Source organism: Phocoena phocoena, chromosome 13 (assembly GCF_963924675.1).
Source record: "Phocoena phocoena chromosome 13, mPhoPho1.1, whole genome shotgun sequence".
Lineage (NCBI taxonomy): Eukaryota > Metazoa > Chordata > Mammalia > Artiodactyla > Phocoenidae > Phocoena > Phocoena phocoena.
The window spans coordinates 43943880-44010584 of NC_089231.1; the positions used below are offsets into that span (position 1 = coordinate 43943880).

General features: G+C 39.4%; 1 protein-coding gene and 1 non-coding gene across 2 annotated transcripts; both read right to left on the reverse strand.

Moving 5' to 3' along the window:
- Positions 1-4049: 4049 nt before the first annotated feature.
- Positions 4050-49145, reverse strand: DSG2 (desmoglein 2). Its single transcript, XM_065889455.1, has 16 exons — positions 49064-49145; positions 37711-37784; positions 32585-32620; positions 30078-30212; positions 25932-26093; positions 25642-25786; positions 24661-24827; positions 22450-22587; positions 22150-22335; positions 18437-18702; positions 15549-15691; positions 15029-15256; positions 9874-10101; positions 7873-7994; positions 7029-7364; positions 4050-5376 (listed from the first exon to the last, which is right to left on the reverse strand). Exons 1-16 carry the CDS (start codon positions 49143-49145, stop codon positions 4357-4359), a joined length of 3468 nt encoding a protein of 1155 aa, XP_065745527.1. The 3' UTR covers positions 4050-4356.
- Positions 49146-57093: 7948 nt separating this feature from the next.
- On the reverse strand, positions 57094-57199 carry LOC136133340 (U6 spliceosomal RNA). Its single transcript, XR_010656491.1, has one exon. It is a non-coding gene; the product is annotated as a U6 spliceosomal RNA (small nuclear RNA).
- Between the last annotated feature and the right edge of the window lie 9506 nt (positions 57200-66705).

A 66705-nucleotide genomic window follows, 5' to 3' on the forward strand; every position in this document is an offset into this window, starting at 1 on the left:
TCACCATGATACCGAAACCAGACAAAGATACTACAAAAAAAGAAAATTACAGACCAATATCAACGATGAATATAGATGGCAAAATCCTCAACAAAATACTAGCCAACAGAGTCCAACAACACATTAAAAGAATCATACACCATGACAAGTGGGATTTATCCCAGGGATGCAAGGATTCTTCAATATATGCAAATCAATCAATGTGATACACCATATTAAAAAACTGAAGAATAAGAACCATATGATCATCTCAATAGATGCAGAAAAAAACTTTTGACAAAATTCAACACCCATTTATGATAAAAACTCTCCAGAAAGTGGACATAGAGGGAACCTACCTCAACATAATAAAGGCCATATATGAAAAACCCACAGCAAACATCATTCTCAATGGTGTAAAACTGAAAGCATTTCCTCTAAGATCAGGAACAAGACAAGGATGTCCACTCTCACCACTATTAGTCAACATGGTTTTGGAAGGTCTAGCTATGGCAATCAGAGAAGAAAAAGAAAGAAAAGGAATACAAGTTGGAAAAGAAGAAGTAAAACTCACTGTTTGCAGATGACATGATACTCTACATAGAGAATCCTAAAGATGCCACCAGAAAACTACTAGAGCTAATCAATGAATTTGGTAAAGTTGCAGGGTACAAAATTAATGCACAGAAATCTCTTGTATTCCTATATAAAAATGATGAAAAATCTGAGAAGGAAATTAAGGAAACACTCCCATTTACCACTGTAACAAAAAGAATAAGATACGTAGGAATAAACTTACCTATGGAGACAAAAGAGCTGTATGCAGAAAACTATAAGACACTGATGAAAGAAATTAAAGATGATACCAACAGATGGAGAGATATACCATGTTCGTGGATTGGAAGAATCAATATTGTGAAAATGACTATACTACCCAAAGCAACCTACAGATTCAATGCAATCCCTACCAAATTACCAATGGCATTTTTTACAGAACTAGAACAAAAAATCTTAAAATTTGTATGGAGACACAAAAGACCCTGTATAGCCAAAGCAGTCTTGAGGGAAAAAAATGAACCTGGAGGAATCAGACTCCCTGACTTCAGACTATACTACAAAGCTACAGTAATCAAGACAATATGGTACTGGCACAAAAACAGAAATAGAGATCAATGGAACAAGATAGAAAGCCCAGAGATAAACCCACACACCTATGGTCAACTAATCTATGACAAAGGAGGCAAGGATATACAATAGAGAAAAGACAGTCTCTTCAATAAGTGGTGCTGGGAAAACTGGACAGCTATATGTAAAAGAATGAAATTAGAACACTCCCTAACACATACACAAAAATAAACTCAAAATGGATTAGAGACCTAAATGTAAGACTGGACACTATAAAACTCTTAGAGGAAAACATAGGCAGAAGACCCTTTGACATAAATCACAGCAAGATCTTTTCTGGTTCACCTCGTAAAGTAATGGAAATAAAAGCAAAAATAAACAAATGGGACCTAATGAAACTTAAAAGCTTTTGCACAGCAAAGGAAACCATAAACAAGATGAAAAGACAACCCTCAGAATGGGAGAAAATGTTTGCAAATGAATCAACAGACAAAGAATTAATCTCCAAAATATATAAACAACTCATGCAGCTCAATATTAAAAAAAGAAACAACCCAATCAAAAAATGGGCAGAAGACCTAGACATTTCTCCAACGAAGACATACAGATGGCCAAGAAGCATATGAAAAGCTGCTCAACATCACTAATTATTATAGAAATGCAAATCAAAACTACAATGAGTTATCACCTCACACCAGTTAGGATGGGCATCATCAGAAAATGTACGAACAACAAATGCCGGAGAGGGTGTGGAGAAAAGGGAACCCTCTTGCAGTGTTGGTGGGAATGTAAATTGATACAGCCACTATGGAGAACAGTATGGAGGTTCCTTTAAAAACTAAAAATAGAATTACCATATGACCCAGCAATCCCACTACTGGGCATATACCCAGAGAAAACCATAATTCAAAAAGACACATGCACCCCAATGTTCATTGCAGCACTATTTACAATAGCCAGGTCATGGAAGCAACCTAAATGCCCATCGACAGACGAATGGAGAAAGAAGATGTGGTATATATATACAATGGACTATTACTCAGCCATAAAAATGAATGAAATTGGGTCATTTGTAGAGACGTGGATGGATCTAGAGACTGTCATACAGAGTGAAGTAAGTCAGAAAGAGAAAAACAAATATCGTATATTAACGCAGATATATGGAACCTAGAAAAATCGTACAGATGAACCGGTTTGCAGGTCAGAAATTGAGACACAGATGCAGAGAACAAACGTATGGACACTAAGGAGGGAAAGCAGCGAGGGGTGGTGGTGGTGGTGGTGGTGGGATGAACTGGGAGTTTGGGATTGGCATGTATTATACACTGATGTGTATAAAATTGATAACTAATAAGAACCTGCTGTATAAAAAAATAAAATAAAATTCAAAAATTCAAAAAAAATAGACCTTATTTAACAAGGAAAAAAAAGAAGATATGGGCAGTAAGAAGATGGGGGCAATAAGAAGATAAGGGCAAAAAGCTGCAGAGAAGGTCACATTTTTTATTTAAATATTTTGATGATACACATACAATTACAACGTTTCTTCCGTAGGACAAATGTAAAAACGAATACAATCACCCTTTTAGGAACAAAGAAAATCATTTAGAAAACGTGGTGACTTTATATATAGGAGCCATGTTAGGTTTTTTAAGCCTGTCTGAAGAGGAAATTTAAGACCAAGTTTTGTCTGGAGTACACAGGTCACATTCACATTTTCACACAGTAGTGATATTCTTGTTGCAGACTTGGCAAAAAATAACTACTAAGTCTATAATGAAAAAAAAGCAAAAACAATTAGTACATAGAGAATAAAAAATTTATAGCATGGAACAGTGACCTTCATTTTGGCCACAGGCTTATGGTGTCTAAAAATATATGCCTTTTATTCATACACGTCAGTGGGCGTAAAAAAGTGTAAACCTGTTGCATAACATATTTTTAAAAGTGTGCCACAAAATGAATTTTTAGAGATTCATTTTCCTAGTAAATATATTAAAAATTCATGAAATCACAGCCTTTAAAATTTATGGAAATTATTTTGTTGTGGAGGATGTTTATATAATTGATTACTGATATGCACTTATACTTTGAAATCTGAAATGGATCATTTCTTCAGGGAGCAATAAAAATACTCTATTTATTTGGCCAAAACACCCAAAACACTTTTCAGAAAGAAAGGCAAGATGTACAAATTCAGGTCAGCTACACAATATTTAATATTCCATGTAGTAAGCCATGACCAGCTAGTCAATGACTTTGAGATATGGAATAAATCATAATTTCAAACTCATAATTATAGAAATTATAGGGTCTTTCAGTATTTTTTGCAAGTATAGGTAAAAGAGAGTAGCTTCTAAAATTCAGTTTAATACTACAAATATTGATTTGGCACCCATGGTAGGCACTGAGGATTTATAGCAGTGAAAAGGATTCTTACCACCATGTATATAGTTAATTTAGACGTACTAAATTAGAAGATAATGTATCCTGAGTTTTTAAATAGTATATTATTCCTATAAAAAATAAAGTGATTTTATATTTATGAATTTTGCCCTGAATTTGAAGTATTTAATATTTTCATGATTATTGAGTGACAAAGGGAAGGTATAATGCTATTTTTGAGGTCACACAACACACGCACACACACACTCAGAGTTATATGCACAGAAACACACAGTGTGTGTTCTTACCATGTCAGTGTTCCAAAATTCAATTAACCTTACGTGGATTGAAGGGCCTCTAGTTTTAAGGAAATCAAACAAGCAAAATGGGTCACTCAAACTGTGCATGTATCTTTGGATAAATAAGTTGTTGGTAATCTGCTAGGTGCAGGAACGTATGGAATATAGAACAGCAATGTTAAATGTTAACATGGTAGGCAAAGAGGCCCACTCAGTTTCATGGGGGGCTCTGTCGGATGGCTCATGAACTGGACACTTTGTTAATTTGATAAAATTCTTAGAAGCCAGATTTATTCTCTATTTCACTTGCTTTGTGAGTATTGTTTGGCCATAAGTCACTCAAAGGCACCTAAGTCACAGCATCATCATTACGCCCCCTCAGTAAGTCCTGGGGCATTTCTGAATTGCACTCCTAGAAGCTGAGACAGTGAGGTTCTCTGCATATTAGTGACTGAGAAAAATTTGAAGCCCAAGGTATATGTGCCTCTTACGTAAGGCTCATGAAAAGCCAGGTCCTTTGAAAACATGAAATGAGTCACTGCTAGCTAAACTCTGGGGCAGTGTCTGGTTAGGAGGACTGCTGGACTGTGCTAGGCTTGGAGACCCTGGTGGAAGATGTGGTTATTGTGTAATTAGAATGACTAGACTCCTTGAAGCCTGAGTCTGGCAGAGGGCCCGGGACTCCAGCTCCAGAAACCACAGTCTTTTTGGCCATTACAGAGGTTTCGGCAGGAATCTGGTAATTAGATTGCAGAGCGGAAGCTGGTGTTAGCACTCTTTCCATCACTGTCACGTTCTGTCCTACGGCTACACTGTGCGTGGCCAGAGGGGGCTGCACACGGGAGCTGGGGGTGAGGAAGCGCTCTCTTTCCCGCACCATAACATAGTGTGCATCGGGCAGATGCGGGGTGCCCTCCAGGGGGCCAGGTGAGCCCCCGTGAGGCTGGATGACTCTCTCGGTAACCATGATGCTACCCCCGCTAGCGTACTGCTGCTCTCCCAAGAGGGACGCCGGGGCATAGACCCGCTCTGTCACCATCAGGCCTTCGGACTGTCTGGGGTCCAGGACCACAGTGCTCAGTGGCACTGTGGAGCCCGTGGTATAGGAAGTTTCTGTCACTATCACGTTACCAGAAGCCAATGGATCTGAAAGTGGTGCCGCTACCTTTTGAGCCTGCCTAGAAGACACAGATTTTTCAGTGACTATTTCCTGAGTGACTTTCTCTGTGTTTGCTTCATGCAAAGGTTTTGGAACTTGAAAGCTGCTACCGGAGGGATAAGTATTCTTGGAATCAACCCTGGTTTGCTCATAGAATGAATGTGAAGCTGCCTTCACGTCTGTTTTTATCATAGGTTTTGGCCTCTGCTCGATTTCCGTATCCATCTCTATATTTTGACCCAAGCAAACTTCAGCGAGTGTCTTGAATTTCAATCCTAAGTCATCTAAGAAGCCGTCATCTAGCTCTCCTTCAATAAAACTGCAACAGCCAATGGAACCCTGGAGAGAGTCAGTTTCTTCCTGAGAGTAAACCAGAAGGCAATCTTTGGCTGTGTGAATGTCATCTTCCTCGGTGTAAGAGGCAGCTTTCTAAAACGGAAAGAAAAACAGGCATATAATGAGTGATGCACTTCCTTTAAGAACAAGCCTCTAGATTCCTGCTCAAAATGTTTAACCTCGGTCTTGTAGTTAGACAAGAAACACCAGAGAAGCACAAATTGAAGGACATCCTACAACAGGACTGGCCTGTATTCTTAAAAAATATTCATATCATGAAAGATGGGAAAGGCAAAGGGCATTGTTTCAGGTTAAAGGAGACACAAGTGTCATGATAACTAAATGGAAAGCAGGGCCCTAGACGGGTAAAATAGTGGCTATAAAAGACATTTTGGGGATAACTGGCTAAACTGAAATATGCCATGTGTCACTATTCAATCTCTGTACTGTGGTGATGTAAGAGGATGTGCGTGTGCGCGTGTGGGTGTGTCTGTGTGAGAGAGAGAGTGACAGAGAGACGGAGGGAGGGAGGGAGAAAAGGCAAAAAGCAAATGTGGCAAAATGTTAATATTTGGGTAATCTGGGTAAAGAGTAAAAAGGAGTTCAAACTTTCTATTATTCTTGCAAAATTTCTGATGAGTTTGAAATGATTTCCAAATTAAAAGCTGAGCACACCTACATAATCAAGACTGGTTCACGCAGGATTAGAGCAGAGAGGGAAAAAGATACTGAAATAAAACAGGACACCAGAGTGGAGCCCGGCAGTGAGATGGGAAATGGACGAGAAGTGCTCTTCCTTGACACTGACCAAATCACCATTTCCCTGTCTACTTGGGGGCGGGCAGATGGTATGAAAGAAGGGAGAATGGGAGGGAGCAGAAAGTGGGAAAACACTCAGGTAATTTGCAGCCATGCAGATGGGAGGGGACAGAAATAAACTGGCCTCTGTGGAAGCCCATCCCCTCACTCCTCTCAAGGGTCCTTCAGGTCCCTAGCAATCTGACTCTGCCCATTCCATTCCCAGGCATGACCCTGTTCTCAAGAGAAGCTTCTAATTTCTAATCCCAGGCACGAGCTTTCTGACTGCATCCCATCATCTTTCCTGAAACTTTCCTTCTAATTTTTTATGAACCACCCCAATAGTGAACCAAGTACTTGCCTTCAAAAGAAAACACTTAAAGGGACATAACGGATTGTGATTTTTAGGTCACATAGTCTCTCCCCTCCCACCCTACCCGGCGCATCCCTAGCAAGTCTGCCCCTGCAGGGGGACAGCACTTTCTGACCCACTGACATCAGCCTGGTCATGTGACTCGCTTTGGCCAATGAAACGTGAGTGGGAAAAGGCAGTGGCTTTGGGGGTCATTGCCAGGTTTGGCATTGCTCTGTTCCCTGCGCCCCAAGGACGCCAGCTTCCTGGGCACAAGCTGTGCTCTCAGCACACATCTTGGGATGCGGACCACATGGGGCAGAGCAGAGCTGCATCGAGGGGCAAAAGCACGAATGTGGGAAATACGCCCTGGCGAGAAGCAAGATCGTGGGGTCATTTGTCGTCACCACATAATTGAGCTGACTGACTGACCCAGTGGGTCACACCTCTCCTTTCTCATTGCCTGTAAGCATTCTCTTAATGAAAGGAGCGATGTCCCATTTAGATCCAAGAAAATGATTACCCTAATAACATCACGTTCACATAGAAATGTCCGCCCCCCTTTCCCCACCAATACATAAAAAACAACACTTACTTCAGAGAAATAACTTCTTAAGAATTCCTCATTCACTGCCACTGCAGCTGCTCGAGCTCCGGCCACTTCTCTAGAAGCCACCGTGGCTCTCGTGGTCCTAAGGGTTTCCGTGGTCATCAAGGCTCCTGCTGTCCCTGTAACCTGGGTGGCCCCCCCTGAGACGAGGCTCCTGTATTCCTCCCATCGGCCGTCCACCTCGGACATCTCATGCTGCCCTTTGATAAAGGAAGCGGAGCTGCTTCCTTTCACGGTAGCACCGTTGGTTGTCACAGCCCCTGCTCCGCCGCCTACAGCTGCACTGTCTCTGTGGTCTGCTTCTAGAAGAGGCAGCACTGCCTGTGAGAGCAAATACAGCCGAGTCACGGACGGTCAGTACGGTTGGTAGAAGGACCTGAGCTAAGTGAGCGTATGCAGGGAATAAGATACTTCTGCAGAGGCAAATTAGGAAAACTTTGCTTGAATGACTTCTGCCGGCCCTATGCATCGCGTGGAATGGAAATGTAGAAGCACCTGGCTGTGGAAGACAGCCATTTAATATTGGGACAAACATTTCTACCTAAATCCCTACACACGCTTCCTCTCTTTAACCTTTGTTCTACATTCTCGGTGTCACTGCCTGATGCTTCTTCTACATTCTCTGTAACTTAGGACCTGTCAGGGTAGAGCAAAACCACCTCAGCTCTGTCCTGGCAACAAATACAAAGCCCTATGTTTAACGAAGGCATGTGAATGAAATCTGTAGTGACCACTTCACTCTCTCATGACCTAAGGTGTTAGAAACACTTCCCAAGGCCCCTTTAAAGCAGAAAAGAAGACGTGTTCTGTTGACATCTGATTATCTGACCTTGTCTTCAGGTGGTGCCCCTTCGTTGTTCCAAGGATGCAGCATCTCTATGGTACCAGGGATGGGGGTAAAGCCTTTGGCGCCCTTCCCACAATGGCACTTCAGCAGTAGAAGTGGTACAACTGGACAGAAACAAAATTGAGTACAGATTTTCAAATTTATGTTGCATAATTTTGGAATTTGCGTTATCACTTCCTGAGTTCAGTCTTCACTTATTTACAGCCCTATTTTTCTGTTTTTCTTTTCTTCCCTTGATCTAATGTCACCAAGCCTGTTTCGGGTGAGTTATACCAAAGCCTAAAGGCAGGATGAGGGAGTCTTATGGATTCAGAGTTCTTGGCCATCACAAAGACTGTGGTCAACAAGTGGAACACCGAGACTGGATTTGATACTATCCAAATCATCAAAACCAACTTAAAGGCTGAAATTTTTGTTTTTTTTTTAAACCACTTTAATTTTTAATATGAGAAAATTCACCATCTAAAATATATATATGTGTTAAAAAAGAAATCAGAAGTCCCTAAGGGTAGAAAAACTTTAATATATTCAAATATTCTAGAACACTAGAACTTCTATAATACTTCACCACTTTACCCTAGAGTAGAATTTGGCAGAAGGCATGACTCACTGAGGTTCCAGTTAACCTCTGAATTACCTAAGTACTATTTTCTAAAGTGATTCCACATTAAAAACCCTTAGAATATATATAACATTTTATCTAGAAGTTAATAAAATTTCAGAGCTCCCTCCTTCAATTTTATTCTACCTCCAGGATGAAGTAAAGGCCAATGCTGGCCCCTTGATCAACAGAGTAAAGAATTAACCACATCTGCAAGCAGCCCACCCCAAATTAGCTTTTATTGACGCTCCCATGTGGCAGCTTCCAAGGAAGAGCTGACTACTCCCTAGGTTCCTTTTTATATAATAGTCCCTATAGTTACTATGCGAAATGAAGACTGAAATCAGCCAGGGGTAATTCAACAGATGTTTATCAAGTGTCTGCCATGTGCGAGGCACCATGTTAGGTGCTGGGAAATCTGAGATGAGAAGGCAATGCAAGGAATCTCCAGGTAAAAGATGTAGTCCTACCTACCTATAAACTTGGTAAGCTGAGACAAGTCATTTATCATCATGTCTGTATTTTTACCCATTGAATGGAGATGATGGTATAAAAGTGCACTATAAACTGTTGAGTGCTGTGCATTCAATTGAACATCTACTAATGGCTTTGACAAGCTCGTCTTCTGACACTGTAATAACTGAGGCTGCCCTGGAGGCGTTTCTCTGCCCATGAGCAGGGGTCAAGTGGACTGGTTCCACACAACCCCAGGCTGCAGTCTTCTGTTCTTCAGTGAAAGGAAACCCAAGGTCACTGGAGGGCATGCAGGGAGGGGAGGGCTGGTTGTCACTGTTGGGAAACATACAAGTGCTCAGAGGGTCTGGCTCCTGTTGGGGCAGGTGAAGAGGCAAGCCAAGCAGAGGGTCTGGGGAGGTGGAGCTCTGACAAGATGAATGTGAAAAGCAAGGATCGATGGGAAAAAGATGAGTTTGTAAAATAACCTTGTAACCATAATCTAAATGCATGCAACAAATCTTTTCTGACAGCTTTCTATGCACAAGGTGCTGTTCGCAGCACTGGGTATGGAAGAACAGACGACATCCCTCCCTCACGTAGAGCTTATCAAAATGGAGACACCAAAAAGGTTTAGGTTAAAAGGGTGTTGAAGAGCATGTACAATAACCTTGGGTATTTAAATCAGGAGATGATACATTCTTATAAAACAAAATTCGGAAGAGCACTTCAATAACTTTTGGTGAATTTATCAATGATCAATCCTTGCTTCCCTACTCACCCTCAATAGCATTCTAGTGTGTGTGATTATAGAAAAACAAAAGAAATCAATGACTACCGTAGTAACAAAATACTAAAAAAAAAAAAAATACCCTAAAAAGGTACTAACATTACTAAAAGAGCTAAAATGTAGCTTTTAAAATACTTACGTAGCAAGAGCAGAAGGGCAAACATTATAAGCGCGATTGCTGCAGGTCCGAGGCCAACGTAGGAGTCATACCACATTTCTACACAGCCACCGCCTTCCACACACTTGCAGACTGTGAGTTTAAGGACTTGCTTTTCAGGGCAACTGAAGCCTTTACTATCTGCAATCAGCAAGCGAATGTCACTCCTCCCAAGCGTTCGTTCCTTTTGTTGCAGTAGTATGCTGGTACCTGCAAGGACAAGATAAAAAAGGAAATAAAAATGAGTGATTACCAAGGAAGGGCAAGATTACATTACAGAAACATTCTTTTTAAAAATTTATTGAGATATAGGGACTTCCCTAGTGGCACAGTGGGTTAAGAGTCTGCCTGCCAGTGCAGGGGACATGGGTTTGAGCCCTGGTCTGGGAGGATCCCACATGCTGCGGAGCAACTAAGCCTGTGTGCCACAACTACCGAGCCTGCACTCTGGAGCCCATGAGCCATAACTAATGAGCCCTCTTGCCACCACTACTGAAGCCAGCGTGCCTAGAGCCCGTGCTCTGAAACAAGAGAAGCCAACGCAATGAGAAGCGCGCGCATTGCAACGAAGAATAGACCCGCTCACCGCAACTAGAGAAAGCCCGTGCGCAGCAACGAAGACCCCACACAGCCAAAAATAAATAAATTAAAAAAATTTATTGAGGTATAGTTGATTATATTATATAAGTTTTAGGTGTACAACACAGGGATTCACAAGTTTTAAAGGTTATACTCCATTTATAGTTATTATAAAATATTGGCTATATTCCCTGTGGTGTACAATATATCCTTGTAGCTTATTTATTTTAACATAGTAGATTGTACTTCTTAATCCCCTACCCCTATCTTGTTCCTCCCCACTTCCCTCTCCCCAGTGGTAACCACTAGTTTGTTCTCTACATCTGTGAGTCTACAGAAACATTCTTTAATAGCTAATAATTATTAGCTCCATTTAGAAGCTTTATTAGTTCATAACTTCTCTATTGAATTCACACTGTGTGCTTGATGAAATTAGTCCACATATGCAGGTGAATAGCAAAGGATCAGATCTGGACATACCATCCTTTTACGATGATTAATGTTAACAAATGTGTGTGGTTTACCAGATGCTAGGAACTCTTCCATTACTGGGATACAGTGACAAACAAGTGGAGAGTTAAATGACATTTCCATCGAATGACCTTTATTTTACTATTTCTTTTTTTAAATATGTATTTATTTATTTATTTTGGCTGTGCCGGGTCTTAGTTGCAGCACCAGGATTTTCGTTGCGGCATGCGGGCTCTTAGTTGTGGCATGTGGGATCTAGTTCCGGGGCTAGGGATCGAACCATGGACCCCTGCATTGGGAGTGCGGAGTCTTACTCACTGGGCCAACAGGGAAGTCCCCATATTTTACTATTTCTTGAAAGAACTTTATTGGGGCTTCCCTGGTGGCGCAGTGGTTGGGCCTGCCGATGCCGGGGACACGGGTTCGTGCCCCGGTACGGGAGGATCCCACATGCCGCGGAGCGGCTGGGCCCGTGAACCATGGCCGCGGGGCCTGCGCGTCCGGAGCCTGTGCTCGGCAACGGGAGAGGCCACAACAGTGAGAGGCGCGCGTACCGCAAAAAAAAAAAAAAAAAAGAACTTTATTAAGGCAATTTTCAAACAGACATAATCCAGGAAAAAGCATAATTAACTCCCATGGTACCCATCTCCAGCTTTAATAATTTTCAACAATGGGCCAATCTTGTTTCATCCAGTCCCATCCTTTTTGTTCCCAACACTGTATATTTGAAATTTTTCAAATTTCACTGTATATATGAAAACCTGAAAGACGATTACAATGAATATTGATAAACTCTTCATAAATTGTTTACATTTTACAACAGTACTTCCTCTCTACATGCACACTTTTCTCCCCCTGAACTATTTCAAGGTAAGTTGCAGATCTCATGACGTTCTTCAGCATAAATCTTCTAAGACCAAAGGATATTAACCCTCTCAAGAAATTCATTCTTGATATAATAATATATTTAATATATAACCCATATTCAAACTTTTCAACTGTTGTAAAAATGCCCTTTACAGTTCTTGCTCTTACTCTCTCTGGCTTTTGTTTTTTGTTTTTTTTAATGATCCTGGATCCAATCAAAGATTATGCCCTGCATTTAGCTGTCACCTTAGTCTCTGTTAATAATCTATAACAGTCCTAACTTCCTTTTGGCCTTTCAAGACTTTGACCTTTTTGAAGTCCACTTATTTTAAAGGATTTTCCACAGTTTGAATTTGTCTGTTTCCTCATGATTGAATTCAGGCTACACATTTTTGGCAAGAACATTACACAGAAAGTGTTGTGCAAATGACCTTTATCTTATTTTTTTTAAAAAATCTGACTGATGATTATTTAAGAAATTTTCTTTCATCATGAATAAAAATAATGACCATTTTTCCCATGAGTAAAAATAATGATCAGTTAGAATAGTTTAAAACTTTTTCTGATATATGTATAACATTTATTAAAAAATAATTTACTTGCAAGGCAAAGATGGATGAATACAAAGATAAAAAATGAGGTGTTTGGGAGGTTTTTTTGTTTTATTTACTTATTTTTGGAAGTAAGAGACATCCTCTTCTCATTTTAAGGTCCATATTTTATGGAATTTGATCTCCAAAGCTAGAAATATCCTTATTAAATCATCCCCAAAGCTCTGGAGAAGTGAGGAAAGCATCTAGTCATCCATTTAAGGAATGTGAGCTTATTAAAAGAAATATAGGAAAACATGGCCTGGAAGAATATAACTAAATTCATGATTGGCTCTGAGTGGAAAGATGGAAAGGGGAGGAAAGGCCCAAAGGGGACTTCTACTTTGTCAGTGATCGTTAAAAAAAAAGGCCTGACTCAAATACAACAAATTGTTAATATTCTTTTAATTCTAGGTGGGATGTACAAAGGTATCTGCCTTATTAGTCTCTGCAATTTTCTGTACTTAAGACATTTCCCAAATAAATAAAATAGTTAGGAGCTATTGATTATCATGATAGTTGGTCAATCATCTCCTTATACAGCCAAGGAGAAAAAAGCCTGGGTTACAGAACCCTATCTCTCTCAATTGTCTAGATGTATACAGTATAAGCTCAGTGACTTCCTGTCTAACATGTATGTGTATCCTAAAGAGCTTTATGTTTCTAAGGCTAGGAAAAAATTCAAGAGCCCATCAAATTCAAACATCTTTATCTTTAGACAGAAAATCCATTGTGTATCTGGAAAGACAACAGAGCATAAAGGTAGTGAGTAGAGACTCCACAGCTAGAGTGCTTGGGTTCAAATACTAATTCCAGCTCTTCAACTAGCTGTAACTTTGAGAATGTTAGTTAAACTTTCTGCACCTTCGTTTCCTCATCTGTAAAATGTTGATGACGGTAATGCCAAACTTCTAGGGTTGTTAATATTAGTGAAGTGCTTAGACCAGTGCCTGGCATTTCCTAAACATCAGGTTTCTTAGATAAAAATAAGTAAGTCTTGGAATCTCAGCAAGTTCAATGCAAAACACATTTACTATCTTAGTCAAAGAAAGGCAAACTCCAATCAAGCAGTCAGCCTAGGTGGGAGTCCCAAACTTCTGTGAGTACAGAATGAGATAATGTGAGCCAGGGGACCAACCCCGACGTGAGTCTTGAGGCCTGTGACTTAATTACCGTAAGAAGAATCATCTGGATGTCTGCATCCCAGGGCTCATGCTAGTTGAAAACTTGATCTTAAGTAACCTCAATTAATCAAGATGGCGATTGTCACCCCTTACTGGGGAGACCACTTGAGTTAACCAACAACATAACTATCTTTTGCAAGTGAGTACATAAACCCTAAGAAGATTCAGAACTAAGTATAGGAATATTTAAACAAACTAAAGATTTAGTTTTAATATTTTTGCATTGTAAAGAAATTATTTGCATTTGTTATTATATTTATACACTTGTAATATTTTAAGGACAATTAGCCCTATTAATGTGACAGCTATGTAACTCCAGTTCAAAATGTGTGATTATGTTACTAATTTAGATTTATGGTTTTAGGTTGAAATATCACTGGTTTGTTCAGTATTGGACCATTGAAGAGGATGTCAGGTTTGATGAATTTATAAGTTAAATTTACTGGAATTTTAGAGTACAGGAATCATAAGAAAGTTTTATTTGTTAATTCAGATCACTGAACTACATAAAAAGGAAGCCAAATATACTAAATTTATAAATATATTGAAATGTTAAAGGTGTTTAGTTTGTAAATTGGACCAAACATGATTCAAAGCCTCTTAAAATGACTGTAAAATTTGCTAAGCCTAAGAAAACAATAAACTTAAAAGTTTAGAAAAATTGGGGTATTACATTTAAAACTTTTCTGAAACGAGCACTACCTGTTTAAAACAAAAAGAGTCTTCTGGATAGATTTTTCTACATTTGAAACCACCTTGAAGGAAGCCAATAGAGCACGTCAATAAGGGGATATGTCCCAAGATACGGATTTACGCACACGTCCTTCTGGCATGGGGGGCAAGGGGACAGACAGACTCCTTTCCATGTTTTGTCCATCACTTACCAGCTCTGTGACTTCAAACAAGCTATCTAACTCTAGTTAAGCCAAAGTTTCCTCAGCTGTAATCAGGGAATAAGGTTATGGGGTAAGAAGTAAACGTGATAATGCATATGAAGGGATAGCAGAGTGCCCGGCACATGGTATATGTTCCGTAAGAGTTATTTTTAATGGAATCATCGTTACCATACATCAAGATTTTTAGAAGGCACCTACTCTGATTTCTGTGCTTAGAGAGGCAAGGTATTCCTCAGCTTACGAGACAACTACTTCAAGAGCGATTTGGAGAATACCCAGTGCAGGGGACATGGGAAAAAGATGAGTTTGTAAAATAGTTCCTTTTTGCCTATTTGTAGCCAAATACTTTAAAGATATTAGAGATCTATTTCCCTTCACTCTCTCCAAATAGGGTATTTATTATTAGGCAGACACTATGCCTAAGTTTCAGACCCTCATTTTATAAACTCAGTTGTATCGGAAATGTAATTCATGCCAAGAAAAAAGCCTGTATTATAAGGATTTTAGATTTCTATCATGTTTAAACATATAGTCCAGTGGTTTTGCTTACTTTCTCGGCTTACTATTTTCCACCTTTCTGCCATTCCAGCTGGTTTGTCAATGACAGAGAAACTGAAAGGCCAGCTGTTTTGGGGTCCGTCCAGGTCCTCTGCGGTCACGTTCACGTACTGCACATCATCACAGACAGTCTGCACAGGGTCGACCAGTGTGGGACAATTGTCATTGATGTCTTCAACCGTGATACTAATAGTGCCAGTGACAGTTTTTCTAGGATATTCTTAAAAATAAGAAAAAGATAATGTATATTTTGGTTATACTGCTCATATGGACATAGTTTGAATTCTCTTGCCAATTTGGTAAGGAGAAGGTAGTAACCAAATTAGGATGCTTTCTATCTTAGATATGTTTTCATATTCAGATCAAGTAATATCTTCTAATCCACTAAATAAGTAGAAATGTGAAGGTTTACCCATGTGGCATTCCTACAAGATCAAAACAAAGGTCTCTGATGCTGGAAAATAAAATCTAAATGCATATAACCAAGAAAAAATGTCTATTTAATAACTTACCTTCTGTCACAGCCAAAATCTTTGCAGTGTATGTACCATTTTGGACATATCTGGATTCATAATCAGGAATTTTTACAAGTCTAATTTCAGAGGTGTCAGAATCCACAGAGATCCAATTGTCTATATCTTCAAATTTGGCATATCTGTTAGAAAGCAGACAAAATTAATTTTGAGCTCTGGATAAACTGAGACTATCTACAACTAATATCTACAACTCTTCTAAGCTTAATTTCTGCTTTCTTATATATGTTCTTATTACAGGCATTAGTTTGGAATGGTTTTTAATTTCTTGAAACTATCCTAAAAGCCCCTCTGTTTACTGTGTATCACACCTACTTTGGACCCTTCCTTATTTCTGTAACATACCCAAGACATATGTGCAAGGGCGACGCCCTTGCCTACTCACCCGGGAGGTTTACGAGTTGCTCTTCAGTCTGTCTTACAGTTTTCAATCTAGTTTTCCTTAAATTTGGAGTTAACCTTGGAGGATAACTTAGTCACCCAACAAGAACTCGTGGAGAAAAGCAGTTTTACATTCTATTATTTATTGGCATGTTATCAATATTTAAAAGTAACAATTTAAAAAATCAATGACTGCCTCAAATGGAAGTACTTTAAATTTTGGGATATTGTTGATTGTTCAGAGCAATAGGCTTCTTTCAGTTAGAAATGGTTAAAAGTGAAAACAATGCTGATAAGGTGATTTCTGGGTTTATTCCTTCAAAGCAAAGGAGAATTAGTGCAAAAAGAGACAGCTTTGGGAAGGCAAGGAGAACATTCGTAGTACATTTTCAGAAATATATGTAATTTAATACCATCGAGTTTAAAATGTATCCAGATACAAATATAAACCAAACATATGAGAATTTGATTCAACCAATCATATTAATGATTTATTTTCTATTAAGTGGCTGTTTAGGCATAGAAAAATGAGTGGCTAATATATGGCAGTATTTGTGTATAGTGACTATTTAATATACACTCGAACTAAACTTTCCCGTCTTTTAATATTCATACCAGTAAATGATGATACATTTGGATTTTCACAAATATTTCTGAATTTCATGGCTGGAATCTTAGAGCTTGAACTTAGCTGCTGTCAATGTTTTCCCAAATAATGCTTATAACGAAGACGAAGTTAAAGTAATAAGAATCACGTTTCACAATGGAATGTTTTGTGTGGTCTCATTTAAGGGATTTTCTGTTTCCTACTGTGAAAACTAGACACCATTCAAAGTAGGCTGGCGGCTCACGCGTCATGTCAAATATCCATAACAACTGATGCGTATGAATAATTAAATTGTGACAAGGTTAAGAGAGTGATTCTCTGCTGTCCTTATCGACATTTCTAGATTAGGTGAATACTGGACAATTATTTCACTTAGCTGTGCCTCTCATTCCTTATCTGTAAAATAGTAGGTTTGAGTTAATCTTTAAGATCATTCTTATTCTAAGGTTCTGTAAGTGTATGCTAAAAATAAAATACTTTTGAGGAGTAAAGAAACATGGTTCATTATTTTTCAAGGAAGAACATATGATCTTTTGATACAGTCATAACTCTTACTAAAAACAGCAACCAAAATTAAATAGTTAGGTGGAAATAGAAGTTTCAATAGTCACAATATTATTGGAGGATAATTAATTAGAACATCTAAGCCTCTCAGGGGGCAGCGTGAGGAATCACAAGGAACACTCATTCTCAATTCTGGGGATTTAGGTGGGGACTGCCTCCTTAAGGTTAGAGCCATGGAAATAAAAAGTAGACTATAAAAGTCGAGAGAAGCTAGACTGGTTCCTGAAGTTAAGGTGGGCAAAAAGGGGTCACCAAGACATTGCAGAAAACACAATGGAAGCTGTTTGTTAACATAATTTTGGAAAAAGGTCACTTGCTACTATTGGCCGATGAATTCCATGAAAAGGAGATTCACTAAAAGGAAAGAGATTGTTGAAGAGCTTCCTCCATATTCCCATTCGTGCTATGGTTGGCCACGCATCTAAATACAATGTTTCATGAGTACTGGCACCCAGGGACATAGGCCTAAGGAGAGTGAAGCAACCGACAACTCTGGCACCGACAGCGGGAGAACATAGAAGCTGTTGTGTCTCGGGTGGCAGGTGGGGATTCTTATATTCAACCAAATAACTACAGCTAGGTAGAACTTCATAAATAATAGCTCTGTAGAGAGTCATCTTTTGATGGTATGGCTCTGAGATCTAAGATGTAAATTCACTTTGAAAATGTGAATGGATCTTGCAAACCTAGGTGTTGCTACAGAGTGGACACAATCCAGCACCTTCCAGCACAGGAGTGGCATTTAGTAGGTTCTCAATAAGTATATTCTGAGTAAAGGTCACCATGACCAAGACAAGCATTACAAAAGTTTCATCAATCCCTAGCTCAAATAGCCTGGTTTAAATGAAGATCAATTTCCAAGGCTTATGAGCAAATGAAACTGGATTCCCCATTATTAAAATATATTATGCAGCTATTTTTATTTCTCTTAACCAACCTTGTATAAAGTGGAATTTGCAGTAAATTTTATTTGCTATTTTCTTATCTCTAATACTCTTTTAAGACAGATTTTAGAAAGTGTCTTTCGGAACTTTCTCTTTGTTGCTTTTTTAGCCTTCTCTACCCAGAACTGTTTTGAGGTGAGCAACCCAGCCTCTGCCTCATACTCGGGTGGTGGAGGGAAAGGGATCCTGGGAAAACTCCTCTTTGCCTCTCAATGACATGTACAACTCTAGGAAATTAAGTCTATAGACCTTTGGGGGATTACAATGGCGGGGTTCGAAGGAGTGAAGTGTTAAAATTTCATTACGATTTTTGAAAATAGGCATTCAAAGTCATTTAAAATGATGAAACAATATTCATAACTATCTCTTACTTTACACGGGCTACTTGTCCAGTGTCGCCATCAAAAGCTTGAAATTTTCCCATTATTTGGCTTTGGCTTGATTTTTCCACACTCTCGCTAGTGTGAAATTGGATTATGCTGCTTTTAAAATAAATGCCTTCTTTCACATTTTTCACTTTGACTTTGATCGGAATGGATGTAGGCTTATATTTATTCTTAACTGATTTGTGAAAAGCTGCTTTGTTAGTGACAATAATGTTGAAGTCAAGATTCTTCATTTCTTCATAATCTACTTCCTAGAAAGGCAAAATCAAAGGGAATGCTTTTAAAAGGGACAACAACTAGAACACACGTGTGGTTTCAGTGTCAGATTATAATAATTTAAAACATGAAAAATACAGCAGTACTGAGTAGTCCAAGTCTTATATTGGTACCATGCCATTAAAAAGTCTGTCAATTTTGATGTTCATAAATGTTAAGGATGTTTAGGAAGCATCCCCAATTTATTTAAGGTCAAAATCATTTAAAACGTATATACATTTTTATTTTTAGCAATCTGAAGTGATTTTTTTTTCCTTAATAAAAAAAAGTTAATCGACATCCAATATAATATTCCTTAAAATGTGCTCCAGGGGTTTGTTCTGGTGAAAAGGGCTACATAAGTAGGCACTGCCAGCTCTCTCCCATGGCATATAAAACCGAGGGCTCCGGTAGAAAAAACAACTATTTAGCTTTGTTAAGCCTAGGGATTTTCAAATTTGTTTAAACGGAGAATCTAACCCCCTCCTTTTTAGCATAATGTCTATTAATATCTGGTTTGCTATTAATGCCATAAAAGATTAATCCTCCTCTAAATACTTTGATCTTTGTGAATTGTGGTATTTATTAAGTACATTTGATATAATCAGTTTATCACTCTCTGCATATTTTATGTTCCAATTTGTCCATTTTCTTTTTAAAAACATTTCTATAGTATTCTATTTAGATACACTTAATTTACTTAGCCATTCTGTTATTAGGCATTTCGACTATTTGCAGCTAATACTGCTCTGAACGTTTTTAGACAAATTATTTTTCCCCTGTTGAGCTGCAGAGGGAAGAAGTACCCAGTCAAAGTTTACGTAGGTCCTGTTGCTTTTTATTTCTAGTGGTCCTGACCATTTAGATGTACTGACTGACCATTGCTGTTTCTTCAGTATATCATTAAATAGATTACATGTGTTTACATGAATTACTGCAATGTTCACTTTTGTTTTTGGATGATTTATTACGAAATCCGTTTTCCTCTCTATAGAGTTCTGGATATGTAACTTCTGCCCCCTTTATTATATGGGTCACTGTGGCATTGGGACAATAACACAACACAAATTGACTACAGAAAAATACACTCTTTGTGACTGTAGAATCCTTGTGAAAGTTATTGTCTTTTTAAGTTGCTCTTGCACTTCACACACTTATTTTGATGGTATGATGTATGCCGGATGAGAAATAAAATCTTTCAGCCATATGTCATTAGTATTCAAAGACCATGGAACAACAAGACAATGGTAAAAAAAAAATGAGCTAGGTACCGGCGACATAAAAAAGGTTTCATAGTGTTTGTTATAAATAGCCATCGTGCTCCAAAGAGAATGGAAAATTTTTCAGCATCAGGAGCAATGTATGAGGGCATATACCTCTAGTTTTGCAACTGTTAGCATATTTTATCAGTCCCATTTTTGCTATCTTCAATAGCATTAAAGATACTAAACTTATTTGTTAACACAGCTGAGGCTTTTTCTCATGTGATGATTTACTATCTCTGTTTCTACAGTTTAAAGTATCTATTCTTCTGTATCTTTTTTAGACTGCTTTATTGAGGTATGATTTACCTACAATGAAATTGACCCATTTTAAGTGTAAAACATGAGGATGTTTCATAAGCCTATATGGTTTTGCAAATGTCAAGACTGTTGGTTTTAGAACACTTCCATCACTCCCCAGAAGTTCCTTTTTGCCTATTTGTAGCCAAATCACAACCCACCCTAAGCAACCACTGATCTGTTTTCTATATAAGCACTCTTTGCCTTTTCTAGAAATTTCACACAAATAGAATCATACAGTACATAGTATTTTGTGTCTGTATAAAGTATAATGTTTTTGAGGTTCATCCACATTGTAGCATGTATCAGTACTTCATTTCTTTTTATTGCTCAAGAGTATTCCATTGTATCAAGAGACCACATTTTATCTGCTCACCAGTTGGTGGACATTTGGACTGTTACCAGTTTTTCATTATTATGAATACAAGCCACTATGAACACTTGCATGCAAGTTTTTTGTTTTTTTCGTAGATGTATGTTTTTATTTTTCTTGTGTGGATACCTAGGACTAAATCGTTAGGTCACTGGATAACTACTCAATGTTTAACTTTTTATAAAACTGCCCAACTGGCTCTACCATTTAATGTTTCCACTGGCAATATATAGGAGTTCCAGTTCTATATTCTTGCTGATACTTGGTGTTGTCAGTCTTCCTTTGATTGTAGCTCATTCTAGCAGGTGTGCAGTGGTAGCTCACATAGTCTTAATTTGCATCTTCCCTAATGACTAATGATGTTGAGTATCCTTTATGCACACATTTGCTCTTTGTATATCTTCTTTATCTAACTTCCTTGTCCATTCATTTGAATGAAATCTGATTACCGCCTTTATACTTTGGAAGTGATTCTTTATACAATTGGAAAAGTAAATTTGTAATTTTCTTAATCTGTTGCTGTCATTTTAATACTAAATTTACTATTTTTTTTCATGCCCCCTTTGATAACCCCTTTTTGTGCTACCATGGTGCATTGAGGGTATTTCTATTATTCATCACTAAGTGATTGTTTCTTCTTATGTGTATTACTGGCTTTTTATCTCAGGCATCTAGCATGGTTGCCACCTATAATCTGTGACTAAAAAGTATGCTTAGTTCTGTATAAGCAGGTAAATCTATTTCATCTCTGATGCCATTAGCCATGTATTCAGTAATCATAAAATGTGTCTTCCCTTCAAACATGAGCTAATCTTTTTCTATTTTCCTTTGCTTTACAGAAAGTAATCTAAATGCATACAGTAGCCTATTGATAAATGGTATCAATAATTATTATTATGAAACCTCAAGTTAATTTTCTCTATTCGGTTATACATTATCATCATTCCTCTTCCTGCTATTAGGGTTTACATACTATGCCATATATTAAGTTTTTGTAAAAATGTGGAAACCTCTGGAATCAATTTCTGTCTGTGACTTAATGAAACAGTCTTTTGAAAGCTGTAGCTTTGCTTTTTATTTTAAAATCTGATAAGGTAATTCTACCATAAACCATTAAAACTATACTGATATTCTTCTTTACTTATTCTGTTGGATAAAGATCCATCCTAAGTTTTGTTTAAGAAATTCTGTGGGAGTAAGGGTTTTAATTGTTTAAGACCCACATGCTTAATAACACCATTAAATTTTTGTTCGTTGATTCAATTAAGCACACTTATAACACTGTGTTTCAAAATGTGACCCTCCTACTACTGACATTAGAAACACAAAAAGTGTAACCACTTACTAACCACAGAAATTGGGCTAGTAGGGGTGGCTCCTATCTCTACAACTGTGGTGCCAGTTAACTGATTATGAAAAGTACTTGTAAACATGTGGAGCTCAAAATAGATCAGTTCCCTCCTCTGGACCAACTTCTCCCATTCCGGTTTTGAACACTAAGTACTTACCTTAATCAGGGTCACGATTCCTTCATTAGTTTGAGTATCAGTTTCTATGTGGAAATAACCCCCTTCATTTCCTGATGCAAAAGTAAAATTGGCTAACCAATTATCGGAGCCTACTTCATCTGCATCGAACACTTTGATGCGTAAAACTTCTACATTGGCTTTGTTTTCTTCAACTATTCCTTCATACTGCAAAACATGAACAGGCAATTTTTATTCTGAGGTAACACAAACCTAGGTGATATATTTTTAGTTTATGACGAAAATATACATAGGCATGTTTGTTATAAAAATAATAGTTACCACTTTATTTTCGACTACAGGTATATTGTCATTGACGTCCAAAATGCGAATCTGAACTTGAGCTTGTTTTACTGGCTTGTCTGTTACTTGTCCATTGCCATCTCTTGCTTCTACCGTCAAAGTATAACTGCTGTGTTCCTACAGGGAAATAAAAAATATCCAGCTGGGGTGAAAATGAATGGCTCTATCTTTCTGGTTTTAGTTCACTTTATCATCAAGGGAATGAACCACAGTATGTTTTATTCATAAATAAGTTTCATGATCTGCTGTTAATCCTATGAAGATGCTGTTTATTTGCCATCAGAGCTTTTCTAAAAGGGCAGAAAAGCCTAATGCAGTTGTTGATATTGAATTCTTAATTATGTCATTGGTGATATTTATCAGGAGATGAGTCTCCTTAAAATAGTCTGAGCACAAAAGAGTGCATTCAAAATGTAGTTTGCACTATACTGGAAGTGATGGGGCCCTAGGACTTGGTTTTTTCTATCCCACACATCATTTTCAGCTAAAAGTTAAGCCAGGAAAACTTAATCCCCCAAGAACACTTGACCAGTGAAGGCAAAACTCGGTGAACTTTGTCCATACATCCCGGGAGATTAGATTCTTGGAGAACGTGTCCTAGAGAATAACGTTTCAGATATTACTCCAAAGGGAAACTTCTCTTCCACGTGGTCCCCTTCCGATGGCTCCATTCAGTGTGGGTGTTGTTTAAGGAGCCGGGCAGCCAGTGCCAATGCCTGGGGACCCTGTGCTCAGTGAGAGGCAGGACAGCAGAGGCTTTGGAACCAGCTGGCTGGGTTCCAATTCTGACTTACTAGCTGGGTTGGACACACATTATCCCTTTGCTCCTTGGTTTCCTTCTATGTAAAATGGGGGTAATTGTATCTGCGGCACAGGGTTTACAGGTGAAGTTAATTTGAGTTATTCCACATAAAAGGCTTGTAATAGCACCAGGCATGTGGTGAGTGCCCAATAAGCGACAGCCAGTATTTTCTGGTTAAACTTTCCAGAGACAGAAGCTCATTAAAAAAATCACACTACTAATTCAAAATAGTACTTTTCCGTTCTCATTTTATGCAGAAAGGTAGAGTGGAATTTTAGGAGTAATATTATGCTTTAATTTTACAAAGACCTCGGGAGGAATGTTGAGCACCGTCCTCTCCGTCTCTGGCCAGAGTCGAATCACTTTTCCAAGTAATACAAAACACCCTGACTGTGCCTGGATGATGATTTATATTTGATGATAATACATTGTTCTTTGGATCATCCACATTTTACTCTGCATGCTGTTAAGACCTTTATGTCTGTGGCATTTAAAAAAACTTCTCCCTTTTTCAACTAAAATGTTCCCTTTGACTTAGAAACAAAAAATGAAATGTTTGAGAAAGCACCCTTTTTAGGAAACTGACTCAAAGTTTCCTCCAATTTGGGATTTACAGTAACTCTTTCCTTTACAAATACTTCTATTACCCTAAATAGGATTCCTATTTCAAACTTTTTTCCTCCCTCTGTATATGTATTAGTAGTACAAAAGATTCCTGACGTTTCATTATAGAGACACAAATTAAGGAACATTGCTTTGGAACTCTCTAGCAAACAGATCCTGACTGGAGAGGCCCTAGAACAGTGCTTACGTAATTTTAAATTTTTTAGCATTCACATTTAAAAAAGTAAGAAGAGGGAATTCCCTGGCAGTCCAGTGGTTAGGACTTGGTGCTTCACTGCCGGGGCCCGCGTTCAATCCCTGGTTGGGGAACTAAGATTCTGCAAGCCGAGTGGCGTGGCCAAAGACATAAATAAATAAACATAAAAAAAGTAAAAATAAACAGGTAATGCTAATTTTAAACAAATATATTTCATTTAACCCATGGCATCCAAAATATAATCAATTCAACATGTGATCAACAAAAATATTATTAAGGTGATATTTTACACATTCTTCTTTTTCATACTAAGTCTTCCCAATCTGGTATATATTTTCCACTTACAGCACATCTCAATTTGGACTAGTCACATTTCAAGTGGTCAATGGCCACATATGGCTGATGGCTACCATATTTGACAGCACATCCCTAGAGGAGGATCATTCCAAGTTATCCTATGAGTAAGTAACATAGACCAAAGTCAGAAAATTAGCAAAGAATTAGAGAGAGAATAACTGGAAAGACAGAGGAGAGCTGAAAAGATGAATAACATAAAATATTAATTTACCTCTCTGTCCAAGGTAATACTGGTTGTATAAACCTCTCCTGTATCTTTATTTAGGTAAAACATTGGAGAATTAGCAGGCTCCTGGGATACGATTCTATAAGAAATTTTAGAATTCAGAGTGTTGGGCTCATCGGCATCTGTGGCGGTGATTTTCATCACAAGTGTATCTGGCATCAGAAACAAAGGTGTCCAAGATGAAACTCAACTTTTAGCATACTTAATGTATGTTATTATTTTATTTATAATATCAACTTGTTCCAAAAAGGATTCCAGGTGGTTATCAAAATCAGTTTACCAAGATCAAAACATTTAATTGTTTGAGGAAATAAGTGTGAATGGAGGTAGGAATAGGAAAAATAAGGTGAGGGTGAGGCTGAGGTCAGTACATGCAATTCTTAGGATGAAGTCCTGAACACTTGCTATAGGAGGGTCACAAATTTGTTTATCACAGACCTAATAACCCATACAAAGAAAGGAGAATGAACAGATACAAATACATGCTTATTAAAATCTAAGCAATTCAGGAGAAGCATAGTTATTCTTTACATTCTGATCAAAGAGAAATCTCTCCTGCGTTTAACACTTGCATTGAAGTCTGACAGTTGAAACAATATGTCAAAGGTCAGCAAACTACTGCCAGTGAGCCAAAGCCAGCCAGCCACCAGCTTTTGTGAATAAAATTTTATTGGAACACAACCATGCTTACTTGTTTACATGTTATCTATGGCTGCTTTCCGGATACAGACTAAAATTGAATAGTTGCTACAGAGACCTAACCTATCACATCAATCTACCACATCTGTTTGAGGGTAAAAAATTTATAACAAAAAAGCAGTTCCAAACCTAGAGCGATACGTTTATTATTATTTGTCCTGTGGGTAATACCCAGCCTCCACTAAGACAGAGCTTTCAGTGTTCAGTCACACAATGGGGATAAGTTGGCCTTGGATATTCATTCATAAAAAAAAAATAACCTCTTACTTGCTGCACTCAGCTCTTCAACAGACCCAACAAAGACGTCCTGTGTGAACACTGGCTCATTGTCATTGATGTCAAGAACTTTAATTCGGAGTTCCATTGGTTTCTCTAAGTTGTTTCCTTTCTCATCCAAAGCATAACCCATTAGCTGAAATCACGACATAAATAATAGAAGGGATTAGATTTAAGCTGAGGTCATTCAAGTACCATAGTTTCAAAACAATAATAAAACATAACATAATTATTACCCAAGAAGAACTACAAACTAATAAATGTAAAATTGTTCTTCTTACCAGAAAAAATGGCGTTTCTTCTCGATCTAGAATGGTGGAAACGTTCAGAAATCCGGTGTCTTTATTAAAGACAAACACACCAAAAGGTGGCTCTGTGATCCCTTTTCCAGTGTATTTGTATGTAATTTTTAGGTCTTTGTCTTCTGCAAGATCAGAATGTATCTAACATAAAAATAAGAAAGGAATGCCTCAAGTTAAACTCTCTATAACTTATAGGTAATTGTTTTTAATGGAAAATTTCGCTCTGAAGCTGTCAGATGTTGATGGGTGGAGGGTGGGCGGTGCACAAGTGCTCCAGAGAAGAGGACCTGGTTCTGGTCCTGTCTCAGCCACTCACCAGGTAGTGATGCTGAGGCAGTTACCTACCCTCCTGTGTCTCAGGGTTCTTATCTGTAACCTGAAGAGGCACTACTGCCTACCTCTCAGGGTTGTTATGAAATTAAGGTATCATTAGGGGGGTACATCTTGGTGGGGATGGATTTTAAATTTAGCGCATAAGGTAAAAATTGCAGAGTCAAAATCACCTTCATAACTCCGTTCGATTATCAGGACAGTATGAATAAGGCATCCTTCCATAGAAGGGTCAAAATAGTCAAGTGTTTGCCTGCTTGGAATGCTTCAGCAAATCAGGGTTTCTAACCCACTGGGTCTTCTGTAGTTAACACTTTCGTCCTCTATAAACAGCTTTATTTGTATCTCCAATTCGTTTGTTTGTTTGCCATTTCTGTATCTCTCACTCTTCATTAGTAAGTGTGTCTCTGTGGCCTCCTACTAGATCCACAATTTCTTTTCTTCAAACATCGTTGAAGCCATCACCACCCACCTGCCTGGCCAATTCTTTGTCCTGAAATCTCAGGATTAGCTAAACATTCTTCCCGGAGGATTCTCAACATGCACTGGGGCTGGGGGTTATTGCTGAGAATGATCAATGCGGCTCCAATCTCCTGCTACAGCTGCTCTGCTCCAAGAGTGGAAGCCTGGGGCAGCCCATGATCACTTTTCACTGAGCTTCTCTCTCGTTTGTCTTTCTTGTTCTCTGTGTTTCTGTTTGTCTGTCTCTCTTTTTTTGCCAAGTACATGCATATACACACACAACACATGTGTATGTGCATATACATATATACTTCAGTATTTATAGAGAATATTCTAGATCTCTATGTGCTAATTATATGTATTATATAATTTCACTTACGTTAAAAATAAAACCAAACTGTGTGTGGACATAACAGTTGGTTTGTATATATATGTATGCATGTAAGAGTATGTAAGTATATGCATATTTATGTATTTCACAAGATCTGGAAGATACTAAACTGTTGACAGTATTACTCCTAGACAGAGAATTTGGAAAGTTGGGGAAATACAAGATCTTTTGCTTTTTATGTACATTTTACTCTGAACAACTTTTTTTTTCCCACTTTTTTCCAGCTTTATTGAAATATAATTGACACAACATTGTGTAGGTTTAAAGTGTACAATGTGATCGTTTGATACACATATGTATTGTGAAATATTTACCACAATAAGATGAACAACTTTTATAATTAAAATTAGTAAGAAGAATAGCTAACACTTATCGAACCCCAAAGAATCAATGCATTTTACAGAAAGAATGTGTGAAAGAATGTGTGAATGACTCAGATATCTCATCAAACCAAACCAAACCAAACCAAACCAAACTGAAAAGCTTAACTCCTTATATACATACCATTATGTAACACCGTAATTAAACATTTAGATTTTAGAAGGCTTCTATGAAAACATGCTGTTGGAAAAAGGAAAGTGTTGTCTTCTGTTCTGGAGCTGCTCTTTCTTTCAAGGAGCTCATCATGTATAGCGTTTATAAGATGGGAAAGATGAAGGTACAACTTGCATATGAACAATTATTCATTCACACAGATGTTTACTGAACACCTACTGGATGCTGGCACTGCTCAGGGCACAGGGCATGAGCTGTGAGCCGTAAGGTCTAAGCCCTTGCCCTGGGGGAGCTTACACTCTACTGAGGGAACCAGACAACAAGCAAGCAATTTATGACATAATGTCCTGGCGGCGAATGAGCTATAAACTGAGCAGAACGAGTGAGGGGGCTGAGACGGGGTGAGGCCGAGAAGGGAATTCTTTCAGGAGGTAACTCTTGGCTAGAGGCTTGATGCTGTGAGATACTGCAAATATCTGTGGGGAGGGGGTTCTAGGCAGAGGCAACAGCAAGTGCTAAGGGTGGGAGGCTGGAATGGCTTGTGTCAGCTTAGGGAGGTGGCAGAGTGGGGGCTGGGGGCTGATAGGAGCTAAGGTCAGAGAGGAGGTCAAGGCCAATGAATCCCGAGAGCTCTTGTAGGCCGCGGAGAGGAGTTTACTCCTTCCACTGCAGTGGGCAGCTGTTGAAAGGGTCTCACCAAGGGGATGCTTTGATTTGTCTTTTCAAAAGATCACTCTGGGGCTTCCCTGGTGGAGCAGTGGTTAAGAATCAACCTGCCAATGCAGGGGACCCGGGTTCGAGCCCTGGTCTGGGAAGATCCCACATGCCATGGAGCAACTAAGCCCGTGCGCCACAACTACTGAGCCTGCACTCTAGAGCCCGTGAGCTGCAACTACTGAGCCCACGTGCCACAACTACTGAGCCTGCGAGCCTAGAGCCCGTGCTCCGCAACAAGGGAAGCCACCGCAATGAGAAGCCCGCGCACCACAAGGAAGAGCAGCCCCTGCTCACCACAACTAGAGAAAACCCGCGTGCAGCAACGAAGACCCAATGCAGCCAAAAATAAATAAATAAAATAAATAAATTTATAAAAAAACCAAACCAAAACAAAAAACCCCCAAAAGATCACTCTGGCAGCTTTCTGGAGAATGGACTGCGGTGGGGGGAGGCGGAGGCAAGAGTGAAGGCAGGGAGATGAAGTCGGGGCGCTTTTGGTAGCACAGGTCAGAGCTGACAATGACTCGGACAAGGAGGGTGGCAGTGGACAGATCTGGAATACATTTTTGGCATAGAACTGACAGTACTTGCTACATTTTTGAAATACTGGATAGAATTATAGTGCCGTTTACTGAAATGGGTAAAACTTATGGAGAACAGCTTTTGGGAAAAATCAGGGGTTCCGACTTGCACATGATAAGTCTGAGATACATATTAATAGAATTACCATAAAATTTATCCCCAAAAATGGGCATTTTGAGAGTGAAAGGGGAGTTATTAATGATTAGGCTAGGACAATGGCTACAAACTCAGACTGTTTCAGGCAGGATGTGTGGTCACCCTACCACCTATTAGATATCAGTTCTTTTCATTTTGAAAACTACTTTCATGTGTAGGGTGGCAGAATACGCAACTCTGGTATAAGAATTATTTCAAGCCGAAAGCAATTGAGAAGAAGCAGATACAAGAAAGCTCTCTGCCCTCCCCCTATTTGCCTAAGAGCAGGACATAAATTTGTAAAGGTGCCTTTCCCCCACTCTCTATGAGGAAGGACAAAAGTTAACCACGGGAGTTAGATCCATATCAGCCTGGAGACAGGACCAGAGGAATCCACAAAACAAACCTGACTAACTAGATTTTTCTATTATTAGTTGCCCATATGTCTGCCTTCCCACAGTTTGCTGCTCCTAGAGATTCAAGGTCCTTTTCGTCTTGTCACTTCTCTTAAAAATTTATTGTTCTTTTGCTAAGTAGCTATATAAACCCAAATCCTAACCAAACCTTTAAGTTACTCACCTCTGGGTGCTACATGTGCGATAGACATGTTACTAAGCTTGTTTGTTTTTCTCTTGTTAATCTGTTTTTTTGTCAGTCCAACTTCCAGGGCTACAGACAGAGAAACTAGGAGGGTGGTAGGAAAAAGAACACTGCCCCGCCCCCAACACATGATACTATCTCCTTTTGAGCATTGTAACGCTCTGTTAAGCAAAGATTCAACTAGTGCCAGATTCAACTCTTAGTTGAATCAAAGCCCTACATTGTATATATATGTTCACCAATAATGCTGCATCTTCCAGAATGGGAAAGAGGCTCTTCCAGGTGATATGTGGAATATTAAAACCTTAGTAAGTACATCATATAATTTTCCTAAAATTTTAAAGTGAACATGAAAGTCCTCAGACCACACTTTAGCAATACGCATGCATTTCCTGTTCCTCTTGAGAAGGTACCTTGGCAATCGGATTCTTCCTGGACAGATCCTCTCCTTCCCGAAGAGCCACAGGGGCAGTGATCCAAGAGCGCTTTTGCCTCACCGAGTGAGTATGTATAGGAAGCAGCTTATTTTCATTTCTTGAGTGTAAGGCCTAAAACAACAAAATAATGCCCCCAAATGATTAAGTACCCTAAGACATTAGTATGGCATCCTGAAATTTACTAAAAGTTGAAAAGGGGCTGTGCAAATTTAACGGTATAAATTTCATATTTTTTTTAACAGGCTTCATTTTCAAAGAGGAAATATATACACTCTAGCAAACACTATATATCTGAAGAGCTTGTTTCCAAACCAGCAAAGCAGTTTTTTATCAGTCAGAAGAGATCTCCCAGAGTGAAGAGTTAAAAAGGTGAGAGTAACTGAGTGATCTTACAAATGGGCAAATTAAGATTAATGTACCAAGTCATGAGTTTTCTTCTTACTGACTGAAAATGAAGTTTTATTTTTCTGTGGTGCCTTCTAATTTAAAAATGAATTACTAATGTTTTAAGACTAAATGTCAGTAACCTGTTGATATCAATTTAACTAAAACTAGTGCAAGTGTCAGTTAATGGATTTATTGTTTCAAGAATGACGTTAAAGGATTAAATCACCCATCTTCGGTTTATCAACAACTTTAGGTAGAAAACTATTCTATAAATTTTCAGTTGTGCTTTAATAGATGAATATATATTTTATCCAAGGAAAATTTTAATACAGCTGACCTAGTATTTTAAGATCAGAAATGATTTTTACACTGGGTTTACAGTTTTACTCATTTTGTTGCTGTATATAACATGTATTTTATTTCAAAATATTTACACTGGTTATCATTAGGTCACTGATTTTTTTCTTTGTTTATAGTGGAAAAATTCTTCTATAATTAAAAAAATTAAATGATGTATCAAAACATTAAAATAACATTAAAGTTTATAATGTAAAAATGGAAAACATCCTCCTACTTTTTCCACTCATACTTTGGAGCATTCACTGTTAACAGCTCGATAAGTATCTTTCATGATCTTTTCTTATGACCATACATTTGCACATGTAAAAAGGTCTCTTTTTCTATAAAAATGGAATTATACTGTACATCTCATTGTGGCCCTTGATTTTTTTTTTTAAGGGTGATTCATTATTTCATTTTATTTTTGGCTGCATTGGGTCTTCGTTGCTGCGCTTGGGCTTTCTCTAGTTGTGGCGAGCGGGGGCTACTCTTGGTTGCAGCGCACAGGCTTCTCATTGTGGTGGCTTCTCTTGTTGTGGAGCACGGGCTCTAGGAGTGCAGGCTTCAGTAGTTGTGGCACGCGGGCTCAGGAGTTGTGGCTCACAGGCTCTAGAGCGCAGGCTTAGTTTGTGGCACACGGGCTTAGTTGTTCCGCAGCATGTGGGATCTTCCCAGAGCAGGTCTCGAACCCGTGTTCCCTGCATTGGCAGGTGGATTCTTAACCACTGCGCCACCAGGGAAGTCCTGCCCCTTGATTCTTCATTCAGTACCTCATCATGGACATTCTTCCATGTACCATAAATTGTTTTACCATTCTCTCATTGACGGACATTTAGATTGTCAAAATACACTGCACAGACATGCCTGGATAGAAGTTCCTGTGCGTGTGTTTGAGTGGGAATGGCTGAGTCTGAGGTGATAGGGATAGAGTAGGATAATCAAGTAGTTAGCTCAGAAATCCCACTAGGGGATTGTAGATAGAGAGAGAACTTTAGGGGACTTTGGGAGACCCCAGTAAGTTAATGATCATTCAAGAAAGCAGTGGAAAAATCCTGAAACAAGCTTGCTTGACTCATAAAGCAGAACAAGTCACTTAGCATCAAAGCCTGATCGGCTCGCTTAGCAATAAAACCATGCAAAACAGAAGCACGAGACATGCCCCCAAACAATCAAACACTAGTGGAAAATAAGGCCTACAACCTGCCCAGTGATGTCAGCAAGGTAATGAGCCCTAGGACATGCTCTCTGCACACAAAAAACCAGTAATTTATGGAAAGGTGACATTTCAAAGTTAAAGACCCTCGTTGTACTGAGACCTGAAATAATTTTTCCATAGTGCCATGACGGTCCTGGATGTACCATGTAGGGTCAAAAACTCCCCCACCCAGCATGTAGGAGGAGTTAATGATTGAAGACTCAAAGAATGAAAAAGAAGGTGGTCTTCTCCCCCTCCCTCCTCTTCCTTTGATTATAAAAAAGTAGCCCACTAAGTACTGAGCAGTGCAAGGCTTGCCTGCTCCCTTGTAAGCCTCACAAGTGTCCTAGTCTAATAAATCACTTCTTACTTATCACTTTGCCTCTCTCTGAATTCTTTCTGCACTGAGACATAAAGGACTGGAGCTCCCTGGAGCCCCCTGAAACGCTACCTAGCAGTTTCAGCAGGAGTGTGTGTTTTCAATCTGGGAAAGGCACAACTGTCTTCCATGAAATTAAGCCCCTGAGTCCAAAAGACAGGAATAATCCCCTCGGTTCCTTACCTCTAAATGGAGTCCATCTCCAAAGTTAAAGCAGATCTGGAAAATAAAATTATTTGTTGTTTAATACGATTTATCACTCAATTCAGCTTAAATACTTTGTTAATGAATAACCTAGCACCTAGGATATTATAGACATTAAAAAAAGGGGGGGGGGTATTTAACCACTACTATCTGTCTTTGTCAAAAGGAAACAAATTTTAATTTTCCCCTTTGCTTCCCACCATGACCAGGGCCAGAGAGAGGAATCCATATTCTTTTATATGCATACTCCCTCCCCCAGGAAGCTCAGAACACAACTCATATCTGAAAAACAGAGACACAAACTCTCCTTTTGAAATCTTAGCCACTCTCTGGTCCTTCCCTCCTTACCCTGTGTTCTCAGGGACCCACTTACCTTTCCTCAAGGCCTTTAGTGGGAGATGCCCTCCCCCCTCCCCCTCCCCCGCTAACTCCCATCATGCCCCATATTCGGGTCACACATGACTGCCCATATTCAGACTTCATTCCTCAGCTTCCTCGGGCCTACCAACTCTTTTCTTTGGTTCTTATCAAGCACTCTGGACTTATATTACACATCATTATACAGAACTAAATAGTTATGTTTACTCTAAATCTGCACAACAAACCCTCTTCCTGCCTTTTGACTTTTGCAGCATTTTGTTTATAGTCCATTAATCTCCTCTTGGCTTCCCTCTTCTCTTGGTTTAATCTGAACCAGCACTTCTAACAGCGTAGCCACATGTGGCTATTTACACTTAAATTAATTGAAATTGATGAATTTGCTCAAGAGGCAAGTGGCTTAAGAACACTTCCACCATTGCCAGCCATTCCAAAGATATTGCCAGTGACTCAGGGATCCTCCATCTCTTGATCTTCTAATATTCCTGCCTCACTTTTTCCCCCAACTCTGTAAGCCTAACTATGATTCTTTTTGACCCTGTACTGACATTGCTAGAGAGGGCCAGAGAGATTGAATGGACCCATCACACATCCATGCTCCCTCCACAGGGGTGATGTTTGTTTCTAGGGTGACTATGTATGTTTATGTTTGCCCAGGCAAGTCCTGTTGTGCAGGCATCCCATCTGTTAGCACCCCTTTCATTCTCAAGTGTGCTCACTCAGACCATAAATTATACAACAGCCTTATCTTTGCTTCTTGTATTGCATCCCTATCATACCATCCCAAACTTCCAGGCAATACCCCAATCACATTGACCACACTTCTGAACCCACTCTTAGTGATCCCACATTTTATTTGACTGAGATTGTATCTTCCATCACCCTCTCCTTCCCTTCTTTCTCCAAGGAAGAGGTGTCCTGATGCCTTTCCAAGGTTGACCATTATCTGTGTGCTTTATTTTCAACTTTTCCACTTATTCTCCCACATTTATCTTCTCAAGAAACTTGTTCCTTTCACTAATCTTTTATCTTCATTTGCTGCTGGCTCATCAAACATGTTTATTTCCTTCCCATTGGATGGTCAAAGTTAGATCTTCCCCATCTTAAAATCACACAAACAAACCTCTTCCTTGTTTCTGTTAACATTTAATCTACTGCTCCATATCCTTCTTCTACTATAATTCCAACCTGAAATAGTTGTCTGTATTTATTGCCTTTACTTCCTCACCTGCTATTTATTCTTTGTAATCTGTCTTAAGTTTGGATTTTTCTCAGTCTTGTCTGCCCTTTTTCATGTGCATCTCAGGTCACACGGATCCATGAAGCCTTGGTTGGTAAATCATGGAAAGCAGGGCTTTCTCTACAATTTTTCAGTCTCTTTTGCTTACTCACATCCCTTTGAAGGCTTCTTGCAGGATCTGTTCTACACATGGATCTTTCACCTTCCTTTCTTTCCTCTGCCTTGTAGCACGTGTTCTTGTTTCCACCCTTGCAAAAAGATACTTAAGGACAGTGGATGTTCAGCCTCTAATATGAATTTCTCTGGGGCAGATGAACCACCATGGCTAATTTTCTATTTTATGGTCAGATATATTATTTCTTCCTCATCCTCTATTACTAGTTTACCAGCTAGCAATGGCCAGAGATATCTCCAACCAAAGTCGTGCTCCCCAAATTTATGTACTTTCAGAGGTGGCATGGTATAAAAAAACAAGTGAAAGCAATGCTGAATGGATCACTCCTCTCTCTGCATGTTTCTCTGGTGGGTATTTCTGAAGGGAAAGACTAGGGACTAGATCCAGGATTCCTCATTGTCACATCATCAGGGGACATTCTTAAAAAGTGATATATTTCTTGCCCAGCCTCCTAACTACTGGTTTCTTTTCTCTGTATGGGCCACACTGAGGAGTTGGCTGGATAATATATTTACCACTTTTATTCTTCCCTAGAATCTTATTGGGCCTAGCAAAGGTGTGATATTAAACATGTGTTATTTTAAGTAAATGTTATCATTCTGACCAAGTATAATGTGCCCCAGGATGTAAGCAAAAGGGGCCAATTTATAGTCTTCTAGTCAAACATAAACTCTTTATAAGACTATCTTCATTTTTTATTGGAATGTACTTTTTAGATGTGACTTGTCAAGAAAACTACATGACTATAAACAGTGCTTCTTAAGTTTTAATGTGTATTTTGTTCACTGGGGATCTTGTTATTGATAAAATGAAGATTTCAATTCAGTATGCCTGGAGTTCAGCTTTATACTCTGTATTTCTAACTGGCTCTCAAATGATGCCAAGGCTGCAGGTTCTTGGACCACACTTTTAAGTAGCAAAGTTGTAGAACTGTGATATGCAATATCATTTGTTTGTTGAGGGATACAGACAACAAAGTCCACCTATTCATTATTATCTCAGTAGTTAACACAAGAAACTTTGTCACTCTTGATTGCTAATATCTTGAAAGCAGAGAATCTTTTATTTCATGAATTTACTTATTTTTAACCTTTAAAAACTTTTAAATTGCAGTTATAGTCAGCCCTCCATATCTGCAAACGCGGAACCCGCGGATGCAGAACCCACAGATACAGAGTAAGACGCGCCTCGCCATTTTATATAAGGGACTTGAGAATCCATGTATTTTGGTTTCTGGGGAGCGGGGGAATCCTGTAATCAACCCCCGGCGATTACGGAGAGATGACTGTATATACAAAAGCAGAGTAAACAGTACAATGAGTATCCACATAGCCTGCATCCAGTTTCAACAATTGGCGTAGCACACACTTTTTTTTTCTTTGCCCCATTGCTTCTGAAGGGGTTTTATCCCATTTACATTTTACTATTGTTAATGCTTTAGTTATAGCAGCATTTGATTTTTGAGAATTTCCCTAAATTTTTCTTTTTAATTGAAGTACATTTGACATACAATATTTGTTTCAGCACACATTTCTTTTTAAATAAATTTTTAATTCAGGGATATATTTAGATTTACACAAATATTGTACAGAGGGTACCAAGAGTGCCTTTACTCATTTCCCACTAAAGCTAACATTTTATTTTTATTTAAAAAAATTTTAATTAATTAATTCATGGCTGCGTTGGGTCTTCGTTGCTGCGTGCAGGCTTTCTCTAGTCGTGGCAAATGGGGTGTACTCTTCATTGCGGTGCACGGGCTTCTCATTGTGGTGACTTCTCTTGCTGCAGAGCACAGGCTCTAGGCACGCGGGCTTCAGGAGTTGTAGCACGCAGGCTCAGTAGTTGTAGCACGCAGGCTCAGTAGTTGTGGCTTGTGGGCTCTAGAGCACAGGCTCAGTAGTTGTGGTGCACAGGCTTAGTTGCTCTGCGGCATGTGGGATCTTCCCAGACCAGGGCTCGAACCTGTGTCTGCTGCATTGGCAGGTGGACTCTTAACCACTGCGCCACCAGGGAAGTCCCTAAAGCTAACGTTTTAAATAACTGTGGTACATTTGTCAAAACTAAGATATCAAAATCGGTATATTTAGATAATGTGCAGTTAACTAAATTACTACACTTTATTCAGATTTTACTGTTGTGCTAATGTCCTTTCTCTGTTCCAGGATCCAATCTAGGATCCCACGTTATATCAAGTTGTTATGTTTCCTTAATTTCCTCTGGTCTGTGACCATTTCCCAGGCTTTCCTTGTTTATGACCTTGACAGTTTTGAGGACTACTGGCCAATTATCCTGCAGACTGTCCTCTCATTTGGATTTATCTGTTGTTTTTCTTATGTTTAGAACCGGGTGATGTGCTTTTGTAAAGAACACCACAGAGCGGTGGTGAAGTGCCCTTTTCCTCACAGCATATCAGGGGTACATGATACTCACCTGACAGTATTTGTTAAAGTAGCCTTTGTAGGTTTCTCCACTGTAAAGTTGCTGTTTTTCCCTTCACCTGCTGTATTCTTTAGAAATGTATCATTAAGTCTAGCTCACCCTTGGAGTAGGGGTGCCGGGAGGAGAGAGGTTAAGCTCCACTTCCGAGGGGAGGCGGGCATCTCTATATATTATTTGGAATTCTTTAGTAAGAAAGATTTGTCTGTTCTTCCCTCATTTATTTGTTTATTAATTCAATCATTTTTATCAGCTTGGATTCATGCATATTGATTTTATTCTGTGGGTTATAATCCAATACTATTTAATTTATTTTATTGTTTAAATAGTTCCAGCTTTGGCCGTTGAAAGATCTTTATGGTTAGATTCTGTGTCCCTTTGACATGTCCCCATGCTTTGTTTTTTGAGCTCTTTCTTACTGTCTAGTATTACAAGATGCTCCAGGCTCATCTTGTATTTTCCCTGTCCTAGCTTTAGAATCAACCATTTCATCAAGGAGCCCTGATTTCTAATACTGAATGGTATTTAGAAGCCAAGATCTGGGTGTGTAGGTGTAGCACACACATTATAAAATTGTTTCCAGTCTCCTCAGCCACTTTAAAGGGGAGGGAATAAAGATAGAGCTTTTCTTATTAACTTTGTTGTTACCAGAGGCTGTGTTTTAATTATTTTTCAGTAGCAAAAGGTTCATCTAAACTTAATTAACTCCCAAAGGTCCCATCTTCAAACACTATCCCATATGAATTTTCGGGGGACACAAACATTCAGTCTGTAACAATGTGTAAGAGAATTTGGCCAATGAGCTATCAGGAGAATCTGGAAAAAGATACTTTTCTCTCATAAGAAGAAAAACATATTCATAGCCTCTCTTTTTACCTGCTTCTGGAGACTGCTGAGCAAGGATGTGACATTTGGAATCGCAATGGCCATCTGTGACCATGAGTAGAAAGCTAATAAAATGGCAGAGAAGACAAACTGAAATCATAACATCTTTGAGTTACGAAACTGGTCAAATCTGGAGCCACCCCATCTCCTGACCATTTGTTATGCGATATTAAACATTCCTTTTAATTAGCCTTTTAGCTGGGTTTTGGTGCTTACATTTGAAAGCAGCCTAACGTGTACCACTGTTCAGAGTTATTATACAAATTAAAAGAAATAATACATAAATGTATTTATTGCAATGACTGGCACATAGCAGGCACTCAGTGAATACAATTATGATGGTATTTCCTCATTTCTAAGACTTGCATTTTCCTCATCTTAAAATTTCTGAAATCTGGATTTATCCATGCCTTCAATTTCCCAAGCTCCTGCGATGTTCCTGTCCTCTTGGATTCTTACATGTTGGGGAGACAGACAAAAGTAGGGTGTGATAAAAGTTGTAAAGAAAATTAAAGCAGGGCCAAGGTAGTAGAGAGATTTAAGACTGTGGGGAGGCTCTCAGAAGAGGTTACATCTGCATAGACACGGGAATGGGGTGAGGGAGCAAGCCAGGTGGAGCCCTGCAAAAGGAATAGCCAGACCAGGAGGTGGGAATGAGAGCGCCGTGGTCAAGGTGGTGGTGGTAGAGGGGAGGGATCCAGTGAAGACGGTGTCAGGGTGCTGCTTATGTTTCTTGATCTCGTTGCTGGTTACACGGTATGTTCGGTTTGTGAAAATTCAGTAATTCAGTACACTTCACTAAAAAGTTACCAAAATTGATGTGTACCTTAAAGCTGAGGGTTTTTGGCATCTACCTAATAGTTCTGCTGTTTGCATTTTACAGCATCTATTGCAATAGCCTGTTTTCACAGACACTTAATAAAGACATGATAGACTGAAATATTTGCTCCACATTCATGGTACAAACAACCCAAGAGAGTTGTACCAACATTTTGTCAGTTGTGGAACTGTTTGTTTATTTGACTAAGGAAATAGTTGAGATCTTAACTATTCCTTCCTAAAGTAAATGATTTGGATGTTTCTTTAGGAATGTGTATCTCACAGCACACATTCTTAATTTAGGACAGTAGTTCTCAGTTGGGGGAGATTTTGTGCACACAAATTCCCCCACCCCTTTCCTGTGACATCCTGTGGTCACCTGGGATATTTAGTAAAGTGTGGAGACATTTTTGCTTATCAAACCAGAGTGTGTGTGTTGGGGGCGGGGCATGTACTGGGTAGAGACCAGAGAAGCTGCTCAACATCCTACAATGCACAGGACACCCCTCCCCCAACAAAGCATTATCTGGCTCTAAATGCAAAGTGCCAAGGTTGAGAAACCCTAACTTAGACCATGTTTCTCTGATTGCAAGTTACTGTAATAACTAGGGCCCGAAGGTCATGCAAGTTCTGGAGGACCATGGATTTATGTAAATTTCCAAACTGGTAGCATATTGCAGACAATATAAATGGAGTAACTGACACACTCTGTCTTCTGTTCTCCATTCCCACTCCTTCCCACTTCCCTTAGAACGTTTTTAGTTCTGTAAGTTTGAGTGACGTCCTGTGGGGATGTTGTAAAAGGATTTCAAGCACTGGAAGGATGTCTGGACAAGGTGACCATTATGGTTTCTCCTAACTATGAAATCTGTCATTCTTTTTTCTCACAAGGAACTTAGTGATAGAAAAATGTCATGTGTGACACGCCTTTAAGACTGAAGAAGAAACGTAAGTTTCTAGTCTCTGTAGTCAAATAAGTAGTATTTTTAGAGGAACCAGAAAAATCTTTCAAAAGCTTTCCCAATTTACTGAAGTTCAGAAAAAATTAAAAAATTTTCTACCGTTAGATCCCATGCATCCTGTAAAAACTGGCCTTTTTGGTAACTGGAAAGAAAATAATTTTTTTTTTTTTTGGCAGAGCCATGAGGGAAGGTCAAATATCACTGAAAAAAATACAATCAATCAATGACTCTTTATTCCCAAGGTCAGCAGCTTTAGAAAAGACATCCAACTCTGAAGTCACCTCGATGAGTTTAACAAACAGAATCCTGGAGGACTTACAAGTCAGTGATGACAGTTCTTCCTGGCTAATAGGCTGTCGGCCGGAAGTAGAGGATTTTGAAACTTTCTTTTGTGATTCTATGAGTCCAAGGTTAGGTGACCCCTTAAACTTTAATATCTCAGACCAATCGATAACTTACTGAAGATGAGATGTAGAGGGGTACAAAGTAGTTTAAAATATTGTTTTAACTTTGAGGCATTATAATGGCTTATTGTTTCCATTCAGCCAGAAAGAACTTTAGCCTACTTCAGCAGGGTGGTCAACGGATGATCTTCGGTACCCAAATAGAGGTGACCTAACACATGCCCACTGCTGCTCTTCCCCCGACAATCACAGAAAAACCTGTTACTTCCCTTTCCTACCCACCCTTCCAACCACACAGAATGTTTTCAAATTCTGTTTCTCCATTTCATTGTACAGAATGCAGAATCAGAAATTGCTCTTAAGGTCCCTGGCTTACACCCAACCCATTCTTAAAGTGTTTCCAGCTTTGGCTAAAATAATTTAAAGGAAATAAAACGAGATAAAATAAAGGTCATGGATGCCACTTGTTTATTTCCTCTGATTACATATCCTGAATTTTCTAATTGTATAGACAGAACTGGTCCTCAGTAGACTCTGTATCCACAAGAAGGTCTGATAAACCTGGTGTTAGACTTATGTTAGAATTTCACCTATCATACTATTTTCCTCTGGTCTTTTTTTTTGAAGGAGGAGAGGTGGTCTATAAAATTTCTCATTTTATGGCTAAACATTATACCATATTTAGAAATTCCCAACTGAAAACAATCCAACTTACAAATGACCCATATATAAGTACAATTCCTAGGGCAGCCTCACTCAACAGCTAGTTTAAACATACGTTTGTTTTCATGGCTGCTGTTTAAAAAAACTCAACAACCAAGAAAAGCAATATTTTGAACTTTAATTTTTCAACTCTGAATTTGAATTTTAGATAGGAAAATTATATACTTTAAGTCTGACATAAATTCTATAATTGATCATAAATTCTATAAATTGATCATAATCTTTTGCCTGCTCTTTAGATGTTTGGGCTAATCTTAATGTAATAAATATGATTTGGGGTGAGTCATATTGACGTTAACTTTAAAGGGGGAGATATTTTCCTTGGAAACATTTACTGGTGCCAAGAATTTTAAAATGCTTGAGTTAGCAATGCTGTGCTACACTTGAGTTGTTAGAGCATGTTGTGAACTGTCCTTTCAAGTTGCCTTTTGTGTAGTCATGGACAGCTCCTATTTTTAACTTGGCATAGACAAATAAACAGAAGACCCAAAAAAGTCAACATTATTTTATTTAGTCAATATCCTTGGCCCCTAAAACATTAAAAAAAAAAATCAGAGTTGCTAATAAATAGCTAAAAGTAGGCTTTTTCATATTTAATCTTCTTTTTCAATTCCCAATTATTTTCTAATAGGGATGTTAATAAACAGTGGTTCTCAAACTTGAGTGGCACGTGAATCGTCCTGCTGAAACACAAGACTTCTGAGTTTCTGATTCAGTAGGGCTGGGGTGGGGTATAAAAATCTGTATTTCTAACAAGCTTCCGGGTAATGCTGATGCTGCTGGTCCTGAGACCCCACTTTTGAAAACAATTGTGTAAAATCACAGAGTAGCAAAGGAAAGGGAAGGAGAGCCTACATAACTCATAGACTGGAGAATTAGCCCTTAATTACAGAGATGTGTGAAACGATACATTCCAAATAAGGAAATTCAGCAACTGAGTTATTCCCATCACAAGAAGATTTTCCACTTTACAAGTAGTAATCAACTACAATAAAATTGCTTTAAACAGTGTTCATACCTCTTCTTCTAGCTGAAGATTTACTGATCCTGAGCATTTATCATTTTTGAAATACTTTACCATTTTATTGGTGTTTTCTATAATTGCTACAAATGCTTTTGGAATCAGGCAAAATACAAGCAAATCTGTAAAATACATCTTTTCAGATACATCTACATAATACATAATTTCTTAAACAAAAATGATGGGCTGTTTCCACCCTTTTGCTGCAATATATTTCTGAAAATTACACTAAAAAATAGAATGAAGAAAACCAGATTTCTTCCCCCGCCCCCGCAAGAAGCTTAAGAAGACCAAGAACTTCAAATTGTCCTTTTTCATCACTAGATGGCACTGTCCTGTCAGTAAGTCAAACTGCAGGAACTACCAGAAACTGACCAACAATTGACTCCAAGGTCCAAAGTGGAAAACAGGCATTTTCAATTGGCTTCAAATAAGTGGACTGGCAAAACTGAACAGTGAGAAATCAATGGTTTTAGAAGGTTGTGTGGAATACTTCTGCAGGACTGTGCAATTAGGCAAATTTCAATTTACATTTCTTCTTTTTTTTTTCCTTTCTAGGATGATTCTATCTTGTAATGAAACTGAACCAATTATCTAGTTCCAGAAGTTCAGGCCTTACGTATGACTAACTATAGAAAACTGCTTGTAAAGGAGGTCACAGTGATGCCTTTGGATTGACAGAGAGGCATTTGGTGTCGGGGGACTTGGGTTCTACTCAGATTCATCCATTAATAACATTCAGTAAATCCAGTTACTCGCACACAGTGGGTACTCAAAAAATGTCAAATTAGTTTCTCTACATTCTCCTCTCCCCCACTGTAGGCTTCATGATAGTGGGACAGCTCACAAGCACCTAGAAGGCTGTTTGGCATATAGCGAGAGCACATCTAGTAATTGCAGAATGTGTTAAAGGTCAAACAAAAACTTACCAACCACACTATCTGAGCGTTAAACGTTTCTTCTAAACAAATGAAATCCAGATTATTATTCCACCTTTTTCCACACATAGAAAGATACATTAGCTTTTAGGTTTTTAAAGGATTCTTCTGTGTCCAAGGCATTGAGCTAGTATAGATAAATGGTACATAGATCCTGTTCTAAAGAAGTTTAGCAGGAGAGATAAAGTGTACATAAATTACTATAACAGAGGTAGAAGAAATTCATTGTGTGCACGGCAGTTGCAAAAGCAGTTCTGGGGAGCTCAGAAAAGGCAGAAATGACCTCCTTCTAGAGAAATCCGGAGAGGTTTAGGTGTGGGAGCAGATGGGAGGCGGAAGGAAATGATCTGCTTTAAAGACCGCACCGGCCAGAACTTGCAGAGGGAGGGCAAAGAACAGGAAGGCGTGCAATTTGACACCTAGACCGTGTGTCGGTAGTGAGTAGAAAATAAGGACAAAAAGTTGTGCTAAGGATCTTCACTGATCCTATAAGGATCAGCTTCTGATGAGGGATACTATGCCCCCAGAGCTTCGGAGAGATTGTTTTGGCAGTGCTCCACGGCGAGAGGCAGGAGACAGTTTGAAGGTTAAATAAGCCAGAGCAGATGTGATGAGGGCCCGTAATAGGGTAATGGCACCGGGATGGGTGGGTGGAAGCAACAGTCTTTACGGGGACGACGTTAGCGCTTGGCAGTGCCCTGCGTGTGGAGGATAGGGGAAGGGATCAGAGATTGAGTAGTAAGAAGGATGCATTCTCAGAGCACGAACTGTAGAAATGCTAAGATAGAATCCTGAGGAAACGCTCTGTGTAGGGAGGAGGCAGCAGGCTCGAGTAGGGCGCTGCGGCTCAAGGGGCAGGGCTTACTGCGCGGTCCCAGGGGCGCGCCCCTCAGCCACCGCTGTTACCGGCCACGCTCTGCCTCCCCCATGTACCTCCTGGGCCTCCTGGTGATCTGAGTACAGCATATCCTCCGGTGCCGGATGGGAAAACCACCGCAGCCTCCCGGAGGTGAAAGGACCCCCAGCAGAGTACTATGGAAGCAAAGGAAGGAGATATTTGAAAGAAGAGCCGATCCACAGTGTTAGAAAAAGAATGACGATTGGGCTAGGCGCCCTGCCCCATTTCCCAGTTAGCATTTTTGGGGTGTAAGGAGAGTGGATCTCCAACATGAGGGAGTTTATGGGCCACTTATTTGTGTATTTTTAGTTTGTATCGTAGGGAACTTGAAAGAGTAGTGGGATGGAGGTATTTTAGAATAGGGGAAATGGGACCTCTTTCTTCTCGTCTCCGCCCAAATCTGCCTTCTCATTCCCTCAGCCAGGCAGCACCTGCTAGGCTGATGAAAGGAATTCCCATGAAGGTGCGATTTTGAGGTTAGACCTAGAAAAGTGTTTGGCACAGAGTAGGTGCTCAATAATACTTGCTGAATAAATGAATGTATCAAGGCTTAAGCAACTGAGAGGATATTTGCATTTTAAAAAGATAGAGGTAAGTAAGATGAATCCCTGATTAGAATCTCTCACTATTTGCCTATCGCCATTTCTCTGCGGGGGAGCTATTGGCATTTCTGATAGGAAAAGTCTTCCCGAGTGGCCAATTTTTTCTTGAAGGTTCTGTTCGTTGCTGGAGGTTTAGCCACGCTGCATTTGGAGTACTAAATGCCAGTAGCATCCTGCACCTTGTGACAATCAAAACGCCCCTTTCACATCCTTACCCCCACCCCCACCCCCGGCCCCGACATTTTCTTGAGAACCCTTGTTCCCAAACCAACCCTCCTGCCAGGCTGCACCCTCCCTCCACAGGACTGTCTGGGCTTTTCTGCCGTCTTTGATCACAGCATCCCAAATTCTGGAAGTTGTTTTTTTTTTTTTTTTTTTTAATAATGAGGCAAAATTGTACCCAGTCGACTACCATCTCTTCTTTCTCCACCCCTTCCTGACCAACTCAACTAACATTCATCTTTTCATTTTCTTTATGATTTGAACACCTCCCTAAAAGCACTCACTTGTCAATTAAGCCTTCTGTGGCTTCCCTTGGTATCAAGAAGGCTGCAGACATCTTTCAGCATGTCGTTCTGCTCTGCATACTGTGTTCCAGCTACATGGACTCTTTCTGTTTTTTCAAGGAACCATGCATCCTTGTCTTCAGGCCTTTGCATATGCTCTTCTCTCTACCTAGAACATTCTTCCCCCTCTTTCTCTTCATATCATCTCATTAATTTATAATTATTCTCAGGTCTTAGCTGGGATGCTCAGTGCTGGAGCTCCTTCTGTAGGCTCCATGGCACTGTATGTTCTTTTATCATTACTCTTCTTACCATCACCCATTTGGAATTTAGCCATTTAATTGTTTACTAGACTGTAAGCACCATGAGGGCAGAACCCATCTGACTTTTTACTGGTCTCCCAATGTCTAGCACACGGTTTAGAATTGAGCAGGGAATCACTAAATAGTGGTCATATGGGGTTAGTTCCTACCTAGTTTATTTTCTTGTGGGCATCATTCATCTTACCATTAGACTATGGTACAAATCCTGGTGTTCCAGCTTCCTTCACCCTAATCATCAAGCTTTGCATATGATAAAAATCTCAGTAAATTTTAAAATAATTAGAAGTAAACAAAAAGAGTGCAATGTCATATGTGGTATACATCTGAAACTTTAAGATAAACTTAACTGAGAAAACAATCTTTCATCATATGTGGACTGTATACTTGAAAAGTGTTATCAGCTGTTAAAATCTGTGGCACAATGAAAGACAGAAAAAAAGCTGTGATTGAGAAATGCTAAAATTGATCTAAAGCTCATTTATAATTTCAATTAAGCTTTCTGACTTTTACTGCAATTTGGCGGTTTTAAAAATATGAACCCCTATTCAGTGTGTAATTTCTTTTCCATATAAATATTTGTATGCTTCATTCATGAATAAACTATTTTGCAAAATTTAGATTGGTAATTCTCTCACACCTATCTAATTATTAGATTAACTGGGAAGTTTCTATCGATATACATTTCTGGACTTTAACCTTGGAGATTTTAATTTAGCTCATCAGGTATTTCTAATGATCAGGGAGAATGTAAATGAAATTAATGCTCATGTCTTTTTGTAAAGTACTTTCCGCTAAGTTTATAATTAAAGAAACTTCTGTTAAGAGTTGCCATTTCCCCATTACCTATTAATTTTTTAGAAACAAAAACAAATGTGAAATCATACATTTCTAAAATCCTTGAATATAACTGATTATTCTTATAAGTTTCAATATTTACCATCTCACTTATACTTGAGTTTATTCTAAAATCTGTTATCCACTTGCATATTAGAACCTTAAGCATAACTCCAAAGTTGTTGATAATTTATAGATAGTTGAACCTACTTGTTATGGGTTGAATTGTGTCTCTCAAAAGAAGATATATTGAAGTCCTAACCCCCAGTACCTCCGAATGTGACCTTACTTGGAAACAGGGTCTTTGCAGATTTAACCAAGTTTGATGTCATTAGTGTGAGCCCTGATCCAACAGGACCAGTGTTTTTATGAAAAAGGGAAATCTGGACACAGACTCAGACATGCACAGAGGGAAGTCGATATGAAGAGACAGGAAGAATGCCACGTGAAGACAGAGGACTGGAGTGTGTACCGACAAGGCAAGGAATCCTAGAGATTGGAGGTCAACCACCCAACCCCAGGAAGAGGCAAGGAAGGAAACCTGTAGGTTTCAGCCCACACCTTAATTTCAGACTTCTGGCATCTAGAACTGTGAGAAAATAAATTTGTTTTAAGCCACCCAGGTTTTGGTACTTCGTTATAGCAGCCCTAACAAACTAACATATGAGTAGACACAACCGTTCACAGTATAATTTGCTCCCACTTAATCTTTAAATGTAGTTTGATTTGGAAGGACAAGCTTAATTAGTCAAAGGCAAAACTGAGGCAACCACCAGAAAATCTCTTCAAGTGCCCTCTTTAGCAGAGTGTTGAAGCCTGTGGACCTCTTCTCAGAATAATGTTTTTAAATTTATAAAATAAAAAACATCGAATTATGAATGAACTCAATTATATTGAAATAGTTATCAGAATTTTTTAAAACACACCAATTTGTGATGCAGTCATGTCATGTACTTCATTATCAACACATTAAGTAATAAAATGTAGCAGAAAGTCTATTAATGATGAGAAAAATAGTATTTTAAGATACCTATAGTATTATGTGAAAATATCTGTGAATTCTATTGTCTAAAGTCACAAGTACTGCTATGCTATTGCAGTGTCTTTCCTACACATAATTTAAAGAAATGTTAAATTTCAGTTAAACATTAGTGAGAACAGGTATGTAATTTATTCCCAGCCATGTCTAAGGACCTTCTGAATTCTATCTATGGATCATTTGGGAGTCAGTAAATCCCAGGTAAAGAACTCTTGGTGAGGAAAGGTTCTCTGACTTTATTTACAATATTACCTCTATTTCCCATTTTGATAGAGTTGGCTCTATCTGTGTGATAGCTATGTGGGTGCCACTCAACATCTCGCTTCTGGTTTATCTCCCTGAACTTCAGAGGAAACCTAGAGACCACATATCAGACTCCCAGCAGCTAACGTTCTGAATGTGATTTAGGTTCAACAACCAGCATCTACATGAGATGTGAAAGAAGGAAGTGAAGCAGAAGCTACGTGTCTGCTGTTCTTGCTGGCAAGCATAGATGTGGATGGAGCTGGGTTTTTGCAGCTATCTTACTCTGGGTTCTAGTGTTCATCTAGTAGATTCCGTACTAGATTCATGGGTACCAAGATGCAGAGTCCTGGTACATTTCGTTGGTATGCATCCTAGCAAATGTGGCATGGTTCCGGAGCTGGCAGCAAAAGTAGCACCCTGATCATGGCCGTTTCCACACTGCCGGGTGGCAGTGTTGGTTCCTGATCACAGGAGAGGCAGCAGCTCCCTAAGGACTTAGGCTCTGCTGGATGGATGGCTCTGAAGTCACTGACAGCTCAAAATGGAGTGTTTCCTCAGTCCTTGCCACACGGATGCGATCAACACAATGCCCTGAAATAAATATCTTCCTGCTTTAACTAGCTAGAGTGAATCCTGTGATCTACAACTGAACTCTGACCCGTACGCACTACAATTTCTATTACCTTCTATAAAAGAGCTGTGTCCTGGAGAAGTACTTCTGTCAGCATAGCTGCTTTCTAATATTCTTCACTAAAATCTATACTTCCAACTTCAAATACATCAGTGCGCAAAATGCCCACTGTTCTTTGACCAAAAATAAACATACTCAAATACATATCGTGCAAGTATTGCAGAAAATACAAAGAAGTGTCCAAGAATTTTGCTTATTCAGTTAGTTAGAATCACTTTTCAAAGGAGCAGCCAGTCGCTGCTCGATAAAGTAAAAATACTGAATTGATAAAGTAAAAATTATGCCAAAATTATATACCGATTTCTCTGTAAATGTACTTGAATTGGCCTGCTTGTTATATCACTTGAGAACAAAGGCAATTTCTTTTCTAGGATTTTATATTTAACCCTCAAACTAAGCTAGGTGCTATGCTAGTTTTGTAATCTCCTTAGTCTGGAAGTACCATGATGAGGGAACTAGTTGCTTTGCTACTCTGGAGGCCAAAAAGGAAACCACAAATTATCTTTGAAAAGTTTTATTAACAAAATAAACTTGAATTGAAAATTACCTCAATGACTTAGGCAAAATGAAATGGATAAAAAGCATGAAAATTAACTGGTGTGCCAAAGGTCCGCAGGTCCTAAATAGCACGCAAGTGAGAGTTCACTGAAATCCCTAGATTTCATTAGTCATGTTTCTTCCTGTGTGAGATATAGGAAAAAAAAATATTTTCCCTCTTTCATTGTAATTCTGGGATAGAGAGAAGGCAATCTTTCGGAAGTTAGCGCTTTCAATACAGAGAATGTACTTGTAGTTCTTATTTTCACCATTATATAAGAAAGCAGTATGATTTTGTATCTAATCTCTGTGAACATACATGTGTTAAGTCTCTGGAAGGTGAATGCACGCCTATATGAACAGGATAACTGTCATTTTATCAAAACCCATCTAGCAAACCCATATAAAGCAGATACATTTCTTAATTATGTACAATTCCTTTAACAAACAAAACAAACATATTTAAAAACCCATCTGAATGTAGAAGCCAGGCATAAGAAATGCAGATCGAGAGATGGAACAGTTTGCCAGTTCCTTTAAGAACCTCTGAAAATCCCGTTTGACTGTGGCGCTGCGTATCGATTTTGTGTAATCTTTTAAAATGAAAAAAATCTTGAAACTATTACATATGTTCATTACCTTTAATACTAGGCGACTGTTTTAAAACACCAACTTTGGGAACTTTAAGTTCAGACTATATGTGGGTGATTTCAAAAGTAACGTGGCTTTAACCAAAAAATTACACTTTGTAAAATACATTAAAGAAACTATTTGAGGCCCTTTCCTGCAGTCTAGGAATACAGGTGTTTCCCCAGGTCACTGCCGCGCCCGGGTGGCGGGAGCCCCGGGAAGGAGGCGCGGCCGCTGCTCCCACCGCCTCCATGTTGCCGTCTGAGGAGACTCCGGACAAAGCTCTCGAACCTCCAGGAAAGGTCCCCGCTCCAGGGCTCACTACACCCGCGGATCGCAGATACAGAAACGCGCCAGGGCTTGCGCGTGGCGGTAAGAAAAACGGAACTTCAGCCAGCTTCCCACGCCCGCTCCTTCCCAGCGGAGCCGCAGGGTCCGCGCTCGTCGCCGCCTGCTCGGCCCTTTCCCACCTCGGGGCACAAAGAGGGAGCGCCGGGCGGGCCGATCCTTGCCCGGCGGAAGCGGGCAGGTCGGGGCGCGGGCCGGGCGCCCGCAGCTGCCCAGGCCCGCCCGAGGCTCCGCGCCCCTGCTCCCCGCACTTACCAGGAGAAGCAGCAGCGAACCCCCCACGCCCAGCGCCATCCCGTCGCAGGCTCCGTCTCGGGCCGCCAGCACTACTCCGCGCCGCCGGCTCCCCGCGTCTCCGCGCGCGCGCGCGCGCCCGCTCCTCCCCGGCGCCCCCCCCACGAGGGTCCCCTCCCCCGCGGCGGCCGCGCGGCCCTGCCCAAAGGCGCGGTTCCAGGTGTGGCCTCCGCGAGAAAATGGAGCCCGGAGGCCGGCCGAGCTGCTCGCGCTGAGGTGGGACCTGCGTGGAGGAGGGAGGCGCACGGTGGACTCCCGCCCCGCGCCGCACACGCACCTGGAGCCGTGACGTCCCCGGCATGGGGACTTGGAGTGGCAGGCCCCGCCCCGTCGTCCTCCCCTCTCCGCCCCGCTCTTGCTGGAGTGTGGCCCGGCTCTGCAGCCGAGGCCCGCGGCGGCCAGTGAGCCGGCCCGGCCGCCCGATGCCGCCGGAAGGTCCAGTGCTTTGTAACTGTGCGCGAGGCCCAGGTGGCGCGGAGGAGAAAGACGAGTGACGCCCGGACCCCGCGTCCTCAACCGCGGCCGGGTGCGTGTGGCCCGCTCTCCGGGAGCGAAGGTTCTGGAGCAGGATTTCGGGTGGTTATCTCCGCGAAGGCTTCTCACCTCTTCCCCTGGCCCCTTCAGTGCTTCCCACAGGTATGCCCCTTGTCTGGCTCAGGGGAAGCTGTTATTAGAAGAATCACACATGATCCAAATGGACAGTTCTTCGGCCCCTTGTTAACTAGCTTCGACTGGCAGAAAACTCTAGAGGGGTTCAGGGAAACATATACGCTTCGATATGATTTATAGAATCTCTTACACAAAGTGTCACTAGAGGTCAGAATTCTCTCTGCAATGGTTACTTAGCTGTGTGACCTGGACAACCTCTCTGTGCCTCAGTTTCCAGATCTGTCAAATGGGATTAATGGCATCCAACAAATAGGACTGTTGTGAAGATTAAATCAGAAAATCTGTATGATGCGTTCTGTAGTGTCTAGCACATCCGGGTTCAACAAATGGTGGTGGTGTTATTATTTTTGCAAGTGTAAATATTAAGTTGGATTCTTCTCCAAAAAAACAGAAACTCTAGAATCAGCAACAGATTAGGAAACTTCTAAGAAAGGCTAACTATTGACAATGAAGTATTGGAAGAGCCTATAAAAGTTATAAACGGTTGATTTGCTACTAGAACGAGACATTTGGCATCAGAGTTGGCCAAAATAGCAGAGTTCCTTTTGTAGTTAAAAGTGCCTTCCTCTCCCTCCCCCAGTATCTCCTACCCTTCTTTCCCCAGTTCTAATCTTGCCACTTTTCCAGATCCAGTACAATGGCCATCTCTGCCTTAGTCCCTTTCTTCCTAAGCTGCCAGGGACCACTCCCTCTTTGAGCTGAGAACCACATTTTCCTCTGTTTAGGGAGTAAATGCAGAGTGACTTTTCTCATAGTGTTACTTAAGTATCAGTGGCTAAACTGAGGACAAAGTATCTAGGAGGAGTGTCTGCTTAGTTTCCCACTGTTTCCAGTGACTAGAACAGTGCTGAGTACCATGATGGACTCTCAATAAACGTTGGTTACATAGCTGAGTCAGGAGGGAAGAATGTCTTCTAGTTTCCACTCCTTTCTCTTGAGTTAGGTGTGGTTGGTAGCACCGTTGGTGATCATTCTCATTCCCCATCACTGCTGGGAAAGCTACTAATTAAACAAGACAGGCTTTACCAAAACACTCACAAATCATCCCTGGAAACTATACATAAATCCTACCTAAAATTAGTGCTCTTGCAACTGACTCCTATAGGCAAGTATTTATGCCTCATTATCTAGAGTTTGATCTCTGTTTAGTAATGAAGATAATTGTAGCTTCCAGAATGAGAAAAGCTAATGCAAATTTTATTTCTGTTGGATTATTTACTCTCCCCTGGAGGCTGTCAAAGGCAATTTCAGGAAAGTATTCCTCTACAAGACATTTATTGTAAGGCTTTGAGAGAAGATGTCAATACGTGTACAATCCAATGCCATAGTATGTCATTCTTGAATTAGTTCCTTCTGAAACTTATGACTCAGTGAGTTGAAGGGACTTGTTGGAAGTCACATCATACAGAGCTAGTTCTCTAGCTCCTGACTTTTTTCTGCTGGCATGAGAGTCAATCTATTTCATAAATCTCTTTGCACAAGAACAAATGCCATTCCCAATGAAGTGCTGATTGCTTTAAAGTAAATTGAAGTGTTAACAAGATGTGAAAGGTTTAGCTTGCAGGTTTTTCCCACTAAATTGTTGAACATTATGGTAAATGTACTTTTAAGACACGTACTTATAATGCATCAGTTAAAAAAACGTACTTTGTGCAAATAATTAGCTTTAACATCTAGATATATTCAAAATATCTATCTGGGTTATGTTTCCCAGCATACTTTGTTTCACATGTACACACAGGTGATTAGCTTATTAGAATCATCTCTTAGTATTATCTAAAACAAAAATGTTAAATAAAAGTTTTCATAAAGACCAACAAAAACTGGTTATGACAGTCAAGAAGCTTTCTCATAGAACGTTGATAAATAAAGGGTATGTGAAACAGGGAATATAGCCAATATTTTATAATAACTATAAATAGAGCATAGCCTTTAAAATTGTGAATCACGGGCTTCCCTGGTGGCGCAGAGGTTGAGAGTCCGCCTGCCGATTCAGGGGACACGGGTTCGTGTATCGGTCTGGGAAGATCCCACATGCCGCGGAGCGGCTGGGCCGGTGAGCCATGGCCGCTGAGCCTGCGCGTCCGGAGCCTGTGCTCCGCAACGAGAGAGGCCACAACAGTGAGAGGCCCGCGTACCGCAAAAAAAAAAAAAAAAAAAAAAAAAAATTGTGAATCACTACATGGCACACCTGTAACTTGTATAATATTGTACATAAACTATATCTCAATTTAAAAAACGAAAAAATAAAGGGTATGTGGATACAGGAAAAACTATGACACATATCTAGGTCAAGGGAGAAGGGCGAAAAGAGGAGGAGTTTGTTTTCTGGTTTAGTTCCACTCATTTGTTCATTTATTCAACATTTAGTTTGTCTCTGTTCACCAAACATGTAATTTGCACTTTATTGTCAATACAAAGATAAGTAATCCAAGAAACAAAAATAGATGCTTATGAAATAGTATAGCTATACCTAACATATAGACTGTTATAAGTGCAGTGGTAGAACTATTGCACGGTATAAAGCAAACGTAGGGAAGAGAGTACCTAACTCATGCTTTGGACCGTGAGGTTGGGGTGGAGTGGTGTGGTGAGCTGATTCTTAAAGGATGAATAGCTGTGAAGGAGACATTGAACCTGTCAGGACAGAGTAACTCAAAGCATAAAGGCTGTTGGTGAAGAGTCAGGGGTTTCAGATTTATCTGAGAAAAAAGCATTTTTTTTTTCATAACGTTGACACAAACAGGAAAGTCAGAAGTAAAGACTTTTTTGTGTGTGTGAAAATTGAATTTGAGATATTAGAGCAATATCCAATGAGAAAAGTCCAGCAAGTAGTCTGAAATGAGAACATATTTGCAGGTAGATTTAGGAGGCAGAAAGTCGCCTAATTTTCTTTCTTTTCGACTATTCTTTCGCAATCTTATTCTCTGCCGACCTGTTAAGTGTTTATGCCTTTTGAGTCCTTTCTATCTTTTCTTCTTACTTGGTACCTAGCACGACTCTGTAGCCACTCCCATTGTGCAGATCCATCACAGCTTTCTCTTCTGAGCTTCTAACATGGGACATTACCATTTGGACATTTCATAGGGACATCAAACTACCATAATAAGTTTGTAGGGATATCAAATTCAGCATACTGACAAAAAAGATTTCCCTATCCCTCTGTACCTCTCCAGCTCAAGCTTGCTACTTCCTCATATGCCTTGTCAACTTGGCCACCCAAGCCAGGAACCTGAGAGTCATCCTCAATTCTCCTTTTTGCATTCTCTCCAATTATTGTACTTAACTTTCCTTTCATTCTCTGTGGCTGTGTTCAAAGTGACTCACACAACCTACATAGCAGCAGTCACACTGTGGTTTATGGTTAGTTCATTCCTGTCTGCTACTTCGATTGTTTTCCTTTCTCAAGATTGTTACTTCTTTAAGAGCAAAGGCCATATCATATTCATAGTGGGCCCAGCCCCTTGTGTCCAGCACATATTAGATGATCAATAAAGATTTGTTAGACACATGTAGAGCACAAACGTACGGACACCAAGAGGGGAAAGTGGGGTGAAGTGGGGTGGTGGGGTGATGAATCAGGAGATTGGGATTGACATATATACACTAATATGTGTAAAATAGATATCTAATAAGAACCTGCTGTATAAAAAATAATTAAATTTTAAGAAAAGATAAAGCTACTTTACCTTAAGGGGAAAAAAAAAAAGGTTTGTTGAACCAAGCCCACACGGAAGGAACTAATTACAAGTGGAAAAGGAGAGTTATAGGGGGAAGGTGTTTGAAATATCCACTCTGGATGGATTAATAGTGGATCTGGTCAGAAAATGTTGGTCCGAGATTGTGTGTGTGTGTGTGGGGGGGGAATGCACACGCATACATGTGCACATACACACATGCACGTGTGTTGGTGGGTATTTGTCTGTTTCCCCCAACGATACTGCAGCCCAAGAGCTGGAGAGGGGTAGCGGACTGTGGGTGTGAGTCAGAGTTTCACAGTAGCCTGGCTGATAATTAAGAGGTCAAAGTGTCTGGGATATAGTGTCTCGGGAGTTGAATGTGGCAGGAAGGACATGAACAAGGCAAAGCAGGAGGAGTTCAGGGTCAGGTTGAGAAGAGAGTGTATCACACTAGGAGTGGAGAAATGGGAGAGGATCATCCTTCCCCTTTTTCCTGGAGAAGGAATCATGGTCTTTTTCCATAGAGGCCAAGGCAAGAGGGACATCACAGACACTAGGTGTCAGGATGTTGAAATCTTCATGGATTCTCCAGTTAGCTGGGCCAAGAGCTGCCTCCGCCTTAGGCAGTAAGAGAACAGCACTGGCTGATTTGGGGGGTGGGGCCTCTAACAACAGGGTGGGAAAAGCTTTGCTACCTTTCTGAGCTAGAACTTACAGAGTAATAATCAAGCCCAGTAGACTGCCAGCCCCGTGGTCTAGCACAAAGAAGCCAGCTTATCTTTGGTGAACAGTCACCGCCAACACCCTGCCTGATAGAGAGCCGCATGCAGTGAGTCACAGGCTCTAGCTGAGCTGCTTCCCAGAGGCTCCTCCCCGTGAGTCTGTAGATGAGGACCGACTCCTCAGATGCAAAGTCTCGAACCAAAATGACTTAATGAAATTGTCAGCAGTGTTCACAGACCAGAGAATTAGAGGAAGACACTACAGTTGCAAAATGAGATTTGGCTCAGCAAAGAAAACAGAATTGTCTATCCTTGGGTCTAAGTAGAGTGCTGAACCAACATCGTCAGAGATTTTTTTTCGAAATAAATCATACACTAGTTTTACAAGGTGATGAGGCTATAATAATGCTGAATTGAGGTGTGTACAAAGCAACGATTGTCTAGAAAACCTCAGCAAGGTCTTCATGGCCCATCAGAATGCCTCTCCCTCCTACTGACTAAGGTCTGAAATTCTTTAGCTGAAGGTTCCCTTGGCTGATACATGCATATTCTTGGGAGGGTGGCATGCTAATCTCTTATCGGTTATTTACATCATAACATGACACCACAGATACACCAAGCATGCTCCACCTCAGAGTCCTTGTACTCTCTGTTCCTTTTCCTGAGAAGGTTCTGCTCCAGACATGTACCAGGTTTCCTCACTCTTCACTTTTTTCCCCTCAAATATTACCTTATCAGTGAGATCTTCTCTGACCACCCATATAAAAATTATAATTGTTCCCACCCCCAGGGCTCCCCATCGCCCTTTCCTACTTCATTTTTCTTCTTGGCACATCACAATTTAAAAGACTGTGCATTTACTTATTTATTATCTGTCACCATTCATTAGAATGTAAACTTCATGAGGGCTGGTGTTTTTCTCTATCAATTGCTATGTATTCAGCACCTAAACGGTGCCTGATCCATTGTAGGTCTTCATTATATACTAGTGGAACATGTGAATGAAAGAATAGTGAATATATTGGGTTGGCCAAAAAGTGCCTTTGGTTTTTTAGTAAAAAGAAAACACGTTTTTCATTTTCACCAAGAACTTTATTGAACAACGTATTCACCCTTCTGCCATTTTTCAGGCAACTTCATAATTCCATCTTCCCAAAACTTTCTATCTTTTTGAGCAAAGAACTGTTCCAGGTGCCTTTTACAGTCTTCTAGGGAATTGAAATTTTTTCCATTAAGAGAATTTTGTAAAGACTGAAATAAATGGAAATCCGAAGGTGCAATGTCTGGTGAATATGGCGGATGAATCAGAACTTCCCAGCCAAGCTGTAACAGTTTTTGCCTGGTCATCAAAGAAGCATGCGGTCTTGAGTTATTCTGATGGAAGATTATGCGTTTTCTGTTGACTAATTCTAGACGCTTTTCATTGAGTGCTGCTTTCAATTGGTGTAAGTGGGAGCAGTACTTGTTGGAACTAATCGTTTGCTTTTCTGGAAGGAGCTCATAATAGAGGACTCCTTTCCAATCCCACCGTACACACAACGTCACCTTCTTTGGATGAAGACCGGCCTTTGGTGTGGTTAGTGGTGGTTTATTTCACTTGCCCCACGATCTCTTCTGTTCCACGTTATTGTACAGTATCCACTTTTCATTGCCCATCACAGATTGTTTTAAAAATGGAACGTCTTCATCAAGTTTAAGTAGAGAATCGCATGTGGAAGTATGGTCAAGAAGGTTTTTTCGCTTAACTTATATGGAACCCAAACATCAAAGCGATGAACATAACCAAGCTGGTGCAAATGATTTTCAGTGCTTGATTCGGATATTTTGAGTATGTCGGCTATCTCCCACGTGGTATAACGTTGATTTTCTCAATTAATATCTTGATTTGATCACTATCAACTTCAACTGGTCTACCCAACGGTAGAGCATCATCCAGTGAGAAATCTCCAGCTCAAAACTTCGCAAACCACTTTTGACACATTCGATTAGTCACAGCACCTTCTCCATATACTGCACAAATCTTCTTTTGCGTTTTGATTGCGTTTTTATCTTTCTTGAAATAATAAAGCATAATATGCCAAAAATGTTGCTTTTTTCTTCCACCTTCAATAATGAAATGGCTACACAAAAATTCACCAATTTTGATGTCTTTTTAAATTTTTTATTATTTTTTATTTTAATTTTTAAATCAATTAATTGTTTATTTATTTTGCTGTATGCGGGCCTCTCACTGTTGTGGCCTCTCCCATTGCGGAGCACAGGCTCTGGACGCGCAGGCTCAGCGGCCATGGCTCACGGGCCCAGCCGCTCCGCGGCACGTGGGATCCTCCCGGACTGGGGCACGAACCCGTGTCCCCTGCATCAGCAGGAGGACTCTCAACCACTGCGCCACCAGGGAAGCCCCTTTTTTAATTTTTTTAACGTCTTTATTGGAGTATAATTGCTTTACAATGGTGTGTTAGTTTCTGCCATATAACAAAGTGAATCAAAAAATATGGAACGCTTCACGAATTTGCGGTCATCCTTGCGCAGGGGCCATGCTAATCTTCTCTGTATTGTTACAATTTTAGTATATATGCTGCCAAAGCGAGCACAAGTGTTTTTTTAAATGCACGCTGATATGACAGCTGTCACACACAATCTAACAAAATTGTTTCAATGAAGTTAAAGACAACTGAGTGCTACTAGAGCCATCTTAGGGAAAAAACCGAGCAAACCTTTTGGCCAACCCAATATTTTCAAGGTTATTTTGGAGGATAGGGGTGTGTGTGTGTGTGTGTGTGTGTGTGTGTGTGTGTGTGTGTAAAATGAGGGTAAAGGGGAAAAGAGAAGAGAGCATTATATTCCTGGAAGGACATGAGTAAATGTCACCAAACTGAGGTGTGGGTGTGCTGGGAGGCCTGCTTCACTGTGGACAAAATCCCCCTACCTCACAATTTTATCACAGATGGGCCTGCTAAGGCTTCCCGAACAGTATAAAGTTTGAGGCGTTTAGAGGCCAGTGGAGAACATTTCTGTGTTCTTCCTCTTTTTCAAGACGCCCTTCCTTACCGCGGGAACAAAGTGCGAAACCAGAAACCATAAACAATATGGAAAATCCCTTTTCCCTCTGGAGGTGAACAAAGTTAGCATTCATTACAATGTTGACTTTATCTCTCCACCTACAGTTTTCTGAAAAAAATTTCAGAATAAATCTCTAGCTTTGATTTCACCCTAGGGTTTGTTTATAGGAATTCTTGGAAAGATAAGGGAAGTAGCAGGGGCTGGGGAAGAGAGGAGGAGAGTTTGGTTGCTAATAGCAGCCCTGGACTGTGTGACAGGACTTGTAGGGCTTACGGGCAGCCCAAGAGTGTTTACTGAGAGTGTCAGACAGAAACCATCATGCTGACCCAAATGTGACTAATGAGCCTAGGGAGATCCACCAAAAAACCCCTCAGAAGACAGAAAAGAATACTGGTTTCTCGGAAGTTACTTCATTCATTTGCACGTAGACAAGTGACATTCTTGCATATCAGGAAAAAGTGAAATAGAAGCGATGCAATGGCTTTGGAGAGCAAAGGTGGAAGTAAAATACTGGCTTTAAAGACCTTTTCAAAATGATCTGACTGATGATTATAAATACTGTAGTAGAGAGAAGCAAAATTTCAAAAATAAATAACAATTTCCATGTTAAAGAAAAAACAAGGATTCAAAGAAATTAACTGATTTTAATTTACTTTCAGAACTAACGTTGGTGGTGGTTTTTAAAAAACTTTTGTACCATGCAAGTCGATGCAGTAGCTTATTAATTATCAAGTTCTGAAATTTGTGATTGATTTACTTGTTAAAATCATTAGAGCACATTTAAAGTTATTCCTTAATGATGTTACTTACTTGCATTTTTGACATCCCCCTTGGGTGGAGAAAGGGTTGATTCCAGCGGGGGAAGCAAATGGAGCCTGAGGGTGAGCTTGTCCATGGGAGGGTGTGAGCTTGTGAATGTCGTTTGTCACACGTACTACACAGAAGAAATATTGGGAACTACTACCCTGCTGAGCAAAAGTTATGATATTGTTATTCTTGAATCCCAAATTTGATATGACAAATGCAAATTACTTCTGTGTAACTTTACTTTTATAGTATAAGCAATTGAAAATCTTTTACTATGATAAATAATAATTTAATTAACTCAGTTACATCTGTACACACCCAGGAAATAGGAGAGTTGAAGCACTCTTTCAGATATCATAAGAAAGAAAATGAAAATGTCCCTGGTAGGGTTTCCCTGGTGGAGCAGTGGTTGAGAGTCCACCTGCCGATGCAGGGGACACGGGTTCGTGCCCCAGTCCGGGAGGATCCCACATGCCGCGGAGTGGCTGTGCTCCGCAGCGGGAGAGGCCACAGCAGTGAGAGGCCCACATACCGCAAAAAAAAAAAAAAAAAAAGTCCCAGGTATGTGAGCATTTCAGGAAAGTGTTCTTAAATCCATTTTGCTTGAACTGTACTTTTTTTTTTTTTTTTTTTTGCGGTGGACCTAGTTTGAGTTTCATCACCTCGTCTAGTTCCCATTTAGAGATTTTATTAGACAGAAATATGTTCAAACATTATCAAACGAGTTAAGCAAAACTGTGATACAAAAAAGGCAGTGGGAAAAAATTGCTCCTGATAACTTTTTTAGTTTTAACGATCACAGTAACCCTTACCAGCTGGTCTGAGGACATTTGTGGTTAAAGATTTTTTTTAAATCATAGTGTTTATTATGAACATTACTATATGCCTTGAAAGCAGACCTCTTATTTTACAAAGGAATTTGCTAATTTGCTATAACATTTTTTTAGGTGGACCTCTCTTAACTTCTACTGAAACAATGTCTGAGTGATTCATACCTTTGGAGAGAGTCACACCCATTTCACGCAGAATCAGCTGCAAAAACGGTAAGTCAGCCAACAAAGACTTCTTGTGACTAACTCTCCTGTGGGTATGAAAGAAGAAGAGAGTGTATCCTCGTACTTCTTGCTTAACTTTAGGATTAGAACATTCATCTGAAGTAATCAGTAAATTTATGACAACTCAACAGGTTAAGCAGAGCAGTATTACAGGGAAAACTTGTTGAACAAAGAAAAATCCATGTGAAGGGTCATATGGAAGAATTGTTTTATGGTTCATAAAAGTGCCATTGTGAGTTTCCATTGTTTGGACCTTGGAATTTTCAATAATAGGAATCTCAAGTCCGTAGAGTATGGTTTATTGTTCTTTATAGCTCGGATTTTCACTTTAGAAGTATGAATAAGCCATCTAAAACCAAAAATTTTGTTTAAATCAGAGGACAATTTTTATTCTAGGCTTCAGGAATAAAAAGATGATGGAATTTCTATGGAACATTTTATTTACTTTTATTTCTTAGAGACTAGATGCATTAGGTCAATTGGTCAGAATGTGAAACCTGAATCTCAGGTGTGATCCGTGGTCCTATATGGACAGATAGGTGCCACATATGTGATTTGACAGGAAAGTGTCTGTGCACTAAACACTCCACCTCCTGACCTATGACCTAATGATAATGAAATTTCACTTTGTTTTTTGAGTCTGCAGATATTTAAGTATTAAAGGTATATACTCCAAGGAGGAGAATAAGTCATTTTCTGTGATTTATACTTTGCTGTGAATTAATTTATCAAACAATTAAAAAACTTATCAACTAGTTATGGTCAGATTTTTAAAGGAAGTAGGAAGTAGTGATTATGAAAACATTAAGCATATCCTATTCTAGAAATAAGGTAATAAAATATGCAAAAGTAAAGACAATTTAACTTCCTTCTATTTTATGTTGGGTCAACTAGCTTTTGTAAATAAAACTTCTTTTCACTTGGCACCATAAATCCTATAGAAACTGGATGTAAATTGTGGTCATTTTCTTTGTACAGTAATTAATGTTCTAGCAGCATTCCCTAACATGCGTATCCTACTGGAGGTTGGGTCAGTAGCATCATTCCTTTTATGCTAATTTGGAAGTAACTACTTTTTTTTGCCCAAAGCCACCTAGCTGCCCTATTTTACTTGGTGGAAATGACATAGTTAGAACTCTTAGGGTAAAAAAGCCTCCCATTCTGTCCTTTTCCAAGGGAGCTCAACTGAAATATTGCAGTCACCTGGTCAAATTCTCATTACTTGTTTGGCTACAAGTCACAATTTGATTTGAATGAATTCACCTCTATTTGCTTGTGTATTCAGAGGAATTTCCAGTGCAGAGTAGAGTAGACAGGACAAGTTCTGTGGTTAGGCAAAAGATTAGTGAAAAAGAAATATTACAGTGGCAGTTTGGAATCACAAGAATAGAATTGACCTAGTTAATTCCTAACTCTACCTTTGATGGACAAGTTACTTTTCTTTTTAAAATTTATTTATTTATTCATTTATTTTTGGCTGCATTGGGTCTTTGTTGCTGCACGCGGGCTTTCTCTAGTTGCGGTGAGTGCGGGCTACTCTTCGTTGTGGTGTACGGACTTCTCATTGCAGTGGCTTCTCTGTTGCGGAGCACAGGCCTTAGGGCGCGCAGGCTTCAGTAGTTGTGGCTCACAGGCTCTAGAGCGCAGGCTCAGTAGTTGTGGCGCACGGGCTTAGTAGCTCCGCGGCATGTGGGATCTTCCCGGACCAGGGCTCGAACCTGTGTCCCCTGCATTGACAGGCGAATTCCTAACCACTGCACCACCAGGGAAGCCCTGGACAAATTACTTTTCAGCCTGTTTGAGCATCTGTAAAACAGGACTTAGGATCGGATAATATAGATGTTTTGAGTTTGTATGGTTTCAGTAGTTTTGTATGTCACCACTCAACTTTTTGAGTTCATTTTAAAGATTGAAAAAATAGTAATAATTATTTTTATTTCAAATCTTTATGAGTGCTGTGTCCCAAGTGCATTCTTGTAACTTCTTTACAGAAACCTCATGAGGTAGGGAATGTTATTATCTCTATAATAATAGTCCAGAGAGGTGCAAAGAGGTAAGTAACTTGCCAAAGACACACAGCTAGTAAATGGTGAAGCTGGGATTTGAACTCAAGTACTTTGTCTCCAAAGCCTGAACTCTTAACCATTTACTTAAAACACGCAATTGAAAAACAAAACAAAGCAAAAATTTCAAGTTTATCTTTCGTTAGTCATTAAAATATAATATACAGTTATTTATTGTTTTGTTTTGTTTTGTTTTTTGCGGTACGCGGGCCTCTCACTGTTGTGGCCTTTCCCGTTGTGGAGCACAGGCTCCGGACGTGCAGGCTCAGCGGCCACGGCTCACGGGCCCAGCCGCTCTGCGGCATGTGGGATCCTCCTGGACTGGGGCACGAACCCGTATCCCCTGCATCGGCAGGCGGACTCTCAATCACTGCGCCACCAGGGAAGCCCAATATACAGTTATTTTTGATTGACTAACAGATGGAATGAAATTTAAAAATTTTCTTTTAGGTCCTCCAATAGTAAGTTTTCATTTTATGCAAACTAGCAGGTTTTCTTTGCCTGACAGCTCACAGTTTCCTATCAAAATATTCAATAACACCTCCTGATTTGTTCTTTCAGTGGAGACATCCTTCCCTAGCTAGAGTTGGCAAAGGTGGCAATAGCATGCATTGGCTTGTTCTGGAGGCCCTGGGAGAGTGTTGCATAGAGAAGGTCTTGGATCATCCTGACAGCATATGCCTTTGTTGTTGGTTTGCAATTCAAAAGAATATTCAAAGACCAGCACAAAGAGGACAGTTCCAGGGTCCAAGAAAATGTGTATAGAAAGAGTGGCTAGTTAGAAAATCAACTTAGATTTCAAACATTAGCAGCCATAAAATATCTTCTGAGGAAGAATCCATAGCAGTTTATAACAGTTGAGAGGAAAAGGGAAGATGAAGAAAAATATTGTCAAAATTTATTAGACTAAGGGTTTATTATACATTAAAATTTTTTTTGACATACAAAAAGTTGTACATAATTAATGTATGCAACTTGCTGAGTTTGGAGATAAGTATAAACCTATGAAACCATTACCACAATCTATACCATAAACCTATTTATCACCTTTAAAAGTTTCCTCCTGCCCTTCTGTTTGTTACTGTTATTTTGTGTGTGACAAGAACACTTAACATAAGATTTACCTCTTAGCAAAATTTTAAGTATACAATACAGTATTTTTAAGTATAGGCTGTATGCTATACATTAGTCTCTAGGACTTATTCATCAGTTACAACCGAAACTTTGTACCTTTGACTAATAGCTCCATTTCTTATTTCACATGTTTTTACTAATCAAAAGTTGTGGGTGTCAGCCCTGGATGAGAATAATTAAAAGTTTGGTCAGGCAAGGCCTCTTCATTGTGTCTTACCTAAAGAAATTTAGGTGGAAAATTTAGGTGATTCTTTTCTTTTTAATCATACATCTAGAGAGTAGACTCCTTGTATTGTGTATATATATATATATATATATATAGAAACTTTGTTTCTGAGAATTAGTGTCTGGTCCATGGGTTGGATGATGGCAAGACACTGCTTCAGCTATACCAAGCTACATAGTTACTGGAGGCAAATATGTATGCATATGTGTGCATATGTGTGCGTGTGTGTGTGTGTGTGTGTGTGTGTGTGTTTCTCCTCCTAGTTAGGACCATACAATCTTATTATCAATGCTAGTCAGTAGGACATGGACGCCATGACTAAGTTAATCTCACATTGTGTGTTTAAATACTCATTTTTGGCTTAGTAACAAGGCCTCCTTGCAGGAGTAGAAACCATACCATTATGTCATTTAAATAAATCCAAGATTACCTGATTCTGTATTGCTTTATAATTAAGAAACTTCTTTGCAATCTTCTCTTGATTATGAAAGAATATAAATACTTTCTCTGCCTTCTGAGGAAATGAGGACATATTCTTTCAATATCAATGTTTGGCTTTTATCATAATTTGATGGTCTGTTTTCATACAAAATTTACTGTTGCTAATTTAATAAAAATTCAGCTCACAGAAAACATAAGGAACTGTTTAAAGTTATTATTTTAAAAAAACAAGACAAAAACCCAGTTCATAGATACAGAGAACAGACTGGTGGTTGCCAGAGGTAAAGGGTTGGGAGATGGGCAAAATGGGTGAAGGGGATCAAAAGGTACAAACTTCCAGCTATAAAATACATAAGTCCTGGGGATGTAATATACAGCAGGATCACTATAGTTAATAATATTGAACTGCATATTTGAAAGTTGCTAAAATCTTAAATGTCCTCATCGGAAGAAAAGACATTTTTTTGTAGCTATGTGTGGTGACAGATGTTAAATAGACTTATTGTAGTGATCATTTTGCAATATATATAAATATCAAATAAAAAATTTTAAATATAAAGTTATTTTTTATATCTAGACGCACGTCACATAACCTCTTCTAAACAGTGTGCTGTCAAAGTAAGTCTCAGGAGTTTACCGGAAAAGAGATTCCGTGACTTCCAGGTAGCTTGTTTCTGTTATTAAATGTGGAGGAGAACTGCTCACTGTGACCTGAAAAATAAACCCAAGTATTTTTCAAAACAGCAACAAATCATGTATTTACATTCTTTCATCTATCCCTACCTTTTTATCTTGCTATCTCTACCTTTCAATTGTATATATGTATACATTTATATGCCTACATTGTACTGCTTCTTTAATCTTTAGAATTATATCTAGATTTATAATCTTTTTATTGTATAATTTTCATTGTTTTCTTTCCAATTTTTCATGTTCTACTCAAGTCAGAGCTGAAAATAAACAGATTATTCTGAGAGAGTAATAAGTATTATTATTGCTGAATAATATAATTCAGTAATATAATAATATTATTATAATATAATAAATATTATATATTTATTATTATAAATATTTTAGAAGTATATTATAAATAATAATTATTATATATTTATTATAATAAATATATTGAAATATTTTATAAATTATAATAATTATAATAATACAATTAGATTTGTGTCACTTGTATGACTTTGAGGAAGTTACTTTGCTTCTCTTTGTCTCTGTTTTTATGACTGTAATCTCAGGGCTACTGTAAAAAATAAATTAGAATATAACTTTCTTGGCCATCTGGTAGCCCTCACCAATGTCACGCTTCTTCCTGCTCTAGTAACTGCATCCTTTGCACTTTTAGACCATCACTGTCTTGAGTTTTAACTACACCTGCATTGTGCTTAGATTTTTTTTTTTTTTTTTTTGCATTTGTAAAAAAAAAAAAAAGTCCATGTATAAAAGAAAAAGAAAGCAAAGACACCAACCTGGAATGGCCTATGTCTTGTCATGGAGGGAATTGTAGTGCAGTCTGGATCAGGCAAAGCAGAAGAAAGCTCAGTGTTCTTTGTGGAAAGCGTGTTGTTTCTGGCACCTGGAATTTAAATAATTGTCTTCTTTTCTCATCAGTTATCCCCCTTACATAAAAATGATCTCAGACTGTGCTGTTGAGCAAGTCTTAAATCATGTGATCATGGATTCAGAATTACTCTTTGTAGACTCAGTAAAGGAGTTGAGAAAATGCTGGATTGCTAATAACAAGAAGGAAAGATCCGTAATTTTTACTTAATTGCTAGTTGTTTCTTATTTGCTAGTTGCAGTGAAGCTAGTCAGTTGAATGTACTCCTTTACACTCTTACTTGATTTCTGAAAATTAAGATAGGAGAAACTGATCTTGCTGGTTTTATTCGTTCAACTTTCTGTGAAGAAGAGGAACTGGTGATTTTTTTGGAATTTACCTGCGTAGCTTTCATTTTCCTGAGATTGATTTGGAAGCCTGAGTTAAGCGATCCACTTTTCTTCACTCAGCATTCACTCTAATCCAGTTTCTGCTCCCCGTACCCCAGGTCCAGGTTGAATTGTCTGCATTTAAGAATGAGGAGGGTCAACCAAAGCAAGATCTGAGTTCTGAAGGGAGTTGTTTTGTGGCATCCCTTTAAAGGAAGACATAAAAATAACAGGCATTTACTGGGAGACAAACTCACCGCAGGGGCTGATGGCTGTCACCAAGGTCATGGTACATTTTTGTCACCATGTTAGGCCGGAAACCTTACTTTCTCTTTACTTCAACTTCTCTCTGAGTCTTCATAGAATGTCAATTTTTTTTGCCTGAGAGACCATTCCAAATTACCAAACAAATAATAAATGAGTTAAATCATCCAGTTAATAAGTTTGCCGTGACCTCGTCCAGCACCTTATCCAGCACCATTTCTACCCGAAGAAGAGATCCTGAGTCCCCCAGTACTTCCTTCCTGCCTGGGAGGATGCAGAAAAAGTATCAGCTAGAAAAACAATGTAGAATACTGATAAAAATGCATGTGCAATCTCTTTTTTACATCATATTTCTTAACAGTTATTAACTGAGAGAGTAGTTCAGCTTTTGCTAAATGGTTAAGGAAGTACTCATAAATTTGTTGCAAAACAGTTTTATTATAACAATGTTTGACCGTTAAAGTTTTAGTATATACTGTTTAAAAATTATAATACATTAAGTCAAAAGACAGTTTTTAAAAAGTTTTTCTGTTGAAAACAATTTTTATTTTTAGTGAAAAAATACAGATACATTTTTGCTTTGAATTTCATTTACATGGCAAATCAATTTTAGGTCCTCCTAGACAAGATTGATCTATTTTTATTTTAAAACTCCTTTAATTTCAATTTTTCCCTTATTAGTCTTTACTACTATGTCATAGTTTCCTCTGCAGTTTGACAACGAAGCAAAATTCTCATTTCATAAGTTGGATTTTAAGAGGCAATGTTAAAATACTTTGAGGATCCTGAAAACACATTTGAACTTGGAACAAGGGTTATTCTGATTATTAATTTAATTCTCATGCATAAACAAGAGTCACAAGTCAACTCTGTGTTCTAGATCTCAGAGCAAGACCCCTCTATTGAGAAGAGGCCCCAGTGGTAACAGCAAGGTGACTTCCTCAGGACCTGGCAGGCTGCTCCAAAGGGTCTAGCTCCCCTCACTTCAAGATGGGCACCCTGCAAGCCTTGTTGCCACAGCTGCCTAGTCTTGGAAGAACAGATTGTCTGTGCTTCTCGGGCTGTCTTAACACATGCCTTCCTGGTGGTCATGGCACCAGGAAGAGGGAAGA

Bases quoted from the DNA above. Each gene is read 5' to 3' on its own strand.
- DSG2 (XM_065889455.1), bottom strand. From the start codon at position 49,145: ATGGAGGCGGTGGGAGCAGCGGCCGCGCCTCCTTCCCGGGGCTCCCGC. The intron at 10,102-15,028 runs GTAAGCAAAACC...TTGTCCTTGCAG, and splicing joins GAAAATAGTAAGCCGAGAAA to GTACCAGCATACTACTGCAA. The intron at 7,365-7,872 runs GTCAGATAATCA...TTGCTCTCACAG, and splicing joins GGGCACCACCTGAAGACAAG to GCAGTGCTGCCTCTTCTAGA.